This window comes from Triticum dicoccoides, chromosome 2B, assembly GCF_002162155.2.
Source record: "Triticum dicoccoides isolate Atlit2015 ecotype Zavitan chromosome 2B, WEW_v2.0, whole genome shotgun sequence".
NCBI classification, from domain to species: domain Eukaryota; kingdom Viridiplantae; phylum Streptophyta; class Magnoliopsida; order Poales; family Poaceae; genus Triticum; species Triticum dicoccoides.
Window position 1 is genome coordinate 368,499,344 of NC_041383.1, and position 72,089 is coordinate 368,571,432.

Sequence of the window (72,089 nt, forward strand, 5' to 3'; positions counted from 1 at the left end):
GGTGGGCTGGATGGCCAATGTCCTATGGCTCGAGGGCTCCTTTGTGCAGACAATAAAAGGGTGGCAATCGGGGTGGTTCTACATCACCGAGCCGCGCGACCCCAAATGGGCGGCGACCCCCGAATACCGATCCGACTTTCCCACACGGCTCACCTCCTGGAAAGAGACGGGCATAACATGGGGAGATTCGGAAGAGCTGACCGGACTCCAAACCTGCGTCCAAAAGCTAGTGAACAAGAACCTCAAGCTCGTCAACGTAGTCCAGGTCATGCTTATCCGCCGGATCCTCCCATGCCAACAACGGGCCTTCAAATTGTGCTGGCACAGCACCAAACCTTGAGCGGGCTCTTCGACACCACATACGAAGATGCCTGGAAGGTGCTGTTTAAGGGCACCGAGGCCCCCGCATCCGCTACCGAAGATCGCGGATTCAGCACGCGGCGTCAGGCCAATGAGATAAGCTATTCTACCCTTTACGGGACTCTTGTCTTTCATAGTCTGACTCTATGCGGGATCTAAACTCCCCTACCATTGACAGGACTGGCTGAAGAAGTCCGGGCAGGTTATCTGTCCGGCGCCCTTACTAGAAGACCCAGCGGACGCCCGATTGATGGGGCTGCTGGTTCCGGCACCTCATGTGGTGCCGGAGAAGAAGGCCAAGAAGAAGGCCACGGGGACTCGAAAGAGCTCCCGGTGCTTGGTGGTGTCGGATTCATCGCCCGACAACCCCGAAGCACCCTCCACCTCTAAAGACGAGGAGGAGGAAGAAGAAGAAGAAGACTCTCCCCCTCCAACGGGGGGAGGAAAGAAAAGGAAGGCCGCCCCAACTGGGGAGGCCGGAGGGTCCAAGAAGGGGAAGACCCTTCTGCCGGACTATGCCTCCGATGCCGAAGACGACGGGGAGGAATGGCCGTCCAGGGTTAAGCCCCTGGCAAAATCGTAAGTGTCCGGATACCCGAATAACTTCTGGCGCTCCTCTATTATTCGGTATCCTCTGACGCCGAATTGAATTATGCAGTCCGCCCAAAGCTCAGCTCGGCGATTTGTCAAGCGGCTCCCTGAATTCGTCGGATGTGAACAGCGCTTCACTTCCGACGGCCTCCTCCCCTCTCCCTACGGTCGACGCCGAGCTGGAGTCCCAAAAGGGTCCGAGCCAGGAGGAGGTGGTCCTGGAGGCGCCGCAAGGCGACCTCCCGGACTTCAGGCCCAAAGGGGGTAAAGCCCCTGAGGGATCTAAGTCCGGACCTGGGCCGGACACTGCTCCGGAACCATCAACGGTTCCTGAGACCGGTAGGCAGCACCTTCGCCAGAAGGGCATGCCTACTACGCCAGCGGCCTCCGTCCAACCGGAGGCACCGGATGATTTGCTGGAGGCGCTTAACGGCGCCTCCATCGACGAGGAGCACCACACTGTTATGAGCGCGGTGATTCAAAAGGTTCAGTCCGCCAAGAGCGGGCTGACAGAAGCCTGCTCAAGTCTGTTAACAGGCTTGGAGGTATGTGTTCAAAACATATGAAAATGTTACCGCATAGACAGTAGCCCCAGATGCTCAGTTCGGCGTTCGGAAAGAAAAGCCGAGCTGGGGATCTTAAAAAGATATACGCAGGAGTCTAACATAAATATGTCAATATGGGAATGCAGGCTGCGCTGCTGACCTCTGCCGCACTGACTGCGGAGGTCAATATATTGAAGAAGAGCCTCGAGCGGTCCGAGAACGAGCTCGGCCGTGCCAAGAAGCAGCTTGAGGACAAGGAGGGTATGTAATACCGTATGTGAATGTATATAGAAATACTTGGTTGCAAATAATGACAGGACCAACGTAAATGTTGTAGGGGCCACGACCGAGGTGGCGACCCTGAAGGAAGCGGTGTCCAAGGCCGAAAATAGTGCGGCCTTGGAGCACACCGAGCGAGAGAAGCAGGAGGCGCGGGTGGCGGAGGTGCGGCAAGAGCTCCAGGCTCTCGTGGAAAAACACGAGAGTTTGGAGCGTGACTCGAAGACTCGAGAGTCCGAGCTCACCTTGGCTCTTGAGAGTGCCAAGACCGCTAAGGCTGAAGCCCAGAAGGCCCTCCAGGAGATCGAGGCGATGAAGAAGATAGCGGCGGGTAAGGCATTCTTTATGCAAAGCAAGAATATAAAAGTAAATTATCTGTTACTTACCTGAATCCGAAGCTCTCCAGGAGCGTTCGCCGATCTGCCCCGTAGTGTGTCTGATGCTGCCGCGTTCTACCGAGCCGAGGAGGGGAGCTCGACAGAAAAGGTGTTTTGGTCTCAGTATGCTGAGGCCGAACATCCGGTGCCCCTGAGTGACCAGCTGAAGCAGCTAGTCGAGCTCCACAAGGTGGCCGAACAGGCCATGAAGGGCCTCATAGTTCGGCTGTGGCCTAGGGAAGCCATGCCTGGGAGCTACTTCGGTCTGGTGCGGCGGCTGGTGGACGCGTATCCGTGGATTGAGGTCATCAAGCGCTCTGTCTGTATTGAAGGTGCCCGTCAGGCCCTCGCCCGTGCTAAAGTGCACTGGGGCAAGCTGGATGCGGCGAAGCTTTTGACGGACGCGCCACCGCCGGGCAAGGAGTATCACATGCCCGAGATGTATTATTAGGGCGTCCTGAAGGGTGCCCGCCTTATAGCGGTTGAATGCTCCAAAGATGTAATTTTTTAGTAGACTCGCATCTGTTATCCTGTACGCTGAAAACTTTGTTCATATGCGTTAAGCAACGCTTTGTTAATTTAAAATATTACCTTCTGTGCGGCCGTTTATCAAATCTGAGAGATGCAAGTCGTCGGCTTCTACCCCCATGCCACGAGTGCTGGGGTGTTCGAGATAAACCTGAGCGCTCTTGTTCCCATTCTTGGGTCCATCTAGGGAGGCGCTCAGCAGATCGAACAAGGCCATCGGACTTATAATGCTATATCACTCTCACTTAGCCATAGAATTCTATAATTTTAAATTTCGGCAAAGCCCCTAGTATTCGGAAGACCGAGTTCAGGGCGCTATCCACGCCTAGGCCAGATAAATCCGTCTCCTCGCTCTAAGCTGCATAAGTCTATAAGGACTCGAAAAACCTCGCGAACAGCGACCGGTCTCTCGCACTATCATGACGGTCAGTTTTAGCTTTCTCTACTGAGGTGTTAACCCAGCTCAACTGGGGCACAATCGCAGTAGTTCTCCCAGTGCTACCTTAGCCAACATTGCGGACCGTAAGGTACCAAAACATGGGAGCCGGGCAAACCCAACTATAGACCCAAGACATGATTCGGAGCCGATGCATATAGTGCTATAAGTTCGGGGTGCCGCACTCAGAAGAGTGTTCGGTCTTCTCACACCACGTTATGGGGTGCTTAAGCCCCTGGTGTATTGGCCGTACCAAAGTGTACGGTTGCATAATGTCATGACTGAACATATATGTATAAAAATAGATGAATACAATAATAGATAAGAGCTATGTCTTGTTTATTAAAAAGGGCTACTATGAAAGCAGAACGCTACAAATAGTGCGATAAGCAAGAGGTGGGATTATTTGACATGTCCCCCTCCAGGGGCAAGCTGCGGAACTTTAAGTAAAAATAGGTATTTAACTCGTTATAGAGACCACCTGGACATTCGACGCGGCTTCTTCTTGCCCTGGCTGTTGCATCGTGTGTTCGGCGAGTGTATTGCCGGACAGGCCCTCCGACTAGTTGAGTCCTGAAAGTATATAAAAAAAGAAACGGCAGAATAGGGAGCCCCTAAGTGCGGTTGAGCCGCATTCTTTATCACCGTCTGGCGGGGGCTGGGGTTGGTGTCGCACTGCTATGCTTGCTCGAAATGCGCCAGTCGGCTTTGTTGTAGGTTGCTTCATGCGCGCTTGACGTTGTCCGGACACTTAACACCCGGATTGGGGAGTTGCCTTGAGAGGCTGCTCTGTACTTCCGCCGCCAGGGCCGCCGTGTGCTCCTCCGTTTGGAGAGAGCGTTCGGTGTTTCCATTTACCTTGATCACTCCGCGAGGGCCTGGCATCTTGAGCTTGAGATATGCGTAGTGCGGCACCGCATTGAATTTTGCAAATGCGGTTCGTCCGAGCAGGGCGTGATAGCCACTGCGGAATGGGACTATGTTGAAGATTAACTCTTTGCTTCGGAAATTATCCGGGGATCCAAAGACCACTTCGAGTGTAACCGAGCCTGTACAGCTGGCCTCTACACCTGGTATGACGCCTTTAAAGGTTGTCTTTGTGGGTTTAATCCTTGAGGGATCTATATCCATTTTTCGCACTGTATCCTGATAAAGCAGGTTCAGGCTGCTGCCTCCGTCCATGAGGACTCTGGTGAGGTGAAATCCGTCAATGATTGGGTCTAGGACCAATGCATCAAATCCGCCGTGACAGATGCTAGTGGGGTGGTCCCTTCGATCAAAAGTGATCGGGCAGGAGGACCATGGGTTGAACTTTGGGGCGACTGGCTCCAACGCATAGACGTCCTTGAGAGCACGCTTCCGCTCCCTTTTGGGGATGTGGGTTGCGTATATCATGTTCACCGTCCGCACTTGCAGGGGGGATCCCTTTTGTCCTCTGTTGTTCGGCGGCCGGGGCTCCTCCTTGTCATCGCTACGCATCCCCTTGTCTCTGGTTTCGGCACTTAACTTGCCTGCCTGCTTCAACACCCAACAATCCCTGTAGGTGTGATTGGCTGGTTGTTCGGGGGTGCCGTGTATCTGGCACGAGCGTTCGAGTATCTGGTCTAAGCTGGATGGGCCTGGAGGGTTTCTTTTGAATGGCTTCTTCCGCTGACCGGGTTTAGAGCCTCTGAATCCGGCATTGACTGCCGTATCCTCAGTATTGTCGCCGTTAATGCGGCGCTTGTGCTTGTCGCGACGTGACCTGCCATTGTTGTCCTTGGTATCCAAATTGCCAAGGCTCTTGGTTATGTTATTGCTACGAGCTAGCCAGCTGTCTTCGCCCGCGCAGAAGAGGGTCATGATTGTCATGAGGGCTGCCATAGATATTGGCTTTTCCTGTCCTAGGTGCCGGGCAAGCCATTTGTCTTGGATGTTGTGCCTGAAGGCTCCAATGGCCTCGGCGTCCGGACAGTCGACTATTTGATTTTTCTTGGTTAGGAACAGTGTCCAGAATTGCTTGGCCGATTCCTCTGGCTGCTGGATTATGTGGCTTAGGTCATCGGCGTCTGGTGGTCGCACATAAGTGCCCTGGAAGTTGTCAAGGAATGCGGATTCCAGGTCCTCCCAGCAACTAATTGACTCTGTTGGCAGGCTGTTAAGCCAATGTCGAGCTGGTCCTTTAAGCTTGAGCGGGAGGTATTTGATGGCGTGTAGATCATCACCACGGGCCATGTGGATATGAAGGAGATAATCCTCGATCCATACCGCGGGATCAGTTGTGCCATCATATGATTCAATGTTTACGGGTTTAAAACCCTCGGGGATTTGATGATCCATTACTTCATCTGTGAAGCATAGTGGGTGTGCGGCGCCCCTGTACTGGGCTATATCGCGACGCAGCTCGAATGAGCTTGGTCTGTTGTATTTGGCCTGGCCGTATTTATCATATCCGGTGTGACGGTTATCGTCACGTGATGTGGGACGCCCGCGCGATCCGTAGATCGATCTTGTTTGCCTTGCCTTATCCTCCAATATGTCTCGCAGGTCTGTTGCGTATCCCCGTGCTCTGGTATTCTTAGAGCGGCGCCAGGGTGCGGCTTGGATTGAGGGCCAAAGGACCTCTCTGTCGCGGCCACGGGGTGGCCGATCGGGCGCATCGTACATTGGTGATGTAGGTTTAGTTGCTTCCTCCTCTAGTTGGGGGAGCAGCCTGCGCTTTGGGTAACTCTTGGAGGGGCGTTCGAGTTTATACTCTTCGGCCGCCAGGACTTCAGTCCATCTGTCAGCTAGCAGGTCTTGGTCAGCTCTAAGCTGCTGCTAGTTTTTCTTGAGGCTGCTTGCCGTGGCCATAAGCCTGCGTTTGAAACGCTCTTATTCGACGGGATCCTCTGGCACGACGAATTCGTCGTCGTCGAGGCTTGCCTCATCTTCAGAGGGAGGCATATAATTGTCGTCCTCGACCTCTTTGTCGGCCGCTCGCTCATGAGGGATGGCTCCTTCGTCCTCCTGCGCTGAATCCTGCTGGAGGGGGATGTCTTCGGCACTGTACGGGGTGTTGACGTCTCCGGTGCCGGATTCGTCGTTCTTTCTTTGGCGGGATTTAGAGCGGCGCCGCTGACGTCGGCGCTTGGGTTGCTTCTTGAAGGGGTCTTCCTCCGCTTTTTCATCGCCATCCCCTGCTTTGGGGGTGTCCACCATGTATATGTCATATGACGAGGTGGCCTTCCAGTGCCCTATAGGTGCTGGTTCTTGGTCGTCTCCTTCATCGGCGTCCATACCGTCGATGTCTTTGGAGTCGAAGTCGAGCATGTCGGTTAGATCGTCGACAGTGGCTACAAAGTGGGTGGTGGGTGGGTTTCAAATTTCTTTGTCGTCCGCATCCCAACCCTGCTGACCATAGTCCGGCCAGGGCTCTCCTGACAAAGAGATAGACTTTAGGGAGTTCAGGATATCGCCAAAGGGCATGTGCTGAAAGACGTTCGTGGCGGTGAACTCCATGATCGGAGCCCAATCGGGTTCGATCGGAAGGGGTGCAGAAGATTCGGAGTACGGAACAGAGTCCGACACCTTGGAGTCACGGTCCTTGCAAAGGACTAGGCTAGTATTCGGCTCTATCACCGTAGGGATTGTGGCTCCTACGGCGGCGTCCAACCATCCGTCCCCGACTAGCGCAGTCGGCTCCGAGCTAATGGTCGGAGCGGACACCTAAGCGGCACTCTGGGCGCTATCCGGCGGCAGAGTTAGATCATGCCCATCGGGACAGTGCGGCACGCTCGGCTGTGGCTCTAATCCGTCGAAGATCAAGTCCCCGCGGATGTCGACCGTGTAGTTTAAGCTTCCAAACTTGACCTGATGGCCAGGGGCGTAGCTTTCAATCTGCTCCAGATGGCCAAGCGAGTTGGCCCGCAATGCGAAGCCGCCGAATACGAAGATCTGTCCGGGGAGAAAAGTCTCCCCCTGGACCGCGTCGTGGTTGACGATCGAAGAAGCCATCGGGCTTAAAGGTGACGACACAGAGGAACTCTCAATGAAAGCACCAATGTCGGTGTCAAAACCGGCGGATCTCGGGTAGGGGGTCCCGAACTGTGCGTCTAGGCAGATGGTAACAGGAGACAAGGGACACGATGTTTTTACCCAGGTTCGGGCCCTCTCGGTGGAGGTAAAACCCTACTCCTGCTTGATTAATATTGATGATATGGGTAGTACAAGAGTTGATCTACCACGAGATCAGAGAGGCTGAACCCTAGAAGCTAGCCTATGGTATGATTGTTGTTCGTCCTACGGACTAAAACTCTCCGGTTTATATAGACATAGGAGAGGGCTAGGGTTACACAGAGTCAGTTACAATGGGAGGAGATCTTCATATCGTATCTCCAAGCTTGCCTTCCACGCCAAGGAAAGTCCCATCCGGACACGGGACGAAGTCTTCAATCTTGTATCTTCATAGTCCGGGAGTCCAGCCAAAGGTCATAGTCCGGCCATCCGGACACCCCCTAATCCAGAACTCCCTCCGATATACACTGAGAGATTACAACCCCATCTCGCTGAGACCGAGATCTCTATCGGTGAGACCTCACCGATTTGCCTAGGGTTTGTGGCAGTGCCTATGACATCTGAACTCGGTGGCGCCGGATAGAAATAGTCGGTGGGGCCGAGTTGGATCTTTGGTTTAGGTCATATGTGGATGTGAGAAGGTAGTTGAGGGCTTTGGAGCATATCACTAAGCACTTTGAGCAAGAGCCTCATTAAGCAACACCTCGTCCCCTCTTGATAGTATTAGCTTTTCCTATAGACTCAATGTGATCTTGGATCACTAAAATAGAAAATGTAGAGTCTTGTTCTTGGAGCTTGAGCCAATCCTTTGTCCTTAGCATCTTGAAGGGGTTCCACATCCTCTAGTCCATTCCACTTCATTGTTTAACTTCTCTGAAACATACTAGGTAAAGGTGTTAGTCCAACAAGAGATATGTTGACATTAATTACCAAAATCACCCAGGGAGCACTTGTTCTTTCAATCTCCCCATTTTTGGTAATTGATGACAACATACATCAAAGCTTTAGATAAAGATATAGAGAATAACAAGTAAAGCTTTGGAAAGACATGTAACATGCATAGGCTCCCCCTACATGTATGCAATCATGTGAATATGGAATATAGGAGCATGTGAATGCATAAGCATGACAAAGTAAGCAATGTGTTACATGTATCTTGGCTACATGCATCAGAGCAAAAGATGTGAATATGGGAAATGTACCTTCATGCTCATGAGTCCTTCTTGCAAACGTTATGTACATCAGCAAGAATTCATCATACACATGACTGTGATGCATATACTTACCTTGTGGTCTTGAGTTGGCTTAGGATGAAATGAACCTGCGTCAACAAGGTTAGATAACACAGATGCACCTACTAGCCAGAGCAAACAAAAGAAACCACAAGAGAACCAAGACTGGGATGACATGTAGAGTGAGTACTAAGTACCACACTGAACATAGACATGTCCCCAAAGGTAAAGATGTGCAATGAATTCAAGGATTTCCTTCCCTTAGATGTCTTGCTCCCCCTGAATCTAGCATGGGATACTGGGAGAAGATAGGGAAGAGAAAATCAGAGCAAAATCAGAGCTCAAAAAAAACAAAGCTATGCAAACAAGCACATATGAACATGTCTTTCCCCTCTTAAAGACATGTGACTTCTCTCCTCTTGAACACCAAGCATATGGGGTCCTTGATGATTACTCTTTCTTCCCTTGAGTATTCTCTCCCCCTATAGATATGATTAAGCTTTGATGTGATCTTTCTCTCCCCCTTTGACATCAATTTCCAAGAAGGGTTCTTCTAGATTTTGTCACGATGGGTTTGGTCCTTGAGTCACAGAACAAAGGAGCAAGTTGAATGTGATGCTGGTAGAGGACAAGATTCATTGATGGAGCTGGATCAAAAAAATGCAGAAACAAGTGGCAAGCTGTCTTTACTATAGTGAAGTCGGTGGCACCGAGTTTTATGGTTCAGTTGCACCGAAAGGTTTCGGTTGGACTGAGGGCAGTAGACCGGTGTGGCCGAGTTCATCACAAATAAAACACTTGTCACCTCAGCTCACTAGACAAGTAAGATCTCACAAGGATTTGCAAGGAATTAACTGAAGAATATGCAATGAATTGGATGCAGGGAATGCAGAACAGAAAATAAAAGAGAAGAAATCTAGATGAAGTTTTTTTTGAAAGGGGAAACAGATATGCTTGAGACAAATGCAAGATCACAGAAAAGAACACAAGAAAACTTCACCTAGAATTGGTCGGCGACAAAGTCACCTACGTTAGAGTATATTGACTTAGGAGTCAAGTGAGATCACTTGATCATGGGTCATACTCATGGTTTAAGCTCAAAATGGGGTTACCATTTTTCGTTTAAGCATCTTGATGTATTCACATCTTGTCGAGTTCCTTTGACTCATGACTTGGAGTAAAGCTTCTCTAAGATGGAATAACATACCTTGGGTGGTGGTGTTGATCGTGATCATGTAGTTGAACTTATGTGGGTTGCTCAAGGTTGATGTAGCTCATCAAGACTTGGGAGCACCACTTGGAATTTGAGTTCATCTACCTACATGGGTTAGTTTTTTGCAAGGAAGAGAACTTGTGTATCCAAAATTACAATCATGAAACTCAACGTAGAATTTGTCAAAGGATATGTTTGAATGGTTTCATGCTTCCTTGTCTTCAACCACCATTGTGTAGAGACTTGGTGATGTAGAGATCGCTCAAGATGTGAGTGAGTTGCAATCTCATAGACTTAGAGTCATCCAAGTACCTACACAGGTTATATAACATGCAAGGTGCAAATATATCCAGGACATAAGATTATCATCATAAAAGGAATGTCAAGGATTAGTTATAGGATCATGTCTTGCATGTATCAAATGGAGTTCCTACTCCAAGTTTGAAGCATCAATGATGTTCAATTCACCTCTTAACCCGCAAAACACTTTCTCATCAAGTGGTTTAGTGAAAATATCCACTAATTGCTTTTCGGTGCAAACATGCTTAAGATTAATGTCCCCTTTGGCAACATGATCTCGAATGAAATGATGACGAACTTCAATATGCTTAGTTCAAGAATGTTGCACGGGATTGTGAGCAATCTTGATAGCACTTTCATTGTCACAAAGTAATGGAACATGTTTCACATATATCCCATAATCTTTAAGAGTTTCGATCATCCAAAGTAATTGAGCACAACATGAACCAGCGGAAATGTATTCGGCGGTGGATAAGGATACCGAGTTTTGTTTCTTGGAAGATCAAGACACAAGAGATCTACCAAGAAATTGACAAGTACCCGAAGTGGACTTTCTATCAACCTTGTCACCGGCATAGTCCGAGTCGGAGTAGCCAACAAGATTAAAAGAGGCCCTCTTTGGATACCAAATGCCAAAGTTTGGTGTATGGATTAAGTATCTCACTATCCTTTTCACGGCCTTAAGATGACATTCTTTAGGAGCCGCTTGATATCGTGCACACATGCACACACTTAGCATAATATCGGGACATGAAGCACATAGATATAACAATGAACCAATCATAGAGCGGTAAACCGTTTGATCAACCGGTTCACCATCCTTGGTTAAATCAAGATGTCCACTAGTAGGCATGGGTGTAGTCATACCTTTGCATTCTTGCATATTGAACTTCTTGAATAAGTCCTTGGTGTAGTTTGTTTGAGAGACAAAAGTCCCTTCTTTAGTTTTCTTGATTTGCAACCCAAGAAAGAATTTGAGTTCACTCATCATCGACATCTCAAACTTCCCCGACATTAGCTTTCCAAACTTTTCACTAAAGTGAGGGTTAGTAGAACCAAATATAATATCATCAACATAGATTTGGCATACAAATAGTTCTCCATTAACCCTTTTAGTAACTACAGTAGAATCAATTTTTGCAATTTCAAAGCCTTTTTCAATAAGGAACTTGGTCAAGCATTTATACCACGCTCTAGGAGCTTGTTTAAGACCATAAAGAGCTTTGTGAAGTTTGTAAACATGATTAGGTTTCTTAGGATTGACAAAGCCGGGAGGTTGCTTAACATAAACTTCCTCCTCTATTTCACCATTTAGAAAAGCACTTTTAATGTCCATTTGGTACAAGGTGATATCATGGTGATTAGCATAGGCAAGTAAGATGCGAATGGACTCAAGTCTAGCAACGGGAGCATAAGTCTCACCATAATCCATACAATCGACTTGAGTGTAGCCTTGGGCGATGAGACATGCTTTGTTGTGAACCACTTGTCCATCTTCATCTTGCTTGTCGCGAAACACCCATTTGGTACCGATGATGTTGTGGTTGTTGTCGGGCTTCTCGACAAATGTCCACACTTGATTTCTCTCAAACTTGTGTAGCTCTTCATGCATGATGTTTATCCAATCCGGATCTTCCAAAGCTTCTTCAACCTTCATAGGTTCAATGCTAGAGATGAATGGATAGTGTTCACAAAAGTTAGCTAAACGAGTTTTAGAGCGAGTGGTTTTCCCGGTTTGGATATTATTGTAGATTTGTTCAACGGGAGGGTCTTTAGCAATTCTTGCTCGAACTCGTGAAAGCTTTTGCTTGGATCTTGGTTGAACATATTATTCATCTTGTTCTTCTTATTGGCCTTCTTCGTTGTTGACGTTGTCGTTCTCTTGTTGCGGTGGAGAAGTAGGTTGTTGACGTTCATCTTGGTGTACTTCCTCGTTTTCTTCATCTTGGTGTGTCCCACTTGTGGATGCTTCCGTATCAACTCTTGGTTCACCTTGTCGTGAGGTAGAAGCTTCCAGTTGGATGGACGAGGTACTCTCCTTCACCTCCGTTGGACGAATCTTGCCAATAGACAAGTCTTGGATTGCTTCCGAGGGGTCTTTGTCTCCTACATCAATTGGCAATTGCTCTACTTGTGAGCCGTTAGATTCATCAAACTTCACATCGACCGTCTCTTCAACCTTTCGGGTGAAATTGTTGTAGACATGGTAAGTGTGAGAGTTTGAGCCATAACCAAGTAGGAAACCTTCATGAGACTTAGGAGCAAATTTAGAACGACGATGCTTATCAAGAATGTAGCACGTTGAGCCGAATACTCGAAAGTATCCAACTTGGGGTTTGTTACCGGTGAGGAGCTCGTATGCCGTCTTGCCGAGTAGCTTGTGAAGATATAAGCGATTTGTTGCATGACAAGCCGTCTCAACCGCTTCTGCCCAAAAGTTCTTTGGCGTCTTGTATTCATCAAGCATCATTCTCGCCATTTCGATGAGCGTCCGGTTCTTCCTCTCAACAACTCCATTTTGTTGGGGTGTGTACCTAGCCGAGAACTCATGTGAAATCCCTTCTTCATCAAGAAAGGTGTCCACATTTGTGTTCTTGAACTCCGTTCCGTTGTCACTGCGAACCTTCTTGATCTTCACTTCAAATTGATTTTGCGCCTTCCTAGCGAAGTTTTTGAAGATCTTTTGGACCTGCGATTTATCGTCGAGAAAGAACACCCACCTAAATCTTGAAAAATCATCAACTATAACAAGACCAAAAGAATTTCCACCTAGACTTTTGTAGGCGTTGGGACCAAAAAGATCCATGTGAAGTAGCTCGAGTGGCCTCCTTGTGGTCATGATGTTCTTCACGGGATGCCTTCCTCCAACCTGTTTACCTGCTTGACAAGCGCTACAAAGTCTATCCTTATCAAATATGACATTGTTAACACCAAGGATATGCTTTCCTTTAATAAGCTTGTCAAGGTTTCGCATACCAACATGACCTAATCGTCTATGCCACAACCAGCCTTTAGAGGATTTAGCAATAAAGCAAGTTCTAGGTTGAGCCTTTTTAGTGAAATCAACAATGTATAGATCACCTCTACGTATACCGGTAAAGACCATTTTATGATTATCTGTATGAAACACTTGGCAATCTACTTCAGTAAATAGGACATTTAAACCAAAATCAGCAAGTCTAGATACTGAAAGTAAATTGTAGCCATGACATTTTGAATGGAGCTATCATGTGAGATGGCCACCTTACCGAGGCCAACCACCTTACCCTTTGAGTTGTCACCGAAAGTGACATACTTTCGAGGACCGTCATTTTCAGCAAGCTCACGAAACATATCTTTATCTCCGGTCATGTGATCGGTACATCCACTATCAAGAACACATTCCTTTCCTCCTGCCATATATCCCCGAAGATTTGCCATAAGACCAAAGTGTCTCATTGCATCATCAAGATCAAAGTCACTATCATCATCCTCATCATAGTATCCATGTTCAACATCGTCATGTGGTGGATCATATCCTAGAGAGAGTGATTCGTTAGAGTGAGTTTGACAATGATCTTCTTTATGAATTTTAATAGCTTCGGAAATAATATCACTAATAATTCCAACATCTCCTTTGGCACGCATAAGGTTTGTAAGCTCAAATAGACAATCACCAAACATAGGATCATTCGAATTCATCTTACTCAAGGACATAGACTTATGGAGAATTTCATCTAGATTTTTCAAGGAATAATTTGGAAAACATTCCTCAATAAATTTCCATATAGTGTAGGCACACTTAAGAGTAGGCAAACATCCAATCAAGTTTCTAGGCAAGCCTCTAGTGATAAGATTAACAGTTCTAAGATTGCGAATCATGTCAATCGACTCATCAAGGGTAGGATGCATAGGATCAACATGAGGTGCACAATGGCTAGCAATGTACTTGTTCAAATGATATTCATTGAAAATCACAAGCATCTCATTCTTCCACTCATGAAAGTACTCTCCATCAAGTATAGGCACTCTGTGTCTAAGACTCCCCAAAGTAGACTCATCCATCTTCCTCCAATGGTGTTTAAACCAAAGCAATGGAGACCAAGGCTCTAATACAAATTGAAAGGATCGAGAAGAGGTGTCTAGAGGGGGGGTGATTAGACACTAAGTGAGAAAGGTGCAGTTTTTAATTTCTTTAAGTTGGAGTGGAGTTTTGGCACAAGTTTAACAATCACAATACATATCAAGCAAGCATGCCAAGAGTATATGAGCAGCGGAAAGTAAAGCATGCAACTTGCAAGAATGTAAAGGGATGGGATTGGAGTGTGCAAACGCAATTGGAGACACAGATGTTTTTGTCGTGGTGCTATCGTACATCCACGTTGATGGAGAGTTCAACCCACGAAGGGTAATGGTTGCGTGAGTCCACGGAGGGCTCCACCCACGAAGGGTCCATGAAGAAGCAACCTTGTCTATCCCACCATGGCCGTCGCCCACGAAGGACTTGCCTCACTAGGGTACATCTTCATGAAGTAAGCGATCTCCTTGCCCTTACAAACTCCTTGTTTCAACTCCATAATCTTGTTGGAGGCTCCCAAGTGACACCTAGCCAATCTAGGAGACACCACTCTCCAAGAAGTAACAAATGGTGCGTTGATGATGAACTCCTTGCTCTAGTGCTTCAAATGCCAACACTCAACTCTCTCTCACAGGATTTGAATTTGGTGGAAAGAAGATTTGAGTAGAAAGCAACTTGGGGAAGGCTAGAGATCAAGATTCATATGGTAGGAATGGAATATCTTGGTCTCAACACAAGAGTAGGTGGTTCTCTCTCAGAAAATGTACGTTGGAATTGTAGGCACGTTCTGATGGCTCTCTCCACAAATAAGAGTGGGTGGAGGGGTATATATAGCCTCCACACAAAATCTAACCATTACACACAACTTACCAATCTCGATGGGACCGAATTGAGAAACTCGGTCGGACTGAGTTAGCAAATCATGTGACCGTTAGGATTTTCGGTGGGACCGACATGCAACTCGGTAGGACCGATATGGTTAGGGCATAACGTAATCTCGGTGAGACTGATTACTTAAACTCGGTGGGACCGATTTTGGTAATAAGCTAACCAGAGAGTTGATCAGGCAAACTCAGTGGGACCGATTCGCTCATCTCGGTTGGACCGAAATGTTACGAAGAGGAATGGAGAGTTTGCATTGTAATCTCGTTAGTACCGATCACACAAACTCGGTGAGACAGATTTTGGTAATGGACATACACAGAGTGATTACAAGCCCATCTCGGTGAGACCGAGATCCCTATCGGTGAGACCGATTTGCCTAGGGTTTGTGGCAGTGGCTATGACATCTGAACTCGGTGGCGCCGGATAGAAATAGTCGGTGGGGCCGACTTAGATCTTTGGTTTAGGTCATATGTGGATGTGAGAAGGTAGTTGAGGGCTTTGGAGCATATCACTAAGCACTTTGAGCAAGAGCCTCATTAAGCAACACCTCATCCCCTCTTGATAGTATTGGCTTTTCCTGTAGACTCAATGTGATCTTGTGATCTTGGATCACTAAAATAGAAAATGTAGAGTCTTGTTCTTGGAGATTGAGCCAATCCTTTGTCCTTGGCATCTTGAAGGGGTTCCACATCCTCTAGTCCATGCCACTTCATTGTTGAACTTCTTTGAAACATACTAGGTAAAGGTGTTAGTCCAACAAGAGATATGTTGACATTAATTACCAAAATCACCCAGGGAGCACTTGTGCTTTCAATTCGAGCCCTCGATGCCCCTGGATTGTAATATAAAGCTTGCATTATTTAAATTTGTGTCTAGAGTCATGTTGTGATATCTTCCGGTGATTCCCCGATCTTGGTCGTACACATTTGCGTGTATGATTATTGTACGATCAAATCGGGGGTGTCAGACCTTCATGGTTGCTTGTAGTCCCTACTCCTTGATGGGGATTTGGAATAGCGGAGATGCCAGCCAGAGTGCCTCTCTCCGAAACCGGAGGGTGGACCTCAAATGAATCCCCTTCTTCTTCCTCCATCGCGACTTCCTCGGCCTCCGGCCTCCTGAGTTCCATCTACATCAACCAAGCATCGTCATCCACATTGTTGGAGGAGGAAGGCATGATGCCTGGCCTTGAAAACTCGGGCAAAAAATAGATCAAAAAGAAAAGAGGGGATATTGCCATGGTATGGTGGTCAAAACCTTCGAGAGATTATATAATGAATTTTTCCTGACCAAAAGGAGTATCCTACAAGAAAATGGAGTTCGGAGGGCACACGAGGTGGCCACAAGCCAGGGAGACGCGCCCCTAGGGCTTGTCTCCTCCTCGTGCACTTTTCGGACTACCTTATAATTTCCTAATTTTTTAAATATTCTGAAATGGAGTAAAATTGCCATTGGAAAAGTTTTGGAGTCGGTTTACTTACCGTACCCCATACCTACTCCTTTTCAGGGTTCTCGAGCGTTCCGGTAGGTTTCCCTTTTGTACTCCTCCGGTGTTATGGTATTAATATACTGGTTTCAACATTTATGGGAGTACCTGAGATATAATGGTTGATTCTCTAGCGGTTTACCACCTTCGGGTTAGTGCCTTCGGCGTTGTTGATCTTTATGGCACCAGAACGATAAACTTGCTCGATAATGTAAGGACCTTCCCACTTGGAGAGAAGTTTTCCTGCAAAAAAATCATAAACGAGAATTGTATAGCAAGACATGGTCACCTACATTGAATTCCCGCTTTTGTATTCTTTTATCATGCCATTTTTTAACTTTTTCTTTAAATAACTTGGCATTCTCATAAGCTTGGGTTCTCCATTCATCAAGTGAGCTAATATCAAATAACCTCTTTTCACCGGCAAGTTTGAAATCATAGCTGAGCTCTTTAATTGCATAATAAGCTTTATGTTCTAGTTCGAGAGGTAAGTGACAAGCTTTTCCATAAACCATTTTGTATGGACACATACCCATAGGGTTTTTATAAGCAGTTCTATAAGCCCATAGTGCATCATCAAGTTTCTTAGACCAATTTTTCTTGGATCTATTAACAGTCTTCTGCAAGATCAAATTTATTTCTCTATTACTTAATTCTACTTGACCACTAGACTAAGGATGATGGGGATATGCAATTCTATGGTTAACGTCATACTTAGCAAGAAATTTACGGAAAGCACCATGAATAAAAGTGTGAACCACCATCAGTCATCCAATATCTAGGGACTCCAAACCTCGGAAAAATAACTTCTTTAAGAATTTTAATAAAAGTGTTAGGATCATCACTACTACTTGTAATAGCTTCTACGCACTTAGTAACGTAATCAACAATAACTAAAATATGAGTATACCCATTAGAGGAAGGAAAAGGTCCCATATAATCAAATCCCCAAACATCAAATGGTTCAATAACAAGTGAATAATTCATAGGTATTTCCTGACGTCAACTAATATTACCAATTCTTTGACAGTCATAACAAGACAAGACAAACTTACGAGAATCCATAAAAAGAGTAGGCCAATAAAACCGGATTGTAATACCTTGTGTGCAGTTCTATCACTGGCATGGTGTCCTCCATAAGCCTCGGAGTGACACTTGCGTAGGATATGTTACTGTTCATGCTCAGGTATACAACATCTAATAACACCATCTACACCCTCTTCATAAAGATGTGGGTCGCCCAGAAGTAATGTCTTAAATCATAGAGAAACTTTTTCTTTTGTTGGTATGTGAGACTAGGTCGTATGAATTCAGCAACGATATAATTAGCATAATCAACATACCATGGAGTACAACGAGAAGCATTTATGACAACTCATTGTTCATCAGGAAAACTATCATCAATAGGCAGTGGGTCATCAAGAACATTTTCTAACCTAGACAAGTTGTTTGCCACGGGGTTCTCAGCTCCCATTCTATCAATAATATGTAAATCAAATTCTTGTAGCAAGATAACCCACCTAATGTGTCTAGGTTTAGCATCTTTCTTTTCCATAAGGTATTTAATAGCAGCATGATCAATGTGAACAGTAACTTTGGAATCAACAATTTAAGATATGAACCTATCACAAGCAAACATAGCTGCTAAAAATTCTTTTTCAGTGGTAGCATAATTCCTTTGAGCACTGTCTAGAGTTTTACTAGCATAATGGATAACATTTAACTTTTTATCAACCCTTTGTCCTAGAATAGCACCAACAACATAATCACTAGCATCACACGTAATTTCAAAGGGTAGGTTCCAATCAGGCGGTTGAACAATAGGTGCACAAATTAAGGCTTTCTTAAGGATTTCAAATGCTTCTACATAATCATCATCAAAGAAACATGGAGCATCTTTTTTGCAAGAGATTAGTATGAGGCCTAGAAATTTTAGAGAAGTCTTTAAGAAATCTCCTATAAAAACCAGCATGACCAAGGAAACTTCTTATACCTTTGATATCTAGGACATGACATTTTTCAATAGCATAAACTTTAGCTTTATCAACTTCGATACCTCTTTTGGAGATTTTATGCCTCAAGACAATACCTTCATTAACCATAAAGTGGCACTTATCCCAATTCAAGACAAGATTAGTTTCTTCACATCTCTGCAAAACTCGATCAAGGTTGCTTAAGTAATCATCAAAAAAAGTTTTGTAAACGGAAAAATCATCCATGAAAACCTCAACAATCTTTTCACAAAAGTCAAAGAATATAGCAGTCATACATCTTTGAAAGGTAGCAGGTGCATCTCATAAACCAAAAGGCATACGTCTATAAGCAAAAGGACCAAAAGGGCATGTAAAATTAGTTTTTTCTTGATCATCTTGTGGCGCAGGTATTTGTGAAAAACCAGAATAACCATCTAGAAAGCAAAAGTGTGCACATTTTTTGATAGTCTTTCTAGCATTTGATCAATAAAAGGTAGAGGGTAATGACCTTTCCTAGTTGCTTTGTTTAATTTTCTAAAATCAATTTCCATTCTATAACCTGTAACAATTCTTTGTGGGATCAATTCATTTTTATCATTAGGAACAACAGTAATACCTCCCTTCTTTGGGACACAATGAACAGGACTTACCCATCTACTATCAGCACTAGGATAAATTATACATGCTTCCAAAAGCTTTAGTATTTCATTTCTTACCACTTCCTTCATTTTAGGATTTAATCGTCGTTGATGATCAACAACCGATTTAGCATCAGGATCCATATTAACTTTATGCTGACATAGAGTGGGACTAATGCCCTTAAGATCATCGAGAGTATATCCGATAGTGGCATGGTGCTTCTTCAGAGTTTTCAATAATTTCTTTCCTTCATGCTCTGAAAGGTTAGCATTAATAATAACAGGATATACCATCTTTTCATCAAGATAAGCATATTTCAAGGTATCAGGTAATTTCTTAAGTTCAAATACGGGATCACTCTTGAGTGGTATAGGATCTCCAAGAGTCTCAACAGGAAAATTGTGTTTCAAGACAGGCATTTTTTAACTAATATTACATCTATTTCTTTCCTTTCATTCATGAAGATATCATTTTCATGGTCTAGCAAATATTGTTCTAAAGGATCAGTAGCAGGCACATCAGTAGAAGCAAGACCAATAATTTCATCTTTATTAAGCAATTCTTTATCATGAGGTTGTCTACAAAATTTGGAGAAATTAAACTCATGAGACACATCCCTGAAACTTACACTAACGGTTTCCTTCTCACAATCTATTTTAGCATTAACAGTGTTCAAGAAAGGTCTACCAAATATAATGGGACCAAAATCATCTTGTGGGGAACCAAGAACAAGAAAATCAGTAGGGTATTTTATTTTCCCACACAAGACTTCAACATCTCTAACAATCCCAATTGGTGAAATAGTATCTCTATTAGCAGGCTTCATAGTAAATGAATATCTTATATTTCAGCAGGTGCAATATCATTCATAATTTCTTAGTATAAAGTAAAATAAATTGCACTCGCACTAGCACCCAAATCACATAAGCCATGATAACAATGATCTCCTATTTTAACAGAGACAATAGGTCTATGTTTATCTTTATCATCAGGTTTAGCTATTCTAGCAGCTTCATCACAAAAATAAATAGCATGCCCATCAATATTATCGACCAAGAGATCTTGAACCATAGAAATACTAGGTTCAACTTTAATTTGTTCAAGGGGTGTAGGTGTTCTAGTATAACTCTTACGAACTACGGCTGAAGCTTTAGCATGTTCCTTTATCCTAACAGGAAATGGTGGTTTCTCAATATAAGCAGTAGGAATAACAGGATCAACATTATAAGTAATAGTTTCTTCATCAGACTTAATGGGTTCTACTACTTTCACTTTAATGGGAGGATGATATTTAAACCACTTATCCTTAGGGAGATCAACATGAGTAGCAAATGATTCACAGAAAGAAGCTACTATCTCAGAGTCAAGTCCATACTTAGTGCTAAATTCACGAAAAGCATCGGTATCCATAAAAGATTTAACACAATCAAATTCAAGGTTTATACATGACCCCTTACCTTGGTCGAGCTCCCAATCTTCAGAGTTGCATTTAATTATTTCCAAAAGATCCCATTTGAATTCAATGGTTTTCTTAATAAAAGAACCAGTACAAGAAGTATCAAACATGGATTGATCATTATGAGAGAGCCGAGCATAAAATTTCTGAATAATAATTTCTCTCGAGAGCTCATGATTGGGGCATGAATATAACATTGACTTAAGCCTCCCCCAATATTGAGCGATACTTTCTCGTTCACGTGGTGAAAATTATATATACAACTCCGATTACGATGAACCAGATGCATAGGATACAACTTCTGATGAAATTCCAATTTCAACCAGTTGTAATTCCATGATCCAATATCATCGCATATGCCATACCATGTCAATGCCTTTCCCTTCAAAGATAAAGGTAAGACCTTCCTCTTGACTTCATCTCCTGGCAAACCTGCAAGCTTAAATAATCCACAAATGTTAGATGCATATCAGGATGTAGTGTTCCAACTCCTGCATAAGGATTAGCTAGCAGTTTCTCTATCATACCCGAAGGAATTTCATAATAAATATTTTCAGTAGGTTCGGTAGGTTGAGGAGAAACTCTTTGTTCTTTTGGTCGGGGTGAAGATACCCCGAACAACCCCTCAAAGGATTATTTTCCGTAGTGACAAGTGACAGTGAATTTTAGCACAAAATATAAATTTTTCCTTAACAAATTCCACTCACCAAAGGCGCTTCACTCCCAGGGAACGACGCTAGAAACGAGTCTTGATGACCACAAGTATAGCGGATCTATCGTAGTCCTTTTGATAAGAAAGAGTATCGAACCCAACAAGGAGTAGAAGGAAATGACAAGAGGTTTTCAGTAAGGTATTTTCTGCAAGCACTGAAATTATTGGTAGCAGATAGTTTTATGATAAGATAATTCGCAATGGGTAACAAGAAACAAGTGTAACAAAGGTGCAGTAAGGTGGCCCAATCCTTTTTATAGAAAACGACAAGCCTGGACAAACTCTTATATAAAGCAAAGTTCTCCTAGGGACACATGTGAATTACTGTCAAGTTAGTTTTCATCATGCTCATAGGATTTGCGTTCGTTACTTTGATAATTTGATATGTGGGTGGACCGGTGCTTGGGTGTTGTCTATACTTGGAAAAGCCTACCACTTATGATTAACCCCTCTCACACACATCCGTAACTACGAAAGAAGAATTAAGATAAATCTAACCATAGCATGAAACATCTGGATCCAAATCAGCCCCTTACGAAGCAATGCATAAACTAGGGTTTGAGCTTCTGTCACTCTAGCAACCCATCATCTACTTATTACTTCCCAATGCCTTCCCCTAGGCCCAAATCATGGTGAAGTTTCATGTACTCGACGTTCACATAACACCACTAGAGGAAAGAGAACATACATCTCATCAAAATATCGAACAGATACCAAATCCACATGATTACTTATAACAAGACTTCTCCCATGTCCTAAGGAACAAACATAACTACTCAAAAAGCATGTTCATGTTCATAATCATAGGAGTATTTAATAGCATCAAGGATCTGAACATATGATCTTCCACCGAATAAACCAACTAGCATCAACTACAAGGAGTAGTCAACACTACTAGCAACCTACAGGTACCAAGCTGAGGTTGTGAGACAAATATCGGATACAAGAGATGAACTAGGGTTTGATAGGAGATGGTGTTGGTGAAGATGTTGATGGAGATTAAACCCCTCTCGATGAGAGGATCGTTCATGATGACGAGGGCTTTGGTTTCCCCCTCTGGGAGGAAAGTTTCCCTGGTAGAATCGCTCTGTCGGAGCTCTAGATTGCTCCTGCCCAGGTTCCGCCTCGAGACTGCGGCGCTTTGTCCCGAAAGCTATCTTTTCAATTTTTTTCTAGGTCAAAACCCTCCAGATAGCCATAGATGGGCACCGGAGACCTGCCAGGGGGGGCACAAGCCCTGGGGGCACGCCCAGGGGGTAGGGCGCGCCCCCAGGCTTGTGGCTACCTGGTGGGTCCCCTCTAGTATTTTATTCACCCAATAATTCTTATATATTCCAAAATAATTCTCCGTAAATTTTCAGGACTTTTGGAGTTGTGCAGAATAGGTATCTCAGATTTGCTCCTTTCTGGTCCAGAATTCCAACTGTCGGCATTCTCCCTCTTCGTGTAAAGCTTGTAAATAAGAGAGAAAAGATATAAGTATTGTACCATAATGTGAAATAATAGTCCATAATGCAATAAATATTGATATAAAAAATGATGCAAAATGGACGTATCATGGCGTCATGAGCTAGGTCTATGCGTAGATGTATATGCACGAGTAGAACACAAAGAAGTTGTGGGTGTTGATGTTCAATTTTTTTACTTCCCTTGTCTTAGTTGGATTCGGCGGTATTGTGGGATGAAGCGGCTCGGACCAACCTAACATCTCCACGCACATGAGACCGTTTCCACTGTTTGACATGCAACTTGTATTGCATAAAGTGGCTTTGCGGGTGTCTGTCTCTCCCACTTTAGTTGAATTTGATTTGTTGAGGGCGGTCCTTGTAGAAGGTTAAAAGGCAACATGTATATCACCGTTGTGGTTTTGCGTAGATAAGAACGGTCCTTATAGTTTGCCCTAGCAGCCACGTAAAATTGCAACAACGAAGTAGAGGATGTCTAACTTGTTTTGTTAGGGCATGTTGTGATGTGGTATGGCTAAAACGTGATGTGATATATGTTGATGTATGAGATGATCATGCTTTGTAATAAGTTCATGACTTGCATGTTGATGAGTACGGCAACCGGCAGGAGCCATAGGGTTGTCTTCAATTTATTGTATAACATGCATGTCAACAATTAATGCCATGTAATTGCTTTACTTTATCGATATGCATTAGCAATAGTTGTAGAAGCAATAGTTGGCGAGACAAGGACGAGACGACATGATGATGGAGATCATGGTGTCATGCCGGTGACGACGGAGATCATGCCGGTGCTTTGGAGATGGAGATCAAAAGCACGAGATGATAATGGCCATGTCACGTATTTTGATTGCATGTGATGTTTATTTTTTATGCATCTTATATTGATATGGTGAATATGTGGACTCATGTGCACCACCTCAAAAGAGTTACTTGTAGTCGTAGTTCAGGATAGCCACAGTCAAAGCTGGCTATCCGCAGTCAAACTCCACCACCCCTTTGTTGATATTGATGCATGTGTAGCTAGATCTGATGTAAGTCTTGCTGGGTACATTTGTACTCATGTTTGCTTAATTTATGTTTTTGTAGAGAGACTTCTATCTCACTAGTAGTTCACATGGACTTCGACGTTTAGCTTGTTACCTCAGCTAAGATATTGTAATCTCGGGAGGGTCTTGTAGATAGTCAGGCTTCTCAGCCTTTTTCATTTGTAGTTGTCTGTACTTAAACATGTTATGCTTCCATTGGTTGTATGCTCTGTATGTGGGATCATATGACCCATGTTTGTAATATCTGACTCCTCAGAGCCTATTCAATAAATACTTTGAATTGTAGATTTTTGTTGTGATGCCATGTTGTTTTTTGACTATAAACAGTAGGATAAGACCCTATTGCAATTTTTATAAATTAACAGAGCAAAGTAACAAGTAGTCTGAAGGGGCTTGAGATAAGCCCTAAGAACAGAACGGAACTAAAAACTAGGAGAAAAAGGAAAGAAAGAAATAGAAACAAACATCCTACTAGCCTATAAACAGAGAAATTACAGAAGGCCTTCAAGCCAAACAGAAAATTGCCTCTCATGCTTCTTCCTCATTCTAAACTTTAGAAGCTTTAGTTCCTCCAGAAAAATGAACTTCCAGCCTTGAAATGAAGGTGCAATGTTTTCAAAAATCTTATTGTTTCCGGTTATCCAAATGGCCCATGCTCCAAGTATGATGATCTCCATGTAAAATGGATACCTTAGTTTGTCTTTAAGATATTGGAATGCTTCTAGTACAGACAAGTTTGGGGTTCTTGTTGGACATATGAAATCCCAGCGTTGTTGAACAAATTGGCAACCCCAAAAGAGGTGATGCAGTGTTTCTTCTTGTTGACAACCTCCAACAGCACAGTTATAAGCCTCCAACACAAAATTCTTTCTTCTAAGCAAGTTTCTTGTGTTGACTCGATCATGGAGAAGTTGCCAGAAGAAAACTTTATGCTTAGGCTGACAGGAACTCTGCCAGATCCAATTGAAATGTGGAGGGGTTTTCTTATGTCCAATCAAGACTTTATATGCTTTGATGGATGAATAGTGTTCAGTCCCCCAAATGTAACTCCATGTGTCCAATGTGTCTAAATACTCTGATTGTCTCATCGAATGACAAATGTCTTCCATTTGTAAGAATTCCTCATATGCCTCAGTTGTCAAGGGGAGAAAGAAGAGATCCTGCAAGTACTCAGTCTGCAACACTTGTTGGATATTCAGATGAGGGTTTCTGACAAAAGAGAATAAGTGAGGGAATTGGTGTTTAAGCATTGCTTGGTTCCATAGATCATCCCAAAAGAATGCACTGACACCATCTCCCACATTACATCTAGCAATAGCTTTGTACTGATCAATGATAGCTAGGTTGGACTTCCACCAGAATGATCCTATCATGTTGTCCTCCTGGTAAATTTCCATCACTATAGTATGTTTCCCAAATCAGGTTAACCCAAGGAATATCATGTCTGTTAAAGAATTTGTGAAGGTTCTTCATGAGCAATGTTTTGTTGTGTGTAAAGATATCTAAAACTCCTAATCCCCCTGGTCCTTGGGTCTACACACTAGGTGCCATGCAACCAAAGCAGGTCTTTTGTCATCCATATCAGGGCCTCTCCAAAGACAGTGCCTCAAATACTTGATGATCTGTTTTTTTTATTGTAATAGGTATGTCCAGACAGCACATGAAGAAAACTGATAATGAGGTCATCACTGACTTGACCAGAAGTAGTTTTCCAGCTTGAGTCATGAAGATAGAGATACCAGCCAATCTTTTGGCAATCCTGTTAACTAGGGGGAGGCATTGCTCAACAGTTGGTTTGTAAATTCCCAAGGGTAGACCAAGGTAAGTAAAGGGGAATTGACCTCGCGCACACTGCAAGGTGTTTGTAAAAATTTCTACCCTGTCTTCAGCAATATTTAGAGGAGACATGATTGACTTCCCATAATTCACTTTGAGCCAAGTTGTTATAGCAAAAGTATTGAGAAGTGCCTTTAAACAGCACAACTGCCTAGAATCAGCTTGCATAATCACCAGAGTGTCATCTGCATATTACACAATTCGGAAGTGAGGGCAGGAGTTGACTTGAAGTGGAGCAGTGATCAGGTGTAATCTCATGGCTTTGTTAAGAATGGATTGCAACAGGTCAGCAGCCAGCACAAAAATTAAAGGAGAGTAAGGGTCCCCTTGTCTTACTCCTCTTTTTATGTAAATTCTTTTCCCAGGCACACCATTCAGTAATACAGAAGATGATGCAGTTGTGAACAGAGCTTCCATCCATGAAATCCATTTCTCTCCAAAACCTTTAGCTCTAAAAATATCAATGATAGCAGCATGTTCAATTGTATCAAAAGCCTTCTCAAAATCCAATTTAATTACTAAGACTTCCTCCTTAGACTTATGACACTGGTGAATGTACTCATATGCCCATCCTAGGCAATCTTGGATCACTCTATCTTTGAGGAAGCCATACTGATTAATATGCACCATTTGTAGAATAACTCTTTGCAGTCTATTTGCCAGCAGTTTTGTAATGATTTTCAGTACTCCATTTAGCAAGGAAATAGGCATGAAGTCATTTGGGGAAAGTGGCACCTCTTTTTTTGGCACTAGAGTGATGAAAGAGGAGTTGATGCTCTCAAGATTTACAGTCCCAGCATGGAACGCCAGTATAAGCTCAAAGACATCAGTCTTAATAATATCCCAACAACTTTTGAGGAACTCATTATTGGATCCATCTGGCCCTGGTGATTTATCTGCAGGCAGGTTTTTGACCACATCTTCAACTTCTTCTAGAGAAAATGGTTTTTCCAGATCAATGAAGATTTGGGGGTCCACTGTGTTTTCATAGAGATCATTGAGGTCAAAGTGCATTGAGTGTCCATTATATTGTCCCAATCTATCCTTAAAAGCCTCCCATAGGATTGCAGCTTTTCCATCATGATATGTTACTTCAACTTGATCCTTATTCAATAGGATAGCAATCTTATTGTGCCTGTGATTAATAGAGGCTTTAGTGTGGAAGAATTTTGTATTCTCATCTCCAAACTTTACTCCTTTGATTTTACCTCTCTGCTTCCAGTAAATCTTCTGCTCATTGAGCACAGTTAATAAGTAGTCCTTGAGCATGGTCCTGCAATTATTCTCAAACACTGAAAGATCCCTGTATTCCTCAATCATATCCCAAAGAAAGATACGGTCATTTAGATCTGCAATTAGCTTTTTATGACAAGCTAGGGTTTTAGCCCACAACTTAAGTGCTCTTCTGACATTTTTGAATATTGCATTGATCTTCTTTGCACAATCTGTATGACCTACTGAAATATTCCATGCAGCCTCAACCACCTGTTTAAAAGAGCTATGATTAAGCCAATAGTTTTCAAATCTGAACACTTTGGATTTTGGGATATTTGTGCCAATTTTAATCATGCAAGGTAGGTGATCAGAAATTGGTTTAGCCATGGGAAGAGCCAAAGTATCTGGGTAGCTGGTCATCCAAGCAGCAGAGGTGAAAAACCAGTCTAACTTTTCCAGGAGAGGGTTGTCTTGAATGTTACTCCAGCTATACTGCCTGTCTTTTAGAGGGAGTTCAATCAAACCAAGTTCACTTATTGCCTCATTAAACATAAGCATTTCATTAACATGATGAGGACATGACTACCATGGATATGACCAAAAATATTGCATATATGCATATTTGTCAGGTGATTTCTAGTTCAAACTATTCAATAATCTATTTATGTTATCCAGAACAAAAATACTTCACACACTTTTGTGTTTTGTCTAATTGCAGGTGTATGGGGCATTTGTACAATCCACATATGATGATAAGGAAGAAAGAGATGTTTATTTGCTGTCCAAAAAGTTCTCTCACGTCACTTTTGGCCCAAGAGAAGATAGAGTCCAAGTCTCCCACGTTCTGGATTCAGATTCGGACTGCACAGACACACCTGACTCAAAACGCACACAAGTTTTTCATACGGACTCCGAATTGGGTGATTCTTTTTTTGTTGGAAACTAGATTTCGTGCACTTTCCAACCCAATTGGAATCACCTTCAAATTCGTCCGGAGCGTTGAGTTGTGGACGAAACAATCTGATGCTGCAGCAGAATCCGAGTCAAACTACAAGTCCAAAGGTGTTACATCACCTCCACTTGGGCCCATTGGCCTTGTACGACCTAGATTTAGTTTTAGGCTGCCTTGGGACGTCCTCCCACCTCCTTGGCCGCCACCCCTTGCTCCTATATAAGTAGATCCATCTAGTAGCTTTTCCTTGGGATTTGTTTAGTTAAAAGTTAGCCATTGCAACTTCGTGTACTTCGTTTGTGTCCAACGATCAGACCAAGACCGCTTCCGGATCCCCACCTTTATCAATACTTCATCTATATTCGCAATATTCATATTGTTTTATCATATTCTTGCTTGTTCTTCGATTGCTTGCAGGAATAGACCTTCGTGGTCAGGTTGATCGTGCTCCGGCGTGGTCAATAACCTCTCGGAGTTGGTTTAGCGATTGCTAAGGCACAACGTCGTTGCACGTTTGTAGTCGGATCGTCAAAGTCGTATCCACCAAATCGATAGTTATCATCTCATCGAAAGATCGGGACACCCTGCCTCTATCAAGTGGTATCAGAGCCAATCTGAGCCTTTGCAATTTTCTTTTCATTGTTTGCATAGTTGAATTATCGGTTGCATCGTCGTGTCGAGTTGCTGATCTTACTGTCTAGTTCCTTTAGAGTTTCGAGTTCTGTTCACATTAGTCACGCAGCCGCTGCAACATTATCCCATCCGCTGTCCACCATCTCATCCACCAATTTCCACCACGTGCTACGCACTGTTTATTGTCATAATCATAGTTGAGGTCACTCACATCTTCGCCTGATCGAATCTGCATCTTATCTAGTTTGTCTTGGAAAGAGGGAGAAAAAGAATATAAAGAAAAAAAAAAGAAAAAAAGGAAAGAAAAAAAAGAAAAGAGGGAGAAGAAAAAGAAAAAAAGCGTGAGAAAAAAAATTGGATCTATCTAGAATCAATCTCGTACCTGAATTCGGATTGGAATCTGTTTTGCGCACTGTTCAGTAAAACAGGTGTATCTTCCTCATACCAAGTCCGTTTTGGCTCCGTGAGTACTCAAATTGAAGATAGCGACGAGCCGCATCTAAATAGTTGCAGAAGCTAGTTCAATATTTGACACCTAAAAATCGGCTTCTAAATAGGTCTTTTTGCCCTCCGAAGTTCGTGAACACAGCTTGTTCCAATTTTTCAGGGCAGTTTTAGAATTCTTTGACTCCTCATATCAACTCGGAATTGAGTGATTCTTTTTGCATTGGAAAGCTTGAGTTAGTAGCATTCTTTGAAAGAATTTATCAGAAAATTGTCTCAAACTTTTCAAGAGGAAAGTTGGAGAGAGAGTTGTTGTATATCCTGCTTGGCAGTTGTTTTTCATCATTATCTTCACTGCCGTTGTGATCTTCACTTATATCTTGCGGTCAAGAGCTACTTAGTATCCTTCATTGATGCTAGTTGTGCTACGCCGTGACCTTATTAGTGTTCTAGGCTCGCGTCTCTAGTCCGGTCTAGCCTAGGACCAGCACAGTACCGTCGTTGAGCGTTTATTCAACATTGCATCTTTGAATTGATTATTGCTAATCTTTTGCTACCATATATAGCCAACCCAGCTCCACATATTTCTACACCGTGTATACGTACGCTCCCCTGGCAATCGCTTTACTCAATATTCAGAGTTACTTGACACCGCTGGTTGCCGATCACCGCCTGCTACATGGTAAGAACTTGTAAGACATTGATATTTGCTTTACTGTGAGCGTTTTACCACCACATCCTAGTAGTTATAGGAACATTATTTTTGGGTTTTGTTTCTTGTTCTACTAATCATGACAGGATCCAGAGTCAATTCATGGGCTTTGTCGATCGCGGGAGACGTGCCACCACCTTTGCAAATACCACAACCGTCACGAGAGGTGCACAAACATCCAAATGCACATGATCAGGTTAATGTATCTATACCACCATTTAATGGCCGTTTTAAACCTGCTTTATATATTGAATGGGAGTTCGACATAAAAAATATATTTGCTTCCCATAATTTCAATGAACATAAAAAGGTTAAGGTTGCGGTTGGTTCTTTCACTGGTTATGCTTTGGTTTGGTGGAGTGAATATTGTCGGTTACACCCTGATTATATACCTACTACTTGGGATGATTTGAAACTTGCCATGCGACATACTTTCGTCCCTGCTTATTATACTCGTGACATGATTAAGAAGTTGCAACACTTAAAACAAGGTAGTGAAACTGTAACAAAATATTATGATGATTTACAAACTACCTTGTTGCATTCCTCTTTAGAAGAAAGTGAAGATGATTTTATGGATAGATTTTGGGGAGGATTAAACCGTGATATTCAAGAGATATGATAGAGGCAAAGGTGTCCCGTCTTTCGATGAGATGGTGGATTTCGCTTTGGTGGAAGTCGACTTTGACGATCCGACTACGAACGTGTGAGGACGTCGCGCCTTAGCAATCGCTAAACCAACTCCGAGAGGTTATTGACCACGCCGGAGCACGATCAACCTGACCACGAGGGTCTGTTTCCTGCGAGCAAACGAAGAACAAGCAAGAAACTAAGATTGCAATCTGGATATTGCGAATATAAGATGAAAGCTTTATTGATCAAGGTGGGGTTCTGTGACGCCTTTGTCTGGTCGTTGAACACAAACGAAGTACGTGAAGTTGCAGCTATGGCGAACTTTTAATCTAAACAAAACCCCAAAGTCTAAACGATGCCCTAAGGGCTGTATATATGGAGGAAGAGGGGGGAATTTCGTGGCCCTTGGTGGAGGGGTCCGAAATCAACCCTATCTCTTGTTTCCCCACACATACGGACTCTAAAAATAGCCTATACTTATGTATTTCGAAATTACATGGGCCTGGCCCAATAATAAGGTGACGCAGCACCTAAAATAGCCTTGGGACGAAATTTATGAAGTGGCATCTTGTATATTTCGTCCAAGGCTTCATGCACCCATTATGGTGGCTTCAAAGTCCTGAAATCATCACTTGTAACTCCGTTCTTGTTCCCCTTGCGCATGCCATCATCTCCATGCTTGTTCTTGCTCCAATGTTCATCCTTCTCCAAGCTAGGCCCTTCATTTGTAAGCAAAACAAATGTATCCAATTTAGGCAGCATCATATTCTCATGAACATTAGAATCATTACCAAGAAACGAAAGTACCTGGTAATTTAGTTGGCGTGCACGAGCTCTACTAATCATGACAGGATCCAGAGTCAATTCATGGGCTTTGTCGATCGCGGGAGACGTGCCACCACCTTTGCAAATACCACAACCGTCACGAGAGGTGCACAAACATCCAAATGCACATGATCAGGTTAATGTATCTATACCACCATTTAATGGCCGTTTTAAACCTGCTTTATATATTGAATGGGAGTTCGACATAAAAAATATATTTGCTTCCCATAATTTCGATGAACATAAAAAGGTTAAGGTTGCGGTTGGTTCTTTCACTGGTTATGCTTTGGTTTGGTGGAGTGAATATTGTCGGTTACACCCTGATTATATACCTACTACTTGGGATGATTTGAAACTTGCCATGCGACATACTTTCGTCCCTGCTTATTATACTCGTGACATGATTAAGAAGTTGCAACACTTAAAACAAGGTAGTGAAACTGTAACAAAATATTATGATGATTTACAAACTACCTTGTTGCATTCCTCTTTAGAAGAAAGTGAAGATGATTTTATGGATAGATTTTGGGGAGGATTAAACCGTGATATTCAAGAGATACTAATTCATGAAGAGTGTTATTGATGAGGACATCAATACAATTGTTACACCCACAGCCCCTGCTGCTATACATACTGGACCAATTACTAGAGCTCGTGCACGCCAACTAAATTACCAGGTACTTTCGTTTCTTCGTAATGATTCTAATGTTCATGAGAATATGATGCTGTCTAAATTGGATACATTTGTTTTGCTTACAAATGAAGGGCCTAGCTTGGAGAAGGATGAACATTGGAGCAAGAACAAGCATGGAGATGATGGCATGCGCAAGGGAAACAAGAACGGAGTTACAAGTGATGATTTCAGGACTTTGAAGCCACCATAATGGGTGCATGAAGCCTTGGACGAAATATACAAGATGCCACTTCATAAATTTCGTCCTGAGGCTATTTTAGGTGCTGCGACACCTTATTATTGGGCCAGGCCCATGTAATTTCGAAATACATAAGTATAGGCTATTTTTAGAGTCCGTATGTGTGGGGAAACAAGAGATATGGTTGATTTCGGACCCCTCCACCAAGGGCCACGAAATTCCCCCTCTTCCTCCATATATACAGCCCTTAGGGCATCGTTTAGACTTCGGGTTTTGTTTAGATTAAAAGTTCGCCATAGCTGCAACTTCGCGCACTTCGTTTGTGTTCAACGACCAGACAAAGGCGTCACAGAACCCCACCTTGATCAATAAAGCTTTCATCTTATATTCGCAATATCCAGATTGCAATCTTAGTTTCTTGCTTGTTCTTCGTTTGCTCGCAGGAAACAGACCCTCGTGGTCAGGTTGATCGTGCTCCGGCGTGGTCAATAACCTCTCGGAGTTGGTTTAGCGATTGCTAAGGCGCGACGTCCTCGCACGTTCGTAGTCGGATCGTCAAAGTCGACTTCCACCAAAGCGATATCCATCATCTCATCGAAAGACGGGACACCTCCGCCTCTATCAAGTGGTATCAGATTTCTAGGTTGCTCGGTGAGATTTTACAGTTTTTCGTAGTTTAGATCGAGTCTGTTCTTCATACCTATAGTCCACGAAAAAGCCACAAAAAAAATTAGGGTTAGTTCATCATATCCGAACCAATCTGAGCCTTGCATAATCTTTTTAGGGTTTTGCTTTGTTGAATTTGCGGTTGCATCGTCGTGTCTAGTTGCTGCTCTTAGAGTCTAGTCTTTTAGAGTTTCGAGTTCTGGTCATAAGTTGTCACGCCGCCGCCGCACCATCATCATCGCCCCTGCCATCTACCACCACCGCACCGAATCCGTATCCATATACCACCACCAATCCGTGTCCATATACCACCACCGATCCATATCCATATACTACCACCGCTACCACCACCGCTGCCATATACCACCACCATATATCCACCACCAATCCGAGTTCTTTGCTTATTAGGTTTGTTTTCGGGATCCATCTATATTCCGATTCGTGTTTCCTTGCCGGAGTAGGTTTCGGAAAAAAAAAATCGAAAACGCATTTTTCGAAAAAAATTCTGGCTATCCTATTTTTAGGTGTTTCTGAGTGTTTTGAGACAGGTGCCATTATAGGAAGTTTTTTTTGACCCGTTTCCAGTTTTTGGGTCCGGGCAGTCGAAAAAAAAAATTTGGTCGAAAAAATTTCGTGCCCATCCTGTCAGTTTGAGCTAGGAAGAGTTTTGAGACACTCGCCATTATAGTGATTTTTCGCAAAAAAAAAACAGCGCAAAAAAAAAGAGCGCAAAAAAAAAGAGCGAAAAAAAAATTCAGAGTGTGCTTTTCCCTTGTTTACGTGCCGCGCCGTGATTTTGTTAGTGTTCTAGGCTCGCGTCTCTAGCACAGTCTAGCCTAGGACCAGCACAGTACCGTCGTTGAGCGTTTATTCAACTTTGCATCTCTGAATTGATTATTGCTGACCCTTTTTGCTACCATATTATAAGCCTTCCCAGCTCCACATACATCTACGTCGTGCGTTTGACTCTCCCTGGTAATCGCTCTATCCAAGCTTTGAGAGTTTTTGACTACAACGGTTGCCGATCACCGCCTGCTGCTGGGTAAGAACTGGTAAGAATTTGAGATTTGCTTGACGGATTTGTGATACACCACCACCACTTCTTAGTAGTCTGTAGGATCATATTCTTGTGTGTTTCTATTGCTGCTAACCATGCCAGGATCACAAGCCGACGAGATTGACCGGGAGAACTTATCAAACGAGGAGCTTCATGATAAGTTTCAGCAAATGATGACTGAACAGGTACAAGATGTACTGAACAATTTTGAAGAGGCCATGGAGAAGATTACTGGCCTTGAGAAGACGTTCGAAACAAAGCTCGATAACAGATTTAATGAACTGCTTGCGCGTCTTCCACCACCGGCTTGATGAGGACATCAATACAATTGTTACACCCACAGCCCCTGCTGCTATACATACTGGACCAATTACTAGAGCTCGTGCACGCCAACTAAATTACCAGGTACTTTCGTTTCTTGGTAATGATTCTAATGTTCATGAGAATATATTGCTGCCTAAATTGGATACATTTGTTTTGCTTACAAATGAAGGGCCTAGCTTGGAGAAGGATGAACATTGGAGCAAGAACAAGCATGGAGATGATGGCATGCGCAAGGGGAACAAGAATGGAGTTACAAGTGATGATTTCAGGACTTTGAAGCCACCATAATGGGTGCATGAAGCCTTGGACGAAATATACAAGATGCCACTTCATAAATTTCGTCCCGAGGCTATTTTAGGTGCTGCGTCACCTTATTATTGGGCCAGGCCCATGTAATTTCGAAATACATAAGTATAGGCTATTTTTAGAGTCCGTATGTGTGGGGAAACAAGAGATAGGGTTGATTTCGGACTCCTCCACCAAGGGCCACGAAATTCCCCCCTCTTCCTCCATATATACAGCCCTTAGGGCATCGTTTAGACTTTGGGTTTTGTTTAGATTAAAAGTTCGCCATAGCTGCAACTTCGCGTACTTCGTTTGTGTTCAATGACCAGACAAAGGCGTCACAGAACCCCACCTTGATCAATAAAGCTTTCATCTTATATTCGCAATATCCAGATTGCAATCTCAGTTTCTTGCTTGTTCTTCGTTTGCTCGCAGGAAACAGACCCTCGTGGTCAGGTTGATCGTGCTCCGGCATGGTCAATAACCTCTCGGAGTTGGTTTAGCGATTGCTAAGGCGCGACGTCCTCGCACGTTCGTAGTCGGATCGTCAAAGTCGACTTCCACCAAAGCGAAATCCACCATCTCATCGAAAGACGGGACACCTTTGCCTCTATCACGTGCTGATGGTCCCTTTAAGGTGTTAGAGAAAATAAATGATAATGCATATAAACTTGAGCTGCCTGCAGATTTTGGGGTTAGTCCCACTTTTAACATTGCAGATTTGAAGCCTTATTTGGGTGAGGAAGATGAACTTCCGTCGAGGACGACTTCATTTCAAGAAGGGGAGGATGATGAGGACATCAATACAATTGTTACACCCACAGCCCCTGCTGCTATACATACTGGACCAATTACTAGAGCTCGTGCACGCCAACTAAATTACCAGGTACTTTCGTTTCTTGGTAATGATTCTAATGTTCATGAGAATATGATGCTGTCTAAATTGGATACATTTGTTTTGCTTACAAATGAAGGGCCTAGCTTGGAGAAGGATGAACATTGGAGCAAGAACAAGCATGGAGATGATGGCATGCGCAAGGGAAACAAGAACGGAGTTACAAGTGATGATTTCAGGACTTTGAAGCCACCATAATGGGTGCATGAAGCCTTGGACGAAATATACAAGATGCCACTTCATAAATTTTGTCCCGAGGCTATTTTAGGTGCTGCGACACCTTATTATTGGGCCAGGCCCATGTAATTTCGAAATACATAAGTATAGGCTATTTTTAGAGTCCGTATGTGTGGGGAAACAAGAGATAGGGTTGATTTCGGACCCCTCCACCAAGGGCCACGAAATTCCCCCCTCTTCCTCCATATATACAGCCCTTAGGGCATCGTTTAGACTTCGGGTTTTGTTTAGATTAAAAGTTCGCCATAGCTGCAACTTCGCGCACTTCGTTTGTGTTCAACGACCAGACAAAGGCGTCACTGAACCCCACCTTGATCAATAAAGCTTTCATCTTATATTCGCAATATCCGGATTGCAATCTTAGTTTCTTGCTTGTTCTTCGTTTGCTCGCAGGAAACAGACCCTCGTGGTCAGGTTGATCGTGCTCCGGCGTGGTCAATAACCTCTCGGAGTTGGTTTAGCGATTGCTAAGGCGCGACGTCCTCGCACGTTCGTAGTCGGATCGTCAAAGTCGACTTCCACCAAAGCGATATCCATCATCTCATCGAAAGACGGGACACCTCCGCCTCTATCAGTTATCCTATGGACCATTTGTTTCATCTTGCTTGCAAAGCTGAACAGGAAATAAAACGACGTGTTGGCCACGAGGAGAACAAGCGCACGGTGCACATTCCAAGAGTTTATATGATTGTTCATTCAACTACTATGCATACTATGACAACCACATCCGTTGTTGTCAGGACTACATCACCTCCACCATGTGACACATCGCCCCCGAGAGTGGCTACATCATCTGAGTTGATCATAAGAGGTAATGACAAAGGTACTGATCTTCCATCTCTACATGAGAATGATGAATGCCTTGTCAATTTGAATGCACCATCTGATGAGCTACCCACTACTTTGATCACACCACCTATTTTAGAGGACTACGTTGATAATTTGACTTTGCCATGTGATCAAACAACTGAAATACCAACAATTTTGAGTGCACCCATTGAATTAACTATTGATGCAAAAGAACCAATGTTTAATCATTTTGATATGACCTCTAATCTTGGTGATGATTCTGTGTTGAATGACTTATTGCATGTTTGCTTATTTAAGCATGTTGTAGCATGTAAATTTGATGCAAGTAAGGTTTATTCACCAATATTGGGATGGTTTAATGATGAACATTGTCAATCTTTTGAAATGAATAAGAGCTTCACTTATATGTGCAAACTGAGTTGCAATATTTTCATGCCTTCTACTTCTTGTGCTAATTTTTTGGCTTTAGATTTTATGAACTATGCAAGTTACTCATCTATTCATGTGTCATATATGCAAAAATCAAGGGAAGTAAAAATGGATGACATATACATATACAACATGTACACCTTGTCTCTTTTGTTAGTCACATTTCAGATTAAGCAACGCCGAGGACGGCTTTATTTTCAAGAAGGGGAGGATGATGAGGACATGACTACCATGGATATGACCAAAAATATTGCATATATGCATATTTGTCAGGTGATTTCTAGTGCAAACTATTCAATAATCTATTTATGTTATCCAGAACAAAAATACTTCACACACTTTTGTGTTTTGTCTAATTGCAGGTGTATGGGACATTTGTACAATCTACATATGATGATAAGGAAGAAAGAGATGTTTATCTGCTGTCCAAAAAGTTCTCTCACGTCACTTTTGGCCCAAGAGAAGATAGAGTCCAAGTCTCTCACGTTCTGGATTCAGATTCGGACTGCACAGACACACCTGACTCAAAACGCACACAAGTTTTTCATACGGACTCCGAATTGGGTGATTCTTTTTTTGTTGGAAACTAGATTTCGTGCACTTTCCAACCCAATTGGAATCACCTTCAAATTCGTCCGGAGCGTTGAGTTGTGGACGAAACAATCTGATGCTGCAGCAGAATCCGAGTCAAACTACAAGTCCAAAGGTGTTACATCACCTCCACTTGGGCCCATTGGCCTTGTACGACCTAGATTTAGTTTTAGGCTGCCTTGGGACGTCCTCCCACCTCCTTGGCCGCCACCCCTTGCTCCTATATAAGTAGATCCATCTAGTAGCTTTTCCTTGGGATTTGTTTAGTTAAAAGTTAGCCATTGCAACTTCGTGTACTTCGTTTGTGTCCAACGACCAGACTAAGACCGCTTCCGGATCCCCACCTTTATCAATACTTCATCTATATTCGCAATATTCAGATTGTTTTATCATATTCTTGCTTGTTCTTCGATTGCTTGCAGGAATAGACCTTCGTGGTCAGGTTGATCGTGCTCCGGCGTGGTCAATAACCTCTCGGAGTTGGTTTAGCGATTGCTAAGGCACAACGTCGTTGCACGTTTGTAGTCGGATCGTCAAAGTCATCTCCACCAAATCGATAGTTATCATCTCATCGAAAGATCGGGACACCCCGCCTCTATCAATTAACATCCCCTCCAGGCCTGTTTCTGTCTTCAGGTGTTCTGATAAAGTTAAAATCCCCCATGATAATCCAATCCACATCATTAGGCATTTGTATATTAGCAAACCAGTCAATGAACTCAATTTTATACTCATGATTGCAAGGACCATAGATGTTTGTGAGGATCCAACTTTTGGAAGATGTTCTACAAGTGAACTGAATGGATAAGGAAAACTTGTTTTGAAACATTAGTTCTCCATTAAATAAAGCTCCATTCCAAGCGGTGAGAATACCACCTGATGCCCCAATGGAAGGTAAGTATTCAAATTTATTAAACCTCTGAGGACATACTTTATGAATATAGGCTAAATCAAAGTGTTCTCTTTTAGTTTCCTGCAGACACACAATCCCAACTGCACTTTCTTCCACTTTTTGCCTAATAGCCAACCATTTATCAGAAGAATTGATACCCCTCACATTCCAGTTTAGGATGTTCCATGTCCTATTGTTATTCATTAAAAACCAAATTTATGTTTCTTTCATCAGCAAGGCCCACCCCCTGATGATTATCCCAAACAACAATGTTAATGGGATCCACATAAAGGACAATGCACCTGCAGCAAGGGGGTACATTCCAATATTTCACAGAAGCATAAGACCAGGAAAACCAAAACAACTAGTACTGATATCCAATAGATTTCACAGCATCAGAAAAGGCAATGGTCACTCCCACAGAAGGATACCATAACTGACACTTCAGCAGAGTACAGATAACAGACAAAAGGTCCCACCTAGGGCAAACATCCATTGTGCAGCAGGTGCAAGGGTTACAGTTCACTGCATATATATGACAACTATTTCCCAAAATAGAACAGCAGACCATTCTACTATCTAACACAGGCTGATGTTGTAGTCTCATCATCACACAGGCTTTGACTGGACTGCATCTCCTGTGGCCTTGGACACCTTGGCCACATCTTCCTGCCCCTTCTTCTTTGGTTTCTTGGATAGCTTTTCCTGTAGCTCATCCTCAGCAACCTTACAGAAAGATTTAGACAGATTTTTAACCACTGAATTCTGAATAAGTGGAGGTATAGCATTACATGCCAAACAAGATTTAGCATCACATGATTTCCTTCTAAAGCCCTTATTATCTTTTTTAATCCTGTCACTCCTTCTTACCTCAGTTTCCACCATAGGTTCTTTATCTCTCCTTTTTCTTGAGATAGCCTCTCTAGGTGGCAGGACTTTATTTGGAGACAGTTCTTGTAGAGGACTACTTGCCCCAGTGGAAGAATGAGCAGCAGATCTAATACCTTCATTTTCCTTGCCCAGTCCCAGGAGAAAATCATTGCAGGTGGGTGCCTGAGAAGTGGCACATCCATCAGGTATATGAAAAAGCAGAGTTTCTTCTTACTCACAATTAGCAGTCAACGGTTTCCAAATATCAGATTTGAGCAAATGCATAGTACAGCCAAACTTATCAGGTGTCAACAGCAAATGGATTAGGAAGTTAAACCAACTTACTGGAATTTCAATTTTGAAAGTGGATGTATCTCCTTGGGTTGTTGGTGCAAACTGTTGTATCCATAAGCCTAGCCCTTCTTCATAAATTAAATGTGAGCCATCAATAACTTGCAAAGCATGATCTTGTGCCAATGTGTGTAAGTCAAACAAAGAAGGGGAACCTGGCAAAGAGAAGGACCCATAGTTGCCTTTAGGGTTTGCTTTTGAAGAGGAGCCAATGTGAGGGATTGGAACATTTGCCTTGCCCTTGATATCCGAAATAAGAACTTGATGTGTAGGGATAGCAACCTCAGCATCAACACTGTCAGCAACAACAAATGGAACTGCACTATTTTCAGTAGTAGGAATTTCCTTCATATTCTCATGTTGCTTGTCTATGACCAAGATGGGCAAAGAATTGCCAGTAACTTCAGTGACTCTGACAGCAGTGAGCATATCAGAAGTGGGAATTGGCTGTATATTTTGTTGGGCTTCAGCAACCTCATTCAGAGACAGATCAGCATGCTCCACGACCACATTCTGTTGGGGATCCTCATTGGGCTGCAACACCTGTAATTCCTCCTCTTCTCCCACAGCATTATAAGCCATGGCAATGTTAAGAAGCCCTTGACCAATTGGAGGGGCTTGAACACCTTGGTTGACCTCTTCACTGGCTGAGTGAGTCAAGGAAAGTAAGCCATCAGAAAGAGATATAGTTGTGGTAATGTTGCTGTTGGGTGCCCCATCTTCTAGCAGAGCTGGAATTTCAATTTGAGGCTGTTGAGGTAGAACAGGAGCTGGTTGTGGGAAAGCCTAGTGATCCTCTTGCTCTGCTTGCTCTTCCCAATCATCCTAGTCTTCATTAGGAGCATGTATATTGTGATCAGGCAGTGGTTGGAAACCAGGGAAATCATTAGCATGCTGAGGGACAGGGTGTGGGTCCACACCATCAGGTGGAAAAGGGTCCTCATCAGCAGGTCCACCACCCAACATTTCCTCAAGAAGAACTTCAACAGAGTAGGTCCATGATTCCTCCTCAAATTTTTCTGCTTCAGACCATCTTATACTCTTGGGGATGTCACCAAGCTCTGTGACTCTAGCCTTAACCAGTATCTTACCCTTCAATGCATCCTCTCTTTCCCAACTAATGATCTTACCCCACATGGAAATCGCAGAAGCAATATCTTCAGAGTTACAGAAATCAAAGGGGGCCTCCACAAACAGTAACCAACAAGTTCTATTGAAATGAACTCTGCGCCAGTTTCTTCCTTGATTGTGTTTCGTAAATGAAATAAAAACATCACCAAATGCATGCGGACCCTGCTGAATGAGCCTATCTCTATCTCTAACATGCGTGAACTTGACATAAGCTTCCCCAAAAGGGCATGGCTGGATTTCTCTAGACCAACTTGCTCAACTCCCTGAAGAAACTCTTCCAGAACTTCACGCACATTTGGAAAAAATACCTCGTTCGAATGCGGGAAGATGCTGGCAATCGCCCATTCTTCATGCCTTCTCGGGAAATGAGGGACAATCGCGCGAGAAACTCCATTATGACCCTCAATCGCCTGAATCTGAAAACCATGCGGGACGAAAGGTTGAGGGTCTATGGGGATATTGGCCATCGACGACGACTCTGGCAAGGAGGCAACCAGAGCCCTGTCCAACAACAATGGCTGTGGCGGCGAGCTTGTCGAGGCTAAAGCAGAGGTGACAGCAGTGAAGGAAAGTGAAGTGGAATGCGAGGAGGCAAGCGACGGTCTCGGCTGGAAGTTTGTGAAAAAATGCTTGACCAGCTCCTTAAATGAAGGCACCTGCCGAGTCTATGCCACCGGCCCATGACATCGAAACCAAGACTCCACTGCACCTTCGGCCCAGGCCTCTTCTGGTGGGCTCAGGAAAGAGTCAAAAGGAATAAACGGCCAGAGCCCAGGCAAATTAGGGGCAATGCAAAAGCGGGCCATGTGACCGTTGACCCCGCATGCATGGAAAATCACGTGACTACGTGCAAATGAATGTTGCGTGACCTGGCGCTCCATCTGAGGCATGACTTGACCAGAGTTAAGGTGCAATGAATTATTTTTATTACCTTGATTAGAGCCCTCTTGAATGGGCCCCGATAATCGCTCGAAAACTGATCTACCATCCCAAACCACCGCGGAATAGCTCCAGTGATCACCAGAGTGAGGAACAATGGCCTTGCCAGACCTACCCACTAAGGTCCATTCTTTGTCAAGCTCAGCATAGTAAAGAGCCTCTTCCCGTTGCCAATTCGGGCCACCAAAGTTCCAGAGGTTAAAAACCAACTCAAAATCCTTCTCAACAATTTTACCCGCATTATAGATCTCAAAACGCACTGCTTTAGAAGCAACCGCGAACTTGAAAGACCTATCCTTCAAGAAGCGAACACGAAAACCTTGGGCATAGCCCCCAAACATGGCAAGAAGAGAAACACTAACCGTGTGCACATTAAGCCTGAAAGAAGCATGGGTAAATGAAAACACCATGGTGAATTCCTTTTGACGAAAACCCGGAGAGAAATCCACCGGGTGACCAAACTTGGCCTTCATATCCGCTTGAAACTTCTTCCCACGATCAAAGTCAAGGGCAAAGGGCACTATCTTGAGGAGAGGGGTGGCTACCAGGGCCGGAGTGGCCACTGGTAGGGAGAGTGTGGCCGCCGGGGCCGGAGTAGCCACCGATGCAAGGTGGGAGGAGCTAGGTGGCTGGACTGCGGACTGCGCTAGCCTTGCATGCATGTAGGGATCCGTTGAGTGGATACGTGCCACACGGGCATGCATGCAATAGTTGGGTTAGTGGTTAGATCAGTGCGTGCGTGCATATATCGAGCATATTGTGTGTATGATTTGAAATGCTTAGTATGTGTGGGATCCGACAACCTATTTGTTTATTCTTGGTAGCCTCTCTTATGGGGAAATATCTCCTAGTGCTTCCACTAAGCCATGGTATCTTGCTACTGCTCCAGAACACTTAGGTTGGCTGGCATGTGTCCTTCTTAGTTCCTGTGTCTGTCCCTTCGGGGAAATGTCACGCATTGTTCCTTTAAGTCCTTGTAGCTTGCTACGACTTGGGTTCATACATTTATGACCAACACGTTCGTTGCTAGGTCATATATGCATGTCCCTGTAAGTTAGTGCCACTTGTGGACGTTGTGAATGTCTGGCAAGCACGTTCTGATGACTACTTGATAGTTCAGTTTGCCATGCTTTCCGGCTTAGAAATCAGGGCCCCAAAGACGTTTTGAACGCCACGGAGCATATGAGATGTTCCAAGAGCTGAAATTGGTATTTCAGGCTCATGCCCGTGTTGAGAGGTATAAGACCTCTGACAAGTTCTTTTGCCTGCAAGATGGAGGAGAATAGCTCAGTTAGTGAGCATGTGCTCAGAGTGTCTAGATGCTACAATCGCTTGAATCGAGTGGGAGTTAATCCTCTAAATAAGACAACGGTTGACAAAGTTTACCAGTCACTGCCACGAAGCCATAATGGCTTCATGATGAACTATAAATATGCAAGGGACGGAGAAGACTGTCCCTGAGCTATTCACAATGCTTAAGGCTGCAGAGGTAGAAATCAAGAAAAGCATTAAGTGTATTTACAAGAAAGTGAGTGGGAGCTATATAGCATTTCTGGTAGTATATGTGATGACATATTGATGACTCGAAATGATGTAGAATTTCTGGAAAGTGTAACATCCCAATTTTCAATTTGGATATTATACATAGATCATCATATGCATATCATATTTATTCTGGCATTTGGTTGAGATCCTAGAAATCTTAAGAAACTCAAGGACCCAAGGAGAAAGTTGGAGGTTTCACAAAATTCATATTTGGATTTATTTCAAATTTGAAGAAAGGATCAATTTGATTTTATTATTTTTCTCCTCAATTATTTCCAATATTAAAAATATATGAGAGAAGATAACATGACTTCTTCAACCCAAGATACATATTGGAGAAAGAATTTTAAAATCAAATTATGATTTTATTAGAATTTTATTTGAATTACAAAAATGTTGTATTTTTGAAAATTGCATCTTAATCCAGAAAAATGTTCATCTTGTCCTAAAGATTAGGTTTGGACGGTGAAAATTGTTTCTGGAATTTTTAGATTTTATTTTAAAATTTATTAGGATTTTTCTTTGGGGTGAAATTTATTTTTAAAAAAAGTTCCTTCCTGCCCGACTGGGCCGAAGGCCCAGCCAAGCAGGCCGGTCCGTTGCGCTACCGCCTCCACAGGCGTGCGGGAGATGGACTCCCACCGGAGTCCTCCGCCTCCTCGCCCCGGCACCCCCTTCTCCAAGTCGGAGACCTCGGGGGGGGGGGTCCTTTATAAGGAGCCGCCGCCCCTCCCGATCCCCTCGTCAGCCCCGCCGCCTCGCAGCCCCGCTGCCGCCACCCCTCTGCACTGCGCCGCCGTCGCCGCCCTGTGCCGCCACCGAACCCCGCCGCCAGGAGCCGCACCGCCTCGCCAGCATCCCACCGACGCCACCGCTCGCCGCCGCCGCCGATCGGTTTTTTTGGTTAACCGGTAAACCGTCGACCCGCTTCGGTTTAATCCTGGTTTATTTTTTTGTTTCGGTAGATTTAGATCGATTTAGTTTCGGTTTTATTTATTTAACGAACGTCCGTTCGTTCGTTCGATTTAACGAATGAGTTTCATTAGATTGGTTATGTTAGCGAACGTTCGCGCCGTAGGATTTTTCTTTTTAGTTTATTTTTCTGCAGGGACCTATCCACGAATAGTTTTATTGCGATTTAGCCCCTGATCTTTAAACTAGCATAACTTTGTACTCGTTTATCCAAATTGGGTGAAACCAGCGCCTAAATCATCATATCGTTCTGTTCTTTCTAGTTAACCAACTTGAACATGATTTTGGTACTGTAAAATTTGAATTTAGTCCATATTAGTAAACGATCCTGTTTCGTTCGTGTTTTGAGTTTAGTTGCTCCTTTTGAGTAGAATCTTTTTGCAAATCGTAGCTAATCACTTGTACCTACTGTTAAGATCTAATACACATGATAATATTGATGTTAGGTTTACTTTTGTTAGTTTAAGTTGTTTGCTTGTTTCGTGTTCGATTTGGATCTTTTCTCGGTTTTCTCGTGTTTCGTTTGAGTGATTGCTTATGTATGCTATTGTTTGTCTACACTAGATTACCCGGAATGTGAAGCTTGTTACTATGAATCTCTAGAGTTTGCAGATCGTCAGCAAGGCAAGTTACACTTTGATCATACTCTTTTATACCCAGTTTTTACTATGCATTAGTTCTGCCCTCAAATATTTGCATGAGTAGGATTGGGAACATGTGGTCTTTGGTTGTAGTACTTGAGGTAGGAACCTAATACCTTTTGATCACCCCGGGAATGTACGTTATGCTTATTATTGCTTAGCCATGCTCGTAGACAGGGATTGGATCATGATTTACACATCTAGGTTATTTAATCATGGATAACATTAAGGTGGCAACTTTAATATACATCTGGGTGGATTGGTTGAGGCACCTAGGGAACCGAGTGTTGCCTGCTTTGGAAATTCCGGAGTACCTGTGTGATTTTTCCTATGGAATGCCACCCAGGCTCAAAGGGATCATAAGATTATTCATGCTAGAAACTTCCGTGTGTAGCCACAAGCCATTATGGGCTCTGGCATAGTTGAGTAAGTTGCGTGAGCTCTTGAAGAGGTGGACTAGCAGATGTAGGGGAAAGTAGGTGTACCGGTCCGCCCGGAGTAGAGAGTTAATGCTTCAGAAAGATTATGTCTCGATCATCCGAACATGGATGCGGTCGAGTCTTGTGGGGAAAAGTGCGCAAACCTCTGCAGAGTGTATAAACTAATCATGGTTAGCCATGTCCCCAGTTATGGACATCTTGAGTATCTAGTACTTGAATATATTGATGTGATCTAATCACGTTACTTTAATTAATTTGATTTGGGTTAATGATGATATTCTTAATTGGGATTTGAGTTGGGGTTACCTTCTCAAATAATGGGCAACTTGGGAGTAGATAAATGAATTTATTCCTTTGTTGTAGGGAAAAACTAGCTTTGCGCAAAATCATAAACTTACAGCCTCCTCCAGCCAAATATTGCATGTAGATATAGTTCTTGCATTTCATTACTTTACAGTGTAACTCTGCCAGCATATTCAATGTGCTGACCTACACGGCTGGAACGTCTCATGTTGCAAACTACTCAAACAACGAATAAGGTGCAATAGGTCATTGTTTTGCACTCAGCTATGCCGTTGGAGTTGATGGACTGATTTACCTTTGAAGCTTCCGCAGTTATTTAGTTTAGATGGCCTTCAGCCATGATATTTTTGTGTAATCGTACTCTTTATGACGACTCGATTAATAAGTGTGTAATTGAAACTCTGTTATAATTCCTCGAGTACTGTGCGTGTCAGCATTACCGATCCAGGGATGACACTGATGCACAGAGACTTGACCATTTGAGGTCTGGTCGCTACAAGATGGTATCAGAGCACACGCTGACAGTAGGACACGGACACTAGAATGAGCCACATGATTTCTCTTCTCTACTCATTTCTAATTCTCCTCTCTTTCTACTCTATAGCTGGCGGATCCCAGGAACAAGTTTCAATCACACACCAGCATGGACGCGACTAGCCGGATGACGACACCCCTTTCGGAAATCACTTGAAGGAAGTCACTAAGTATTTGAACATCGGACTACGAAGCTTCACGGGGACTTTCTCTACATCTGTACCGGAAGAGGAGAGTTGGAAGATCAAAGTCTAGGTACCTGGGAGGACATTTGCGCCAACAACGGAGCCCATTGATTTCTACCTGGTTGCACCATGCTGGAATATAGGAAAGAGCATGGCAGCACATATCAACTTTGGACGGATATGTGAAGTGTATCACAAGGAGCTGGAGAATACCGTTTACCAGATATGTGGCCGCCGAGATGACAAATGGGAGATGATTCGTACCAGGAGGGATGGATCAATTACTGCCTACATTAAAGAGATGGGAGATCATATTTGTCGACAAGAGAATCAACAAATTATATGCATGAAGAAGATCAAGAAACTGGTGAAGAGAAACAACGAGCTAGAAGAGGAACTCAAGTCTACATGTGATGGATACGAGGAAGAGATTGTCGTACTACTCGAGAAGCATGAAGACCTGAAGAGGAAGATTGAAATATTGATACGTATCCAGTGTATCTATAATTTATAAAGTATTCATGCCATGTTTACTATTGTTTTATATGATTTTGGTATGATTTGATTAGACCTAACCCAGGCTGACACTGTTTTCAGCAGAACTACCGTGGTGTTGTTTTTGTGCAGAAATAAAAGTTCTCGGAATGTGCTGAAAATCAACGAAGAATTTTTCTGGAAAATATAAAAAATACTAGAGCAAAAATCTACCGGAGGGGAGTCCCATGGACCCCACAAGGGTGGGGGGGCGCCCCCACCCCCCTGGGCGCCCCTGTGCCTCGTGGACTACCCGTGGGGCCCCTTGACTTGTTCTTGATGCCAACCTCTCCTATAAATACCCAAACCTCCAGAAATTAACCTAGATCGGAAGTTCCGTCGCCGCAAGCCTCTGTAGCCACAAGAAATCAATCTAGGCCCTCTTTGGCACCCTGCCGGAGGGGGCGATCATCACCGGAGGCCATGGACGGGGATCCCGGAGGGGCCATCATCCCCATGAAGGCCAAGGACCAGAGGGAGAACCTCTCCCCATCCAGGGGGGAGGCCATGGAGAAGGAAGCACAAGGGGGAGAACCTCTCCTCCTCTCTCTCGGTGGCGCCGGAGTGCCATCGGGAGGGGAATCATCGCCACGGTGATCATCTTCATCAACATCACCATCATCATCACCATCCTCATCTCTTTTACACGGTCCACTCTCCCGCACCCCGCTGTAATCCCTACTTGAACATGGTGCTTTATGCCACATATTATGATCCAATGATGTGTTGTCATCCTATGATGTTTTGAGTAGATATCCTTTGTCCTTGGGTTGATTGATGATCTAGATTGGTACGAGTTGTATGTTTTATTTTGGTGCTGTCCTATGGTGCCCTCCGTGTTGATAGAGGCAAACGTGTCCCGTCTTTCGATGAGATGATGGATATCGCTTTGGTGGAAGTCGACTTTGACGATCCGACTACGAACGTGCGAGGACGTCGCGCCTTAGCAATCGCTAAACCAACTCCGAGAGGTTATTGACCACGCCGGAGCACGATCAACCTGACCACGAGGGTCTGTTTCCTGCGAGCAAACGAAGAACAAGCAAGAAACTGAGATTGCAATCTGGATATTGCGAATATAAGATGAAAGCTTTATTGATCAAGGTGGGGTTCTGTGACGCCTTTGTCTGGTCGTTGAACACAAACGAAGTACGCGAAGTTGCAGCTATGGCGAACTTTTAATCTAAACAAAACCCAAAGTCTAAACGATGCCCTAAGGGCTGTATATATGGAGGAAGAGGGGGGGATTTCGTGGCCCTTGGTGGAGGGGTCCGAAATCAACCCTATCTCTTGTTTCCCCACACATACGGACTCTAAAAATAGCCTATACTTATGTATTTCGAAATTACATGGGCCTGGCCCAATAATAAGGTGACGCAGCACCTAAAATAGCCTCGGGACGAAATTTATGAAGTGGCATCTTGTATATTTCGTCCAAGGCTTCATGCACCCATTATGGTGGCTTCAAAGTCCTGAAATCATCACTTGTAACTCCGTTCTTGTTCCCCTGGCGCATGCCATCATCTCCATGCTTGTTCTTGCTCCAATGTTCATCCTTCTCCAAGCTAGGCCCTTCATTTGTAAGCAAAACAAATGTATCCAATTTAGGCAGCATCATATTCTCATGAACATTAGAATCATTACCAAGAAACGAAAGTACCTGGTAATTTAGTTGGCGTGCGCGAGCTCTAGTAATTGGTCCAGTATATATAGCAGCAGGGCCTGTGGGTGTAACAATGGTATTGATGCCCTCATCATCCTCCCCTTCTTGAAATGAAGTCGTCCTCGACGGAAACTCATCTTCCTCACCCAAATAAGGCTTCAAATCTGCAATGTTAAAAGTGGGACTAACCCCAAAATCTGCAGGCAGCTCAAGTTTATATGCATTATCATTTATTTTCTCTAACACCTTAAAGGGACCATCAGCCCGTGGCATGAGCTTTGATTTGCGCAAATCAGGAAATCTATCCTTACACAAATGTAACCAAACAAGATCTCCAGGTGCAAACACAACATGTTTTCTACCCTTATCTCCAGCAAGTTTATATTTGGCATTCATACGCTCAATGTTTTCCTTAGTTAACTCATGCATTTTTAAAATCAATTCAGCACGTTGTTTAGCATCAAAATTAACCTTCTCCGAAGATGGAAGAGGCAACAAATCAATAGGTGCACGAGGTAGGAAACCATACACAACTTCAAAAGGGCACATCTTAGTAGTAGAATGCAATGAACGATTATAAGCAAATTCAATATGAGGCAAGCATTCCTCCCACATTTTCTTATTACTCTTCAAAACAGCCCTAAGCATAGTAGACAATGTTCTATTGACTACTTCAGTTTGGCCATCAGTTTGGGGGTGACAAGTAGTACTAAAAAGCAGTTTAGTCCCCAACTTAGCCCATAAACATCTCCAAAACTGGCTAAGAAATTTAGTATCACGATCTGAAACAATAGTATTTGGCACACCATGCAAGCGAATAATTTCACAAAAGAACAAATCAGCAACATTAACAGCATCATCGCTTTTATGACATGGTATAAAGTGTGCCATTTTCGAGAATCTATCCACGACAACAAATATGCTATCCCTCCCCTTCTTTGTTCGAGGTAAACCTAAAACAAAGTCCATAGATATATCCTCCCAAGGAACACTAGGTACAGGCAAAGGCATATATAAACCATGAGGATTGAGTCGTGACTTAGCTTTTTGACATGTAGTGCAGCGAGCAATAAAACGCTCAACATCCCGTCTCATCTTTGGCCAAAAGAAATGTGTAGCCAGTACGTCCTCCGTCTTCTTCACGCCAAAGTGTCCCATTAATCCTCCTCCATGCGCCTCCTGCATCAACAAAAGACGAACGGAGCTAGCTGGAATGCATAGCTTGTTAGCACGAAACACAAATCCATCGTTAACGACAAACTTGTTCCACATTCTTCCTTCTTTACAATTCTGCATTACATCTTTAAAATCAGCATCATGCACATATTGATCTTTGATGGTCTCCAAACCAAATATTTTGAAGTCAAGTTGTGAAAGCATAGTATAGTAACGAGACAATGCATCAGCAATAACATTTTCTTTTCCCTTCTTGTGTTTAATGACATAAGGGAAAGTCTCAATGAATTCAACCCATTTAGCATGTCTACGATTCAATTTAGCTTGACTTTTAATATGTTTCAAAGATTCATGATCAGAATGTATAACAAATTCTTTGGGCCATAAATAATGTTGCCATGTTTCTAAAGTCCGAACAAGAGCATATAATTCTTTATCATAAGTAGAATAATTCAGACTAGGCCCACTCAATTTTTCAGAAAAGTATGCAACAGGTTTGCCATCTTGTAATAACACACCTCCTAATCCAATTCCACTAGCATCACATTCAAGCTCAAAAGTCTTATTAAAATCAGGAAGTTGGAGTAAAGGAGCATGTGTCAACTTATCTTTCAATACCGTGAAGGCTTCTTCCTGTGCGGTACCCCAAACAAAAGGCACATCCTTCTTTGTAAGCTCGTTGAGAGGTGCAGCAATGGTGCTGAAAGCTCTCACAAAACGCCTATAGAATCCAGCGAGGCCAAGAAAACTCCTCACTTGTGTGACCGTTTTGGGCTGCGGCCAACTCTCAATAGCTTCAATATTGGCTTTGTCAACTTCAATTCCCTGTGGAGTAACAACATAGCCAAGAAAAGATACTCGGTCGGTGCAAAAGGTGCACTTCCCAAGGTTACCAAACAAACGTGCATCACGTAGAGCAATAAAAACAGCACGTAAATGTTCCAAATGTTCTTCCAAAGATCTGCTATAAATCAGTATGTCATCAAAGTAAACTACCACAAATCGTCCAATGAAAGCACGTAAAACTTCGTTCATTAATCTCATTGATGAGGACATCAATACAATTGTTACACCCACAGCCCCTGCTGCTATACATACTGGACCAATTACTAGAGCTCGTGCACGCCAACTAAATTACCAGGTACTTTCGTTTCTTGGTAATGATTCTAATGTTCATGAGAATATGATGCTGCCTAAATTGGATACATTTGTTTTGCTTACAAATGAAGGGCCTAGCTTGGAGAAGGATGAACATTGGAGCAAGAACAAGAACGGAGTTACAAGTGATGATTTCAGGACTTTGAAGCCACCATAATGGGTGCATGAAGCCTTGGACGAAATATACAAGATGCCACTTCATAAATTTCGTCCCGAGGCTATTTTAGGTGCTGCGTCACCTTATTATTGGGCCAGGCCCATGTAATTTCGAAATACATAAGTATAGGCTATTTTTAGAGTCCGTATGTGTGGGGAAACAAGAGATAGGGTTGATTTCGGACCCCTCCCCCAAGGGCCACGAAATTCCCCCCCTCTTCCTCCATATATACAGCCCTTAGGGCATCGTTTAGACTTTGGGTTTTGTTTAGATTAAAAGTTCGCCATAGCTGCAACTTCGCGTACTTCGTTTGTGTTCAACGACCAGACAAAGGCGTCACAGAACCCCACCTTGATCAATAAAGCTTTCATCTTATATTCGCAATATCCATATTGCAATCTCAGTTTCTTGCTTGTTCTTCGTTTGCTCGCAGGAAACAGACCCTCGTGGTCAGGTTGATCGTGCTCCGGCGTGGTCAATAACCTCTCGGAGTTGGTTTAGCGATTGCTAAGGCGCGACGTCCTCGCACGTTCGTAGTCGGATCGTCAAAGTCGACTTCCACCAAAGCGAAATCCACCATCTCATCGAAAGACGGGACACCTTTGCCTCTATCAAGTGGTATCAGATTTCCAGGTTGCTCGGTGAGATTTTACAGTTTTTCATAGTTTAGATCGAGTCTGTTCTTCATACCTACAGTCCACGAAAAAGCCACACAAAAAAAAATTAGGGTTAGTTCATCATATCCGAACCAATCTGAGCCTTTGCATAATCTTTTTAGGGTTTTGCTTTGTTGAATTTGCGGTTGCATCGTCGGTCTAGTTGCTGGTCTTAGAGTCTAGTCTTTTAGAGTTTCGAGTTCTGGTCATAAGTTGTCACGCCGCCGCCGCACCATCATCATCGCCCCTGCCATCTACCACCACCGCTTCGAATTCGTATCCATATACCACCACCAATCCGTGCCCATATACCACCACCGATCCATATCCATATACTACCACCGCTACCACCACCGCTGCCATATACGACCACCATATATCCACCACCAATCCGAGTTCCTTGCTTATTAGGTTTGTTTTCGGGATCCATCTAGATTCCGATTCGTGTTTCCTTGCCGGAGTAGGTTTCGGAAAAAAAAAAGAGTCGGATAGCCACGCTCCGTTTAGGCCCAAAATTTTTTGAAAACGCATTTTTCGAAAAAATTTCTGGCTATCCTATTTTTAGGTGTTTCTGAGTGTTTTGAGACAGGTGCCATTATAGGAAGTTTTTTTTGACCCGTTTCCAGTTTTTGGGTCCGGGCAGTCGAAAAAAAAAAATTGGTCGAAAAATTTCGTGCCCATCCTGTCAGTTTGAGCTAGGAAGAGTTTTGAGATACTCGCCATTATAGTGATTTTTCGCAAAAAAAAAAAAGCAGCGCAAAAAAAAGAGCGCAAAAAAAAGCGAAAAAAAAAATTCAGAGTGTGCTTTTCCCTTGTTTACGTGCCGCGCCGTGATTTTGTTGGTGTTCTAGGCTCGCGTCTCTAGCACAGTCTAGCCTAGGACCAACACAGTACCGTCGTTGAGCGTTTATTCAACTTTGCATCTCTGAATTGATTATTGCTGACCCTTTTTGCTACCATACTATAAGCCTTCCCAGCTCCACATACATCTACGTCGTGCGTTTGACTCTCCCTGGTAATCGCTCTATCCAAGCTTTGAGAGTTGTGACTACAACGGTTGCCGATCACCGCCTGTTGCTGGGTAAGAACTGGTAAGAATTTGAGTTTTGCTTGACGGATTTGTGACACCCACCACCACCACTTGTTCGTAGTCTGTAGGATCATATTCTTGTGTGTTTCTATTGCTGCTAACCATGCCAGGATCACAAGCCGACGAGATTGACTGGGAGAATTTATCGAACAAGGAGCTTCATGATAAGTTTCAGCAAATGATGACTGAACAGGTGCAAGATGTGCTGAACAATTTTGAAGAGGCCATGGAGAAGATCACTGGCTTTGAGAAGACGTTCGAAACAAAGCTCGATAACAAGTTTAATGAATTGCTCGCGCGTCTTCCACCACCACCACCCGCTGCAGCTAATGCACCTCTCCAACAACAACAACAACAACGACTACCTCCACGTCGCGAAGCAGACCTCCGCCGAGCAAGCCGTGTTCCTCTTGCGTTTGGCCAAACTGTTGGTGCTGCTGTTGATACTTCTGTGGCTCCTGCTGCTGATGCGGAGGAGGATGATTATGTGGGAGATTATGAGGATGAGGTTTGATGAGGACATCAATACAATTGTTACACCCACAGCCCCTGCTGCTATACATACTGGACCAATTACTAGAGCTCGTGCACGCCAACTAAATTACCAGGTACTTTCGTTTCTTGGTAATGATTCTAATGTTCATGAGAATATGATGCTGCCTAAATTGGATACATTTGTTTTGCTTACAAATGAAGGGCCTAGCTTGGAGAAGGATGAACATTGGAGCAAGAACAAGCATGGAGATGATGGCATGCGCAAGGGGAACAAGAACGGAGTTACAAGTGATGATTTCAGGACTTTGAAGCCACCATAATGGGTGCATGAAGCCTTGGACGAAATATACAAGATGCCACTTCATAAATTTCGTCCCGAGGCTATTTTAGGTGCCGCGTCACCTTATTATTGGGCCAGGCCCATGTAATTTCGAAATACATAAGTATAGGCTATTTTTAGAGTCCGTATGTGTGGGGAAACAAGAGATAGGGTTGATTTCGGACCCCTCCACCAAGGGCCACGAAATTCCCCCCTCTTCCTCCATATATACAGCCCTTAGGGCATCGTTTAGACTTTGGGTTTTATTTAGATTAAAAGTTCGCCATAGCTGCAACTTCGCGTACTTCGTTTGTGTTCAACGACCAGACAAAGGCGTCACAGAACCCCACCTTGATCAATAAAGCTTTCATCTTAAATTCGCAATATCCAGATTGCAATCTTAGTTTCTTGCTTGTTCTTCGTTTGCTCGCAGGAAACAGACCCTCGTGGTCAGGTTGATCGTGCTCCGGCGTGGTCAATAACCTCTCGGAGTTGGTTTAGCGATTGCTAAGGCGCGACGTCCTCGCACGTTCGTAGTCGGATCGTCAAAGTCGACTTCCACCAAAGCGATATCCATCATCTCATCGAAAGACGGGACACCTTTGCCTCTATCAAGTGGTATCAGATTTCCAGGTTGCTCGGTGAGATTTTACAGTTTTTCGTAGTTTAGATCGAGTCTGTTCTTCATACCTACAGTCCATGAAAAAGCCACAAAAAAAATTAGGGTTAGTTCATCATATCCGAACCAATCTGAGCCTTTGCATAATCTTTTTAGGGTTTTGCTTTGTTGAATTTGCGGTTGCATCGTCGGTCTAGTTGCTGGTCTTAGAGTCTAGTCTTTTAGAGTTTCGAGTTCTGGTCATAAGTTGTCACGCCGCCGCCGCACCATCATCATCGCCCCTGCCATCTACCACCACCGCTTCGAATTCGTATCCATATACCACCACCAATCCGTGCCCATATACCACCACCGATCCATATCCATATACTACCACCGCTACCACCACCGCTGCCATATACGACCACCATATATCCACCACCAATCCGAGTTCCTTGCTTATTAGGTTTGTTTTCGGGTAGCCACGCTCCGTTTAGGCCCAAAATTTTTCGAACACGCATTTTTCAAAAAAATTCCTCGCTATCCTATTTTTAGGTGTTTCTGAGTGTTTTGAGACAGGTGCCATTATAGGAAGTTTTTTTTGACCCGTTTCCAGTTTTTGGGTCCGGGCAGTCGAAAAAAAAAAATTGGTCGAAAAAATTTCGTGCCCATCCTGTCAGTTTGAGCTAGGAAGAGTTTTGAGACACTCGCCATTATAGTGATTTTTCGCAAAAAAAAAGCAGCGCAAAAAAAAGAGCGCAAAAAAAAAAGAGCGAAAAAAAAATTCAGAGTGTGCTTTTCCCTTGTTTACGTGCCGCGCCGTGATTTTGTTAGTGTTATAGGCTCGCGTCTCTAACACAGTCTAGCCTAGGACCAGCACAGTACCGTCGTTGAGCGTTTATTCAACTTTGCATCTCTGAATTGATTATTGCTGACCCTTTTTGCTACCATATTATAAGCCTTCCCAGCTCCACATACATCTACGTCGTGCGTTTGACTCTCCCTGGTAATCGCTCTATCCAAGCTTTGAGAGTTTTTGACTACAACGGTTGCCGATCACCACCTGCTGCTGGGTAAGAACTGGTAAGAATTTGAGATTTGCTTGACGGATTTGTGACACCCACCACCACCACTTGTTCGTAGTCTGTAGGATCATATTCTTGTGTGTTTCTATTGCTGCTAACCATGCCAGGATCACAAGCCGACGAGATTGACTGGGAGAATTTATCGAACAAGGAGCTTCATGATAAGTTTCAGCAAATGATGACTGAACAGGTGCAAGATGTGCTGAACAATTTTGAAGAGGCCATGGAGAAGATCACTGGCTTTGAGAAGACGTTCGACACAAAGCTCGATAACAAGTTTAATGAATTGCTCGCGCGTCTTCCACCACCACCACCCGCTGCAGCTAACGCACCTCTCCAACAACAACAACAACGACTACCTCCACGTCGCGAAGCAGACCTCCGCCGAGCAAGCCGTGTTCCTCTTGCGTTTGGCCAAACTGTTGGTGCTGCTGTTGATACTTCTGTGGCTCCTGCTGCTGATGCGGAGGAGGATGATTATGTGGGAGATTATGAGGATGAGGTTGATCAAAATCAACACTACGTGCAGCCACCTGTACCACCACCAGCAGGTCGACCTCAGGTATATATTCGTAATGGTAGGCCTGCACCACCACCTCAGGTACGAGATGATGTCCATATTCCTAAACTGAAATTGAATATTCCACCATTTGAGGGTAGATATGTTCCTGATATATATCTTACTTGGGAGTTAGAAACTGAACAACGATTTACATGTTTACAATATCCTGAGAAGAGACGAGTTGCTGCTGCCGTTTGTGCTTTCACTAGTTTTGCATGTGTATGGTGGTCTGAACATTGTAGATTATATCCTATTCCAACTACTTGGGCTGCTTTGAAAACTGCTATGCGTACGCGTTGGGTTCCACCATATTATCAACGTGAATTGCTTCAAAAATTGCAGCGTTTAAGACAAGGAAAAAATTCTGTAGAAGAATATTATCAGGAATTACAAACTGGCATGATTAGATGTGGTATTGTTGAGGAGAATGAAGCTATGCTTGCACGTTTTCTGGGTGGATTAAATAGAGAGATTCAGACCATTCTAGACTATAAGGAGTATACTAATATCACTCGTTTATTCCATCTTGCTTGTAAAGCTGAACGTGAAGTGCAGGATCGACAAGCATTGGGGCGAACTAACTTTTCTGCAGGCCGACCTTCATCATGGACCCCACGTGCATCTTCTACTTCAACTGCACCAGCACCTCCATCTGGTGCCACCTCCAGCCGTGATACAAGAAAACAGGCACAACCACCATTATCTGCCAAGAGCGCACCTGCGGGTCCTGCACAGCGTTCTTCTTCTTCCATGGCATCAACAGGGCACACAAGTGATATTATTTGTCGTCGTTGTAAGGGAGGAGGTCATTATGCGAGGGAATGCAAATCTCCGCGTGTGATGATTGCTACCGCGGATGGTGGATATGAGTCCGCTAGTGACTATGATGAGGAGACATTGGCTCTTATTACACGTGAAGAACATGGTGGAGATGATTCTGATAATGAGACGCAATACATGGCTCCTGAAGACGCTGACAGGTATGAATGTTTACTTGCTCAACGTGTTTTGAGTGTGCAGGTCACACAAGCTGAGCAAAATCAAAGGCACAATTTGTTCCATACCAAGGGAGTTGTGAAGGAACGTTCTGTGCGCGTCATAATTGACGGAGGGAGCTGCAACAACTTGGCTAGCATGGAGATGGTGGAGAAGCTTTCTCTCACCACAAGACCACATCCACATCCTTACTACATCCAATGGTTCAACAACAGCGGCAAGGTTAAGGTAACACGTACTGTTCGTGTGCATTTTAGTATCTCTACATATGCTGATTATGTTGATTGTGATGTGGTACCTATGCAAGCATGTTCCTTATTACTTGGTAGACCATGGCAATTTGATAAAAACTCTGTACACCATGGTAGAAACAATCAATATACTCTTGTTCATAAGGATAAAAATATTACTTTGCTTCCTATGACTCCTGATTCCATTTTGAAAGATGATATTCATAGAGCTAATAAAGCAAAACAGGAGAAGAATATGAGTGAAAATCAGACTGTGGCAAAAGAATTTGAGCAACAAATGAAGCCTAATAATAAACCATCTAGTGTTGCTTCTGAAATTAAATTGAAAAGTGCATGTTTATTTGCCACCAAATCTGATATTGATGAGCTAGATTTCAGCAAATCTGTTTGCTATGCTTTTGTGTGCAAAGAGGCATTATTTTCATCCGAGGACGTGCCTTCCTCTTTGCCTCCTGCTGTCACTAACATTTTGCAGGAGTTCGCTGACATTTTTCCACAAGACGTGCCACCGGGATTACCGCCTATTCGAGGGATTGAGCATCAGATTGACTTAATTCCCGGTGCTTCACTGCCAAACCGTGCACCATACCGTACCAATCCAGAGGAGACGAAGGAGATTATGCGTCAAGTACAAGAGCTTCTCGACAAAGGTTATATACGCGAATCCCTTAGTCCTTGTGTTGTTCCTATTATTCTAGTGCCGAAAAAGGATGGTACATCACGTATGTGTGTTGATTGTAGAGGCATTAATAATATTACTATTCGTTATCGTCATCCTATTCCTAGGCTAGATGATATGCTTGATGAATTGAGTGGCTCTACAATATTCTCCAAAGTTGATTTACGTAGTGGATACCATCAAATTCGTATGAAATTGGGAGATGAATGGAAAACAGCATTCAAAACTAAGTTTGGATTATATGAGTGGTTAGTCATGCCTTTTGGGTTAACTAATGCACCTAGTACTTTCATGAGATTAATGAACGAAGTTTTACATGCTTTCATTGGACGATTTGTGGTAGTTTACTTTGATGACATATTGATTTATAGCAGATCTTTGGAAGAACATTTGGAACATTTACGTGCTGTTTTTATTGCTCTACGTGATGCACGTTTGTTTGGTAACCTTGGGAAGTGCACCTTTTGCACCGACCGAGTATCTTTTCTTGGCTATGTTGTTACTCCACAGGGAATTGAAGTTGATAAAGCCAAGATTGAAGCTATTGAGAGTTGGCCGCAGCCTAAAACGGTCACACAAGTGAGGAGTTTTCTTGGCCTCGCTGGATTCTATAGGCGTTTTGTGATGAGGACATCAATACAATTGTTACACCCACAGCCCCTGCTGCTATACATACTGGACCAATTACTAGAGCTCGTGCACGCCAACTAAATTATCAGGTACTTTCGTTTCTTGGTAATGATTCTAATGTTCATGAGAATATGATGCTGCCTAAATTGGATACATTTGTTTTGCTTACAAATGAAGGGCCTAGCTTGGAGAAGGATGAACATTGGAGCAAGAACAAGCATGGAGATGATGGCATGCGCAAGGGGAACAAGAACGGAGTTACAAGTGATGATTTCAGGACTTTGAAGCCACCATAATGTGTGCATGAAGCCTTGGACGAAATATACAAGATGCCACTTCATAAATTTCGTCCTGAGGCTATTTTAGGTGCTGCGTCACCTTATTATTGGGCCAGGCCCATGTAATTTCGAAATACATAAGTATAGGCTATTTTTAGAGTCCGTATGTGTGGGGAAACAAGAGATAGGGTTGATTTCGGACCCCTCCACCAAGGGCCACGAAATTCCCCCCTCTTCCTCCATATATACAGCCCTTAGGGCATCGTTTAGACTTTGGGTTTTGTTTAGATTAAAAGTTCGCCATAGCTGCAACTTCGCGTACTTCGTTTGTGTTCAACGACCAGACAAAGGCGTCACAGAACCCCACCTTGATCAATAAAGCTTTCATCTTATATTCGCAATATCCAGATTGCAATCTCAGTTTCTTGCTTGTTCTTCGTTTGCTCGCAGGAAACAGACCCTCGTGGTCAGGTTGATCGTGCTCCGGCGAGGTCAATAACCTCTCGGAGTTGGTTTAGCGATTGCTAAGGCGCGACGTCCTCGCACGTTCGTAGTCGGATCGTCAAAGTCGACTTCCACCAAAGCGATATCCATCATCTCATCGAAAGATGGGACACCTTTGCCTCTATCACTCATGAAAGTACTAGGTGCATTAGTTAACCCAAAAGGCATGACTAACCACTCATATAATCCAAACTTAGTTTTAAATGCTGTTTTCCATTCATCTCCCAATTTCATACGAATTTGATGGTAGCCACTACGCAAATCAACTTTGGAGAATATTGTAGAGCCACTCAATTCATCAAGCATATCATCTAGCCTAGGAATAGGATGACGATAACGAATAGTAATATTATTAATGCCTCTACAATCAACACACATACGTGATGTACCATCCTTTTTCGGCACTAGAATAATAGGAACAGCACAAGGACTAAGGGATTCGCATATATAACCTTTGTCGAGAAGCTCTTGTACTTGACGCATAATCTCCTTCGTCTCCTCTGGATTGGTACGGTATGGTGCACGGTTTGGCAGTGAAGCACCGGGAATTAAGTCAATCTGATGCTCAATCCCTCGAATAGGCGGTAATCCCGGTGGCACGTCTTGTGGAAAAACGTCAGCGAACTCCTGCAAAATGTTAGTGACAGCAGGAGGCAAAGAGGAAGGCACGTCCTCGGATGAAAATAATGCCTCTTTGCACACAAAAGCATAGCAAACAGATTTGCTGAAATGTAGCTCATCAATATCAGATTTGGTGGCAAATAAACATGCACTTTTCAATTTAATGTCAGAAGCAACACTAGATGGTTTATTATTAGGCTTCATTTGTTGCTCAAATTCTTTTGCCACAATCTGATTTTCACTCTTATTCTTCTCCTGTTGTGCTTTATTAGCTCTATTAATATCATCTTTCAAAATGGAATCAGGAGTCATAGGAAGCAAAGTAATATTTTTATCCTTATGAACAAGAGTATAGTGATTGTTTCTACCATGGTGTACAGAATTTTTATCAAATTGCCATGGTCTACCAAGTAATAAGGAACATGCTTGCATAGGTACCACATCACAATCAACATAATCAGCATATGTAGAGATACTAAAATGCACACGAACAGTACGTGTTACCTTAACCTTGCCGCTGTTGTTGAACAATTGGATGTAGTAAGGATGTGGATGTGGTCTTGTGGTGAGAGAAAGCTTCTCCACCATCTCCATGCTAGCCAAGTTGTTGCAGCTCCCTCCGTCTATTATGACGCGCACAGAACGTTCCTTCACAACTCCCTTGGTATGGAACAAATTGTGCCTCTGATTTTGCTCAGCTTGTGTGACCTGCACACTCAAAACACGTTGAGCAACTGAACATTCATACCTGTCAGCGTCATCAGGAGCCATGTATTGCGTCTCATGATCAGAATCATCTCCACCATGTTCTTCACGTGTAATAAGAGCCAAAGTCTCCTCATCATAGTCACTAGCAGACTCATATCCACCATCCGCGGTAGCAATCATCACACGCGGAGATTTGCATTCCCTCGCATAATGACCTCCTCCCTTACAACAACGACAAATAATATCACTTGTGTGCCCTGTTGATGCCATGGAAGAAGAAGAACGCTGTGCAGGCCCCGCAGGTGCGCTCTTGGCAGATAATGGTGGTTGTGCCTGTTTTCTTGTATCACGGCTGGAGGTGGCACCGGATGGAGGTGCTGGTGTAGTTGAAGTAGAAGATGCACGTGGTGTCCATGATGAAGGTCGGCCTGCAGAAAAGTTAGTTCGCCCCAATGCTTGTCGATCCTGCACTTCACGTTCAGCTTTACAAGCAAGATGGAATAAACGAGTGATATTAGTATACTCCTTATAGTCTAGAATGGTCTGAATCTCTCTATTTAATCCACCCAGAAAACGTGCAAGCATAGCTTCATTCTCCTCAACAATACCACATCTAATCATGCCAGTTTGTAATTCCTGATAATATTCTTCTACAGAATTTTTCCCTTGTCTTAAACGCTGCAATTTTTGAAGCAATTCACGTTGATAATATGGTGGAACCCAACGCGTACGCATAGCAGTTTTCAAAGCAGCCCAAGTAGTTAGAATAGGATATAATCTACAATGTTCAGACCACCATACACATGCAAAACTAGTGAAAGCACAAACAGCAGCAGCAACTCGTCTCTCCTCAGGATATTGTAAACATGTAAATCATTGTTCAGTTTCTAACTCCCAAGTAAGATATATATCAGGAACATATCTACCCTCAAATGGTGGAATATTCAATTTCAGTTTAGGAATATGGACATCATCTCGTACCTGAGGTGGTGGTGCAGGCCTACCATTACGAATATATACCTGAGGTCGACTGCTGGTGGTGGTGCTGGTGGCTGCTCGTAGATCTGATTTTGATCAACCTCATCCTCATAATCGCCCGCATACTCATCATCCTCCTGGGTACCAGCAGCAGCAGTAGCAGGAGCCAAAGAAACACCAACAGCAGTAGCAGCGGCACCAGAATTTTGTCCTAGCTCAATAGGAACACGCTGTGCTCGTCCATACTGATTCGGAAGGGGGTGTAGTTGTTGTTGTTGCAGAGGTGCGACATGTGCAGCCGGTGGTGGAAGACGCGCAAGCAGTTCATTAAATCTGTTATCGAGCTTTGTTTCGAACGTCTTCTCAAGGCCAGTGATCTTCTCCATGGCCTCTTCAAAATTGTTCAGCACATCTTGTACCTGTTCAGTCATCATTTGCTGAAACTTATCATGAAGCTCCTTGTTCGATAAGTTCTCCCAGTCAATCTCTTCGGCTTGTGATCCTGGCATGGTTAGCAGCAATAGAAACACACAAGAATATGATCCTACAGACTACTAAGAAGTGGTGGTGGTGTATCACAAATCCGTCAAGCAAATCTCAAATTCTTACCAGTTCTTACCCAGCAGCAGGCGGTGATCGGCAACCGTTGTAGTCAAAAACTCTCAAAGCTTGGATAGAGCGATTACCAGGGAGAGTCAGACACACGACGTAGATGTATGTGGAGCTGGGAAGGCTTATAGTATGGTAGCAAAAAGGGTCAGCAATAATCAATTCAGAGATGCAAAGTTGAATAAACGCTCAACGACGGTACTGTGCTGGTCCTAGGCTAGACTGTGCTAGAGACGCGAGCCTAGAACACCAACAAAATCACGGCGCGGCACGTAAACAAGGGAAAAGCACACTCTGAATTTTTTTTCGTTCTTTTTTTTTGCGCTCTTTTTTTTGCGCTGATTTTTTTTTTTTGCGAAAAATCACTATAATGGCGAGTGTCTCAAAACTCTTCCTAGCTCAAACGGACAGGATGGGCACGAAATTTTTTCGACAAATTTTTTTTCCGAAACCTACGCCGGCAAGGAAACACGAATCGGAATCTAGATGGATCTCGAAAACAAACCTAATATGCAAGGAACTCGGGTTGGTGGTGGATATATGGTGGTGGTATATGGTAGCGGTGGTGGTAGCGGTGGTAGTATATGGATATGGATCGGTGGTGGTATATGGACACGGATTGGTGGTGGTATATGGATACGGAGTCGGAGCGGTGGCGGATAAGCGGTGGTGGTAGATGGCAGGGGCGATGATGATGGTGCGGCGGCGGCGTGACAACTTATGACCAGAACTCGAAACTCTAAAAGACTAGACTCTAAGACCAGCAACTAGACACGACGATGCAAACGCAAATTCAACAAAGCAAAACCCTAAAAAGATTATGCAAAGGCTCAGATTGGTTCGGATATGATGAACTAACCCTAATTTTTTTTGTGGCTTTTTCGTGGACTGTAGGTATGAAGAACAGACTCGATCTAAACTACGAAAAACTGTAAAATCTCACCGAGCAACCTGGAAATCTGATACCACTTGATAGAGGCAAACGTGTCCCGTCTTTCGATGAGATGATGGATATCGCTTTGGTGGAAGTCGACTTTGACGATCCGACTACGAACGTGCGAGGACGTCGCGCCTTAGCAATCGCTAAACCAACTCCGAGAGGTTATTGACCACGCCTGAGCACGATCAACCTGACCACGAGAGTCTGTTTCCTGCGAGCAAACGAAGAACAAGCAAGAAACTGAGATTGCAATCTGGATATTGCGAATATAAGATGAAAGCTTTATTGATCAAGGTGGGGTTCTGTGACGCCTTTGTCTGGTCGTTGAACACAAACGAAGTACGCGAAGTTGCAGCTATGGCGAACTTTTAATCTAAACAAAACCCAAAGTCTAAACGATGCCCTAAGGGCTGTATATATGGAGGAAGAGGGGGGAATTTCGTGGCCCTTGGTGGAGGGGTCCGAAATCAACCCTATCTCTTGTTTCCCCACACATACGGACTCTAAAAATAGCCTATACTTATGTATTTCGAAATTACATGGGCCTAGCCCAATAATAAGGTGACGCAGCACCTAAAATAGCCTGAGGACGAAATTTATGAAGTGGCATCTTGTATATTTCGTCCAAGGCTTCATGCACCCATTATGGTGGCTTCAAAGTCCTGAAATCATCACTTGTAACTCCGTTCTTGTTCCCCTTGCGCATGCCATCATCTCCATGCTTGTTCTTGCTCCAATGTTCATCCTTCTCCAAGCTAGGCCATTCATTTGTAAGCAAAACAAATGTATCCAATTTAGGCAGCATCATATTCTCATGAACATTAGAATCATTACCAAGAAACGAAAGTACCTGGTAATTTAGTTGGCGTGCACGAGCCCTAGTAATTGGTCCAGTATGTATAGCAGCAGGGGCTGTGGGTGTAACAATTGTATTGATGTCCTCATCACGTGTCGCGCAAGCGTGAGGGATTCCCGCTGTAGGTTGTTGCAACATGTCCATGGTTTACTTATTGTCTGCGTTGCATGAGTGACTGAAACACAAACATGGATAAGTGGGACATGGCGTATGGGAATAAGGAGGACTTGATACTTTAATGCTATGGTTGGATTTTACCTTAATGATCTTTAGTAGTTGCGGATGCTTGCTAGAGTTCCAATCATAGGTGCATATGATCCAAGAAGATAAAGTATGTTAGCTTATGCCTCTCCCTCATATGAAATTGCAATGACGACTACCGGTCTTGTTAACAATTTCCTAGGATAATTCCGCACACGGATCCATCATTATTCCACACTCGCTATTTATAATATTTAGTAATATATTCTAACTTTATGATAAGAGCACCTACTTTTATATTTTAGGTCTCCGATATCATGCAAAGTTATCCTCTTCATACCCACAACGTAATTTTATTTCTCGTTACTAGTTGGAAGCAAATGTTCGGTGTACGTAGAGTCGTATCAGTGGCAGATAGGGCTTGAGAGAATATTGATCTTACCTTTAGCTCCTTGTGGGTTCGACACTCCATACTTATCACTTCCACCTTTGGAAATTGCTACGAGGATTCTCTGCACTTGGGGATTATCAAATATTAGTGGAGAATATCAAGCGAGCAACAGAGATCCGTTCGGAGGACTACATCATCCTGAATGACACTGATGCGGATAGTGATGCAAAGGATGACAGCAATGACGACTACGTTGATGAAGCAGGAACAGATATCATGGAGTCTTCCTCTGATGAAAATTTCTAGATGACCACCATTGTAATTAGTAGTATTTCCCTCCAAGTTGTTATCAACGATCGAGTTTGTAATCATAGGTTAGACCGATTGTGTGATCTTGTGTGCTATTGATTGAAGTGAAATTGATTGTGTTTGTCCCATGAGCATTTTGGGTAGTGAATCTCTCTTAGACCTCATTTCTATTCTATTTTCTCACCGCTTCTAACCCATCAGATGCCTCCAAGACGTGATAATGGATTTGCCTTCCCACCAGAGCTCACTCAGTTGAGCCAGCAGTAGAATGCCTTGATGCAGATACTAGTTCAGAACCAGAACCAAGGCAACAACAACAACAACAACAACAACAACCCACCACCACCACCCACTATTGACCACCTAGCCCGCTTTCTAAGGTTGAATCCGCTGGTGTTCTCTAGTAGCACCGAGCCGATTGTTGTAGATGATTGGCTCCACAAGATTGGAAGAGAGCTGACCACTGCAGAATGCACAGATGCGAAGAGAGTGCGCTTTGCCGCATATCAGCTTGATGGGCCTGCAGCATCTTGGTGGGAGAATTTCACCACCACTTACCCCATTGACACTGTTACATGGGATCAGTTTCAGCAGGCTTTCCGCACTGCCCATGTTTCAGCAGGAGCTTTGAGCATGAAGAAGCACGAGTTTCGCAACTTGTGCCAAGGAGGACATACAGTATGCTAGTACGTGGATGAGTTTACAATTTAGCACGCTATGCCCCTGATGACGTAGCTACAGATGCCGCTAAGTAGGAGAAGTTTCTGGAGGGACTGAATGATGAGCTGAGCATGCAGTTGATGGTGGCAATATTCAACAACTACCAGGAGTTGGTGGACAGGGATCTCATGATTGAAGGAAAGTACTGATAGAGGCAAAGGTGTCCCGTCTTTCGATGAGATGATGGATATCGCTTTGGTGGAAGTCGACTTTGACGATCCGACTACGAACGTGCGAGGACGTCGCGCCTTAGCAATCGCTAAACCAACTCCGAGAGGTTATTGACCACACCGGAGCACGATCAACCTGACCACGAGGGTCTGTTTCCTGCGAGCAAACGAAGAACAAGCAAGAAACTGAGATTGCAATCTAGATATTGCGAATATAAGATGAAAGCTTTATTGATCAAGGTGGGGTTCTGTGACGCCTTTGTCTGGTCGTTGAACACAAACGAAGTACGCGAAGTTGCAGCTATGGCGAACTTTTAATCTAAACAAAACCCAAAGTCTAAACGATGCCCTAAGGGCTGTATATATGGAGGAAGAGGGGGGGAATTTCGTGGCCCTTGGTGGAGGGGTCCGAAATCAACCCTATCTCTTGTTTCCCCACACATACGGACTCTAAAAATAACCTATACTTATGTATTTCGAAATTACATGGGCCTGGCCCAATAATAAGGTGACGCAGCACCTAAAATAGCCTCGGGACGAAATTTATGAAGTGGCATCTTGTATATTTCGGCCAAGGCTTCATGCACCCATTATGGTGGCTTCAAAGTCCTGAAATCATCACTTGTAACTCCGTTCTTGTTCCCCTTGCGCATGCCATCATCTCCATGCTTGTTCTTGCTCCAATGTTCATCCTTCTCCAAGCTAGGCCCTTCATTTGTAAGCAAAACAAATGTATCCAATTTAGGCAGCATCATATTCTCATGAACATTAGAATCATTACCAAGAAACGAAAGTACCTGGTAATTTAGTTGGCGTGCGCAAGCTCTAGTAATTGGTCCAGTATGTATAGCAGCAGGGCCTGTGGGTGTAACAATGGTATTGATGTCCTCATCATCCTCCCCTTCTTGAAATGAAGTCGTCCTCGACGGAAACTCATCTTCCTCACCCAAATAAGGCTTCAAATCTGCAATGTTAAAAGTGGGACTAACCCCAAAATCTGCAGGCAGCTCAAGTTTATATGCATTATCATTTATTTTCTCTAACACCTTAAAGGGACCATCAGCACGTGGCATTAACTTTGATTTGCGCAAATCAGGAAATCTATCCTTACGCAAATGCAACCAAACAAGATCTCCAGGTGCAAACACAACATGTTTTCTACCCTTATCTCCAGCAAGTTTATATTTAGCATTCATGCGCTCAATGTTTTCCTTAGTTAACTCATGCATTTTTAAAATCAATTTAGCACGTTGTTTAGCATCAAAATTAACCTTCTCCGAAGATGGAAGAGGCAACAAATCAATAGGTGCACGAGGTAGGAAACCATACACAACTTCAAAAGGGCACATCTTAGTAGTAGAATGCAATGAACGATTATAAGCAAATTCAATATGAGGCAAGCATTCCTCCCACATTTTCTTATTATTCTTCAAAACAGCCCTAAGCATAGTAGACAACGTTCTATTGACTACTTCAGTTTGTCCATCAGTTTGGGGGTGACAAGTAGTACTAAAAAGCAGTTTAGTCCCCAACTTAGCCCATAAACATCTCCAAAAGTGGCTAAGAAATTTAGTATCACGATCTGAAACAATAGTATTTGGCACACCATGCAAGCGAATAATTTCACGAAAGAACAAATCAGCAACAATAACAGCATCATCGCTTTTATGACATGGTATAAAGTGTGCCATTTTCGAGAATCTATCCACGACAACAAATATGCTATCCCTCCCCTTCTTTGTTCGAGGTAAACCTAAAACAAAGTCCATAGATATATCCTCCCAAGGAACACTAGGTACAGGCAAAGGCATATATAAACCATGAGGATTGAGGCGTGACTTAGCTTTTTGACATGTAGTGCAGCGAGCAATAAAACGCTCAACATCCCGTCTCATCTTTGGCCAAAAGAAATGTGTAGCAAGTACGTCCTCCGTCTTCTTCACGCCAAAGTGTCCCATTAATCCTCCTCCATGCGCCTCCTGCAACAACAAAAGACGAACGGAGCTAGCTGGAATGCATAGCTTGTTAGCACGAAACACAAATCCATCGTTAACAACAAACTTGTTCCACATTCTTCCTTCTTTACAATTATGCATTACATCTTTAAAATCAGCATCATGCACATATTGATCTTTGATGGTCTCCAAACCAAATATTTTGAAGTCAAGTTGTGAAAGCATAGTATAGCGACGAGACAAAGCATCAGCAATAACATTTTCTTTTCCATTCTTGTGTTTAATGACATAAGGGAAAGTCTCAATGAATTCAACCCATTTAGCATGTCTACGATTCAGTTTAGCTTGACTTTTAATATGTTTCAAAGATTCATGATCAGAATGTATAACAAATTCTTTGGGGCATAAATAATGTTGCCATGTTTCTAAAGTCCGAACAAGAGCATATAATTCTTTATCATAAGTAGAATAATTCAGACTAGGCCCACTCAATTTTTCAGAAAAGTATGCAACAGGTTTGCCATCTTGTAATAACACACCTCCTAATCCAATTCCACTAGCATCACATTCAAGCTCAAAAGTCTTATTAAAATCAGGAAGTTGGAGTAAAGGAGCATGTGTCAACTTATCTTTCAATACCGTGAAGGCTTCTTCCTGTGCGGTACCCCAAAGAAAAGGCACATCTTTCTTTGTAAGCTCATTGAGAGGTGCAGCAATGGTACTGAAATCTCTCACAAAACGCCTATAGAATCCAGCGAGGCCAAGAAAACTCCTCACTTGTGTGACCGTTTTGGGTTGCGGCCAACTCTCAATAGCTTCAATCTTGGCTTTATCAACTTCAATTCCCTGTGCAGTAACAACATAGCCAAGAAAAGATACTCGGTCGGTGCAAAAGGTGCACTTCCCAAGGTTACCAAACAAACATGCATCACGTAGAGCAATAAAAACAGCACGTAAATGTTCCAAATGTTCTTCCAAAGATCTGCTATAAATCAATATGTCATCAAAGTAAACTACCACAAATCGTCCAATGAAAGCACGTAAAACTTCGTTCATTAATCTCATGAAAGTACTAGGTGCATTAGTTAACCCAAAAGGCATGACTAACCACTCATATAATCCAAACTTAGTTTTAAATGTTGTTTTCCATTCATCTCCCAATTTCATACGAATTTGATGGTAGCCACTACGCAAATCAACTTTGGAGAATATTGTAGAGCCACTCAATTCATCAAGCATATCATCTAGCCTAGGAATAGGATGACGATAACGAATAGTAATATTATTAATGTCTCTACAATCAACACACATACGTGATGTACCATCCTTTTTCGGCACTAGAATAATAGGAACAGCACAAGGACTAAGGGATTCGCGTATATAACCTTTGTCGAGAAGCTCTTGTACTTGACGCATAATCTCCTTCGTCTCCTCTGGATTGGTACGGTATGGTGCACGGTTTGGCAGTGAAGCACCGGGAATTAAGTCAATCTGATGCTCAATCCCTCGAATAGGCGGTAATCCCGGTGGCACGTCTTGTGGAAAAACGTCAGCGAACTCCTGCAAAATGTTAGTGAAAGCAGGAGGCAAAGAGGAAGGCACGTCCTCGAATGAAAATAATGCCTCTTTGCACACAAAAGCATAGCAAACAGATTTGCTGAAATCTAGCTCATCAATATCAGATTTGGTGGCAAATAAACATGCACTTTTCAATTTAATTTCAGAAGCAACACTAGATGGTTTATTATTAGGCTTCATTTGTTGCTCAAATTCTTTTGCCACAATCTGATTTTCACTCTTATTCTTCTCCTGTTGTGCTTTATTAGCTCTATTAATATCATCTCTCAAAATGGAATCAGGAGTCATAGGAAGCAAAGTAATATTTTTATCCTTATGAACAAGAGTATAGTGATTGTTTCTACCATGGTGTACAGAATTTTTATCAAATTGCCATGGTCTACCAAGTAATAACGAACATGCTTGCATAGGTACCACATCACAATCAACATAATCAGCATATGTAGAGATACTAAAATGCACACGAACAGTACGTGTTACCTTAACCTTGCCGCTGTTGTTGAACCATTGGATGTAGTAAGGATGTGGATGTGGTCTTGTGGTGAGAGAAAGCTTCTCCACCATCTCCATGCTAGCCAAGTTGTTGCAGCTCCCTCCGTCTATTATGACGCGCACAGAACGTTCCTTCACAACTCCCTTGGTATGGAACAAATTGTGCCTCTGATTTTGCTCAGCTTGTGTGACCTGCACACTCAAAACACGTTGAGCAACTAAACATTCATACCTGTCAGCGTCTTCAGGAGCCATGTATTGCGTCTCATGATCAGAATCATCTCCACCATGTTCTTCACGTGTAATAAGAGCCAATGTCTCCTCATCATAGTCACTAGCGGACTCATATCCACCATCCGCGGTAGCAATCATCACGCGCGGAGATTTGCATTCCCTCGCATAATGACCTCCTCCCTTACAACGACGACAAATAATATCACTTGTGTGGCCTGTTGATGCCATGGAAGAAGAAGAACGCTGTGCAGGACCCGCAGGTGCGCTCTTGGAAGATAATGGTGGTTGTGCCTGTTTTCTTGTATCACGGCTGGAGGTGGCACCGGATGGAGGTGCTGGTGCAGTTGAAGTAGAAGATGCACGTGGTGTCCATGATGAAGGTCGGCCTGCAGAAAAGTTAGTTCGCCCCAATGCTTGTCGATCCTGCACTTCACGTTCAGCTTGACAAGCAAGATGGAATAAACGAGTGATATTAGTATACTCCTTATAGTCTAGAATGGTCTGAATCTCTCTATTTAATCCACCCAGAAAACGTGCAAGCATAGCTTCATTCTCCTCAACAATACCACATCTAATCATGCCAGTTTGTAATTCCTGATAATATTCTTCTACAGAATTTGTCCCTTGTCTTAAACGCTGCAATTTTTGAAGCAATTCACGTTGATAATATGGTGGAACCCAACGCGTACGCATAGCAGTTTTCAAAGCAGCCCAAGTAGTTGGAATAGGATATAATCTACAATGTTCAGACCACCATACACATGCAAAACTAGTGAAAGCACAAACAGCAGCAGCAACTCGTCTCTCCTCAGGATATTGTAAACATGTAAATCGTTGTTCAGTTTCTAACTCCCAAGTAAGATATATATCAGGAACATATCTACCCTCAAATGGTGGAATATTCAATTTCAGTTTAGGAATATGGACATCATCTCGTACCTGAGGTGGTGGTGCAGGCCTACCATTACGAATATATACATGAGGTCGACCTGCTGGTGGTGGTACAGGTGGCTGCACGTAGTGTTGATTTTGATCAACCTCATCCTCATAATCTCCCACATAATCATCCTCCTCCGCATCAGCAGCAGGAGCCACAAAAGTATCAACAGCAGCACCAACAGTTTGGCCAAACGCAAGAGGAACACGGCTTGCTCGGCGGAGGTCTGCTTCGCGACGTGGAGGTAGTCGTTGTTGTTGTTGGAGAGGTGCGTTAGGTGCAGCGGGTGGTGGTGGTGGAAGACGCGCGAGCAATTCATTAAACTTGTTATCGAGCTTTGTTTCGAACGTCTTCTCAAGGCCAGTGATCTTCTCCATGGCCTCTTCAAAATTGTTCAGCACATCTTGCACCTGTTCAGTCATCATTTGCTGAAACTTATCATGAAGCTCCTTGTTCGATAAATTCTCCTAGTCAATCTCGTCGGCTTGTGATCCTGGCATGGTTAGCAGCAATAGAAACACACAAGAATATGATCCTACAGACTACGAACAAGTGGTGGTGGTGGGTGTCACAAATCCGTCAAGCAAAACTCAAATTCTTACCAGTTCTTACCCAGCAGCAGGCGGTGATCGGCAACCGTTGTAGTCAAAAACTCTCAAAGCTTGGATAGAGCGATTACCAGGGAGAGTCAAACACACGACGTAGATGTATGTGGAGCTGGGAAGGCTTATAGTATGGTAGCAAAAAGGGTCAGCAATAATCAATTCAGAGATGCAAAGTTGAATAAACGCTCAACGACGGTACTGTGCTGGTCCTAGGCTAGACTGTGCTAGAGACGCGAGCCTAGAACACCAACAAAATCACGGCGCGGCACGTAAACAAGGGAAAAGCACACTCTGAAATTTTTCTTTTCGCTCTCTTTTTTTTTTTTGCGAAAAAGCACTATAATGGCGAGTGTCTCAAAACTCTTCCTAGGTCAAACTGACAGGATGGGCACGAAATTCTTTTGTTCGAATTTTTTTTTTCGACTGCCCGGACCCAAAAACTGGAAACGGGTCAAAAAAAACTTCCTATAATGGCACCTGTCTCAAAACACTCAGAAACACCTAAAAATAGGATAGCCAGAAATTTTTTCGAAAAAATGCGTTTTCGAAAAATTTTGGGCCTAAACGGAGCGTGGCTACCCGACTCTTTTTTTTTTCCGAAACCTACTCCGGCAAGGAAACACGAATCGGAATCTAGATGGATCCCGAAAACAAACCTAATAAGCAAGGAACTCGGATTGGTGGTGGATATATGGTGGTGGTATATGGCAGCGGTGGTGGTAGCGGTAGTAGTATATGGATATGGATCGCTGGTGGTATATGGACACGGATTGGTGGTGGTATATGGATACGAATTCGGAGCGGTGGTGGTAGATGGCAGGGGCGATGATGATGGTGCGGCGGCGGCGTGACAACTTATGACCAGAACTCGAAACTCTAAAAGACTAGACTCTAAGACCAGCAACTAGACCGACGATGCAACCGCAAATTCAACAAAGCAAAACCCTAAAAAGATTATGCAAAGGCTCAGATTGGTTCGGATATGATGAACTAACCCTAATTTTTTTTTGTGGCTTTTTCGTGGACTGTAGGTATGAAGAACAGACTCGATCTAAACTACGAAAAACTATAAAATCTCACCGAGCAACCTGGAAATCTGATACCACTTGATAGAGG